The following is a 72,089-nucleotide window of genomic DNA, read 5'->3' as shown; positions in this document are numbered from 1 at the left end:
AGTTGGTGATGGATAGGGAGGCCTGGCGTGCTGTGATTCATGGGGTCGCGGAGAGTCGGACACGACTGAGCGACTGAAATGAACTAAACTGAACTGAATTAGAAATCTAGTATTCTGTCTGTAATTTCTTCTCAAAATATTGTTATAATTTTACTTTTAAAGCAACCTCCTGTTACATTTTTAAAATCCCTTTCTTTTAAGCTTTCATTTAAACATTTCTTTTTCTGTGGCCATCTTTATTTCACAAATGTAACTGTATGTATTTAAAGTATACAATGTGAAAATCTGATAAACCAGACAACAATAAATACTATATGATATCACTAACACATGGAAACTTTTTATTAAATGCTGATTTCATAGGAAGAGAGAACAGAATGGTGGTTACCAGGCCTGGGTATAGAGAGAAGTGGGTAATGTAAGTCAAATGGTTCAAAGTTTTAGTTTTAAAAAGAATAAGTTCAGCGGACCAAATGTACTATGATGACTAGTTAATAACATGGTATTGCATACTTGAAAGTTTTTGAAGATAGTTTACAAGCATTATCATTATACAAATGAAAAGATTACTAAAGGAAGTGATAGATGTGTTAATTATCTTAATCTTGGTAATCATTTCACAATATATATGTATTTCAAATCATCACACTGTATACTATACTTTTTTTTTTATAATTTCTTATAAAAGAAACACTTATCTGTTTTATTTTCTATGGCTTTTTTTGTTTATTTTCAGCATTATGTTTTTATGAATAATGTAGCAACAAATATTTTTGTGCATTACTTATTGTGTATAAGCAAGAGATTATGTAAATTATACACTCAGAAGAAGAATTATTGGATTGTAAATGTGTATGTTCAACTTAATTATCACTGTTAAATTTTCTGAAATAGTTGTACCAAGAAGTCATTCCAACTATATAAGATGCTGGAAAAGGCAAACTGTAGAGGAGACAAAAAGTTCAGTGGTTACCAGGGGTCCATGTTTGAGGTGGGAGAAGGATAAATAGAAGGGAGGGGATTTTTAGGGCAGTAAACTATTCTGAATGATAATATAACAGTGCATACATGTCATCATGTATTTTCCAAAAATTTTAAAATTGTACAACATAAAGAGTGAATTCTAAATATAACTACGGACTTTAATAAAATATATCGATGGTGGTTCACTCATAACAAATGTACCAAATGGATGTAAGATGTTTATAATTGGGGAGCCTAGGTAAGGGTGCGGGGGAAGTTCCTGGACATTTTCTGCTCAATTCTTCTTAAACCTATAACTACTCTAAGAAATACTCTATTAATTTTTTAAAGTTATACTAATTTAAAACTCCACTGAGTATGAGAGTTCCTATTATTTTACTTCTTCAACAATACTTGATACTAATAAATTTCTAAAGTGTTTACAATTCTGGTGAGTAGAAAATTGTATCTCATTGTAGTTTTACTTTCTATTTTCCTGGTAACTGATGACATAGAGCATCCTACCGTACGCTTGTGGGATGTTTGTGGCAGAGATGGCTAGCTGTCCACCAGAATTTATGATCTCTTTCCCAAGTGTGAAGCTGGCTCTAGGAGGCAGTTGCCACATTTCCTGCTAATTTAGGTGTGGCTCCGTGGCATGTCCTCCCCAGTGGAAAAGAATGTGTGCTATTCCCTGGGTGGAATTTTAAAGAAGGATGTGTGTCTTCTCTATTGTCTGGAAGCAGATGTATCTGCAGTCCTGAGAGATGGTTGGTCTTGGTCCCTCATTTACCACATAGTGAAATGCCATCTACCCACTAGAAAACCCACTCTGCAACATTTGAGCAGCCATCATTATTCCTACTGGCACAAGATTTATTCCTGTGAAATAAATGTTTATGTCTTTTCCCGCTTTTCTATTGAGTTATTTCTTTTTTTATTGCAGTACAGATAGACTTCATATAATCTTGAAATTAATCCTTTGTCATATTTGTATATATTGCAAATGCTGTCCATTATTGGAAGCTTGCTACTTTTGCTTCTTACTTTCTATCCATGTCTTAATTTTAAAGTGATAATATGCCAGGAAATTTGGAAATCTCAGCAGCGGCCACAGGATTGGAAAAGTTCAGTTTTCATTCCAATCCCCAAGAAAGCCAATGTCAAAGAATGCTCAAACTACCACACAATTGCACTCATCTCACAGGCTGGTAAAGTCATGCTCAGAATTCTCTAAGCCAGGCTTTAGCAATACGTGAACCGTGAACTTCCAGATGTTCAAGCTGATTTTAGAAAAGGCAGAGGAATCAGAGATCAAATTGCCAACATCTGCTGGATCATGGAAAAAGCAAGAGAGTTCCAGAAAAACACCTACTTCTGCTTTATTGACTATGCCAAAGCCTTTGACTGTGTGGATCACAATAAACTGTGGAACATTCTGAAAGAGATGGGAATACCAGACCACCTGACCTGCCTCTTGGGAAACCTATATTCAGGTCAGGAAGCAACAGTTAGACCTGGACATGGAACAACAGACTAGTTCCAAATAGGAAAAGGAGTACATCAAGGCTATATATTGTCACCCTGCCTATTTAACTTATATGCAGAGTACATCACGAGAAACACTGGGCTGGAAGAAGCACAAGCTGGAATCAAGATTGCTGGGAGAAATATCAATAACCTCAGATATGTAGATGACACCATTATGGCAGAAAGTGAAGAGGAACTAAAAAGCCTCTTGATGAAAGTGAAAGAGGAGAGTGAAAAAGTTGGCTTAAAGCTCAACATTCAGAAAACTATCATGGCACCTGGTCCCATCACTTCATGGGAAATAGATGGGGAAACAGTGGCTGACTTTATTTTGGGGGGCTCCAAAATCACTGTGGATGCTGACTGCATCCATGAAATTAAAAGACGCTTACTTCTTGGAAGGGAAGTTATGACCAACCTAGATAACATTAAAAAGCAGAGATATTACTTTGCCAACAAAAGTCTGTCTAGTCAAGGCTATGGTTTTTCCAGTGGTCATGTATGGATGTGAGAGTTGGACTGTGAAGAAAGCTGATCGCCAAAGAATTGATGCTTTTGAACTGTGGTGCTGGAGAAGACTCTTGAGAGTCCCTTGGACTGCAAGGAGATCCAACCAGTCCATTCTAAAGGAGATCAGTCCTGGGTGTTCATTAGAAGGACTGATGCTAAAGCGGAAACTCCAATACTTTGGCCACCTCGTGAGAAGAGTTGACTCGTTGGAAAAGACCCTGATGCTGGGAGGGATTGGGGGCAGGATGAGAAGGGGACGACAGAGAATGAGATGGCTGGATGGCATCACTGACTCGATGGACATGAGTTTGGGTTAACTCCGGGAGCTGGTGATGGACAGGGAGGACTGGCATGCTGCGGTTCATGGGGTCACAAAGAGTCAGACACGACTCAGTGACTGAACTGAAAGTTATTAATGTATCATTTTATGATTTGCGTTATTGACTTTAAAGTGCTTCCTTGAGAAAGTCACCTTGAAAATGGCAACCATTGTATTTTACAGACAACAAGAAAGGGATGTGACATCAGAAAAAGTGTAGGGTCTGAAGAAAGGTGGACTCAGATTTCTTGTCTGCATCATGAATGTGCGTAAATAGTAGGAATACCCCAGTGTGATATCCTCTAATACAATTCACTATAAGTGAGTTCAACATTAGTCAGTCTACCTTGTACAGGGCAGAGTTGTTTAGCAAAATAATCTACAACAGAACGGTTATGGTATGTGGGTCAACTGACTGTCACAAACATCACTCCGGTGGGGGATATTGAGAGTCAAGGGGGCTGTGGGTGTGCTGTGACAGGGGTATATAGGAACTCCAAGCTTTACACTCAATTTTGCTGTAAACCTAAAACTTTTAAGATCTATAATTTAAACAGTAAGATCTATAATTTAAAAAAAGATATGGTACTGCAGTGTCAGTGTCAATGTCTTTCAAGCTCAAACATCAATTAGTATCAACTGAACACACACAAACAGAGTATGATGAACTGCTGTTATGTGCAACGCTTTGTCCAGAGTCCAGGGGAGGTCTGCGCCTTTGAAAAATAGCAGCAGTTGAGCATCTAGAGTAAAACCCATGCCCCCGACCTTGCTAATACAGCACAAGAACCTGAGCTAGAGGTCATCAGAATAGAATAATAGAATATCAGTAGTACATCTCTTGCTAACAATTGAACAGGCTTCAATTTTTGTAGCACTTTGGACATCCATGCCTCAGTAGGCTTTTGTTCTAGCATTTGGTAGTATATTGTGTGATATTCAGTGTAGTTTATATGAAATATATCTGAAGTTTTAAAAAGCAAAAAAGGACTTCCCTGACTCATGTACATAAAGATAGTGTGACGTTTATGTAAAAATTAAAAACTTTGCCTCTAGTTCTTGTTATTTTTTGGCTATACCACGTGGTTCATGGGATCTTAGTTCCCTGACAGAGATCGAACCCTGGCCCTGGGCAGTAAGAGTATGGAGCCCTAACTACTGGGCAGCCAGGGAATTCCCTGCCTTTGGTTCTTAAAACACATGGAGTTGTTTTTCATGCAGTAGGAAATAAAGATTTAGTTTAATGTTTCTTCATAGCAATAAGGAACTTCTAAACTTTAATTTTTAAAGAGTTCATCCTTTCTTCACTACAATAGATGTCCCTGACTAAAATTGAAAGTATCAATCTGGTAATTTCATCTCTATACCAAAAAATAGACTCAGATAAATGATGGATAATTTTGATGTGGAAGCATTCCATAAGGATTTGCTCAGAAGAGTAGAACAAAGGTGCTTGCTTAGCCAACTATTGCAAGAGCTGGAGAAGGAAGGTCAGAGGAGTGGTCCTTGAAGGCTAAAATAGCTACAACTAAAGATTTCACCCTAAAATGTAAAATAGATGGTTTTAAAAGTTTGATGAGTAGGAGCTGGAAAATGTCAAGAAATACTGAAAAACTTCCCCAAATGTCTCAACCTGCTGCAGCCATTCAGGCAGCTCTTAGAAGTCCACTGGGAAATTTCTGTGAACTTCACTTATGCCTGTTTCTGTCTGTAGTGTAATTACCTCCAGAAAGTAACACCTTCTCCTTTTCTGCCTTCTAAATTTCTCATGAGTTCTCATTGGAAAACATTAAACTTTAACAACACAGAAAAGAAAAATCTGGAAATGTTTCCAGCCTGACCACTACAAGGAGGGGAAGACTTAGAAGTGGGTGATGATGATGCTAAATTCACAACAGACAATAGTACATAAGGAAAGGTGGGGTTGGGTACGAGGCTGCAAATCCTAGGAGAAAGGTGAGGGATGTGTGATTCAAAACCTCCCCAAATGAGCCCATTTTAGATCAGCTAACCTTGTATCTCAGCTGGTAAATAATCCCCCTGCAATGCGGGAGACCTGGGTTCGATCCCTGGGTTGGAAAGATCCCCTAGAGAAGGGAAAGGCTACCCACTCCAGTATTCTGGCCTGGAGAATTCCATGGACTATACATGTCTCAAAGAGTCGGACACCACTGAGCGACTTTCACTGTTCAAACTGCAGATGACCACAGAAGCATGAGTGAGACCAGCCACATCCAGAAAAACCACCATTCTGAACTGAATCAGCCAAGCCTCAACCAACCCTCAGAATCGCAAGTAACAAACATTTTCTCCAAAAGAAACATCTTTACAAAAACCTCTTACAACCTCCTCCTAGCACTTTTTAGATCTAACAATCTAGATCTTCAGCCTTCCTCTAGCTTGGGAGTCTCAGGAGTTATGAAATTGATTACTGGACATTTCCTATAAACATCTTCACTTTATGTCTTACAACTCACTTTGGTACCTGGTGTCTATCAGATCTTGGTTCCTCAGCTGAAACAGCCAGTTTGTTGTCCTAAAACACACTGCCTCCTCTACCAGTGATCATCAGGGTGAGATAGAATGTGTACGTCTGGATAATTCTGATTTGTTAAGTCTCAGTTAAAGAGACATCTTCTCTAGGAAGCTTTTCATGTAACCTCTGCCACTAGGCTGATCTAACTATTCCTCTCCAGAACACAGTGTTCCGCATACATGACTATAGTCCTTGGCAGTGCCAATGCAGGAGATGCTGACTTGATCCCTGGGTCAGGAAGATCCCCTGGAGAAGGAAATGGCAACCCACTCCAGTATTCTTGCCTGGAGGATTCCGTGGACAGAGAAGCCTGGCGGGCTACAGTTCATGGGGCTGCAGAGTCGGACATGACTGAGCAACTAAACAATAACAACAAACCACTCTGGAGTCAGACACCCAAGATTCAATCCTTGTTTTCACTGACTGTGATCCTAAAGTGTTCTCCACCTCTTTGAGCCTGAGTTTCTCAACGTGTCTCTGAGGGTTGCTGTCAGGATTAAAGCAGAAGATTTTATCACGTAGTAAATTCTTTGACTGGCACCTGAAACAATAGAGGTGACATTTATTTTGTTGTTGATCATCTGTAAGGGTCTTGGGAGAAAGTAAGTCTGGGTTATATTCCTGAAGGACAAGAGAAGTACATTTGTTATGTGGGAAGAGATAAATTGAATATGTTCTGGGGACCTTCCCTGTTAGTTCCACTGCAGGGGATGTGGGTTCGATCTCTGGTTTGGAAACTTTTTTTTTTATTAATTTATTTTTTATTGGAGGCAAATTATTTTACAATATTATATTGGTTGGTTTTGCCATTCATTGACATGAATTCGCCCCGGGTTTACATAAGTTCCCCCTCCTGAACCCCCCTCCCACCTCCCTCCTCCCTTTATCCTCCCTCTGGGTCATCCCCTCATACCAGCCCCGAATATCCTATAACATGCATTGACCCTGAACTAGTCATTCGTTTCACATATGACAACATACGTGTTTCAATGCCATTCTCCCAAATCATCCCACCCTCACCCTCTCCCATAGAGTCCCAAAGACTGTTCTATACATCTGTGTCTCTTTTGCTGTCTCGTATACAGGGTTATCATTTGCATCTTTCTAAATTCCATATATATGCGTTAGTATACTGTATTGGTGTTTTTATTTCTGGCTTACTTCACTCTGTACAATAGGCTCCAGTTTCATCCACCTCATTAGAACTGATTCAAATGTATTCTTTTTAATGGCTGAATAATACTCCATTGTGTATATGTACCAAAGCTTTCTTATCCATTCGTCTGCAGATGGACATCTAGGTTGCTTCCATGTCCTGGCTATTATAAACAGTGCTGCAATGAACATTGGAGTACATGTGTCTCTTTCAATTCTGGTTTCCTCGGTGTGTATGCCCAGGAGTGCGATTGCTGGATCATATGGCAGTTCTATTTCCAGTTTTTTGAGGAATCTCCACACTGTTCTCCATAGTGGCTGTACTAGTTTGCATTCCCACCAACAGTGTAAGAGGGTTGCTTTCTCTCCACATCCTCTCCAGCATTTATTGCATGTAGACTTTTGGATAGCAGCCATTCTGACTGGTGTGAAATGGTATCTCATTGTGGTTTTGATTTGAATCTCTCTGATTATGAGGGATGTTGAGCATTTTTCCATGTATTTGTTAGCCATCTTTATGTCTTCTTTGGAGAAATGTCTGTTTAGTTCTTTAGCCCATTTTTTGATCGGGTCATTTATTTTTCTGGAATTGAGCTGCAGGAGCTGCTTGTATATTTTGGAGATTAATTCTTTATCCGTTGCTTCATTTGCTATTATTTTCTCCCATTCTGAAGTCTGTCTTTTCACCTTACTTATAGTTTCCTTTGCTGTGCAGAAGCTTTTGATTTTAATTAGGTCCCATTTGTTTATTTTTGCTTTTATTTCCAATATTCTGGGAGGTGGGTCATGGAGGATCCTGCTGTGATTTATGTCGGAGAGTGTTTTGCCTACGTTCTCCTCTAGGAGTTTTATAGTTTCTGGTCTTACATTTAGCTCTCTAATCCATTTTGAGTTTATTTTGGTGTATGGTGTTAGGAAGTGTTCTAGTTTCATTCTTTTACAAGTGGCTGACCAGTTTTCCCAGCACCACTTGTTAAAGAGACTGTCTTTTCTCCATTTTATATTCTTGCCTCCTTTGTCAAAGATGAGGTGTCCATAGGTGCGTGGGTTTATCTCTGGGCTTTCTATTTTGTTCCATTGATCTATATTTCTGTCTTTATGCCAGTACCATACTGTCTTGATGATTGTGGCTTTGTAGTAGAGCCTGAAGTCCGACAGGTTAATTCCCCCAGTTCCATTTTTCTTCCTCAAGATTGCTTTGGCTATTCGAGGTTTTTTTGTATTTCCATATAAATTGTGAGATTATTTGTTCTAGTTCTGTGAAAAATATCGTTGGTAGCTTGATAGGGATTGCATTGAATGTATAAATTACTTTGGGTAGTATACTCATTTTTACAATATTTATTCTTCCAATCCATGAACATGGTATATTTCTCCATCTATTAGTGTTCTCTTTGATTGCTTTCAGTAGTGTTTTATAGTTTTCTATGTACAAGTCTTTTGTTTCCTTAGGTAGATATATTCCTAAGTATTTAATTCTTTTCGTTGCAACAGTGAATGGAATAGTTTCCTTAATTTCTCTTTCTATTTTCTCATTATTAGTGTATAGGAATGCAAGGGATTTCTGTGTGTTGATTTTATATCCTGCAACATTACTGTAATCATTGATTAGCTCTAGTAGTTTTCTGGTAGAGTCTCTAGGGTTTTCTGTGTAGAGGATCATGTCATCAGCGAACAGTGAAAGTTTTACTTCTTCTTTTCCAATTTGGATTCCTTTTATGTCTTTTTCTGCTCTGATTCCTGTGGCCAAAACTTCCAGAACTATGTTGAATAGTAGTGGTGAGAGTGGGCACCTTGTCTCGTTCCTGACTTTAGGGGAAATGCTTTCAGTTTTTCACCGTTGAGGATAATGTTTGCTGTGGGTTTGTCATATATAGCTTTTATTATGTTGAGGTATGTCCCTTCTATTCCCACTTTCTGGAGGGTTTTTATCATAAATGGATGTTGTATTTTGTCAAAGGCTTTCTCTGCATCTATTGAGATAATCATATGATTTTTATTTTTCAGTTTGTTAATGTGGTGTATTACGTTGATTGATTTGCGGATATTGAAGAATCCTTGCATTCCTGGGATAAAGCCCACTTGGTCATGATGTATGATCTTCTTAATATGTTGTTGGATTCTGATTGCTAGAATTTTGTTAAGGATTTTTGCATCCATGTTCATCAGTGATATTGGCCTGTAGTTTTCTTTTTTTGTGGGGTCTTTACCAGGTTTTGGGATTAGGGTGATGGTGGCCTCATAGAATGAGTTTGGAAGTTTCCCTTCCTCAGCTATTTTCTGGAAGAGTTTGAGTAGAACAGGTGTTAGCTCTCCTCTAAATTTTTGGTAGAATTCGGCTGTGAAGCCGTCTGGACCTGGGCTTTTGTTTGCTGGAAGATTCTTGATTACAGCCTCTAGTTCCGTGCTTTTGATGGGTCTGTTCAGATTTTCTATTTCTTCCTGGTTCAGTTTTGGAAAGTTGTACTTTTCTAGGAATTTGCATTTCTTCCAGGTTATTCGTTTTATTGCCATATAATTGCTGATAGTATTCTCTAATAATCCTTTGTATTTCTGTGTTGTCAGTTGTGATCTCTCCATTTTCATTTCTAATTTTATTGATTTGGTTCTTCTCCCTTTGTTTCTTGATAAGTCTGGCTAGTGGTTTGTCAATTTTATTTACCTTCTCAAAGAACCAGCTTTTGGCTTTGTTGATTTTTGCTATGGTTTCTTTTGTTTCTTTTGCATTTATCTCTGCCCTAATTTTTACGATTTCTTTACTTCTACTGACCCTGGGGTTCTTCATTTCTTCCTTTTCTAGTTTCTTTAGATGTAGAGTTAGGTTATTTAGTTGACTTTTTTCTTGTTTCTTGAGGTGTGCCTGTATTGCTATGAACTTCCCCCTTAGCACTGCTTTTACAGTGTCCCAGAGGTTTTGGGTTGTTGTGTTTTCATTTTCACACATTTCTATGCATATTTTGATTTCTCTTTTGATTTCCTCTATGATTTGTTCATTATTCAGCAGCGTGTTGTTCAGCCTCCATATGTTGGCATTTTTAACAGTTATTCTTCTGTAACTGAGATCTAATCTTACTGCATTGTGGTCAGAAAAGATGCATGGAATGATTTCAACTTTTTTGAATTTACCAAGGATAGATTTATGGCCCAGGATGTGATCTATCCTGGAAAAGGTTCCGTGTGCACTTGAGAAAAAGGTGAAATTCATTGTTTTGGGGTGAAATATCCTATAGATATCTATTAGGTCTAACTGGTCCATTGTATCATTTAAAGTTTGTGTTTCCTTGTTAATTTTCTGTTTAGTTGATCTATCCATAGATGTAAGTGGGGTATTAAAATCTCCCACTATTATTGCATTATTGTTAATTTCCCCATTAATAATTGTTAGTAATTGTCTTACATATTGCGGTGCTCCTATGTTGGGTGCATAAATATTTATAATTGTTATATCTTCATCTTGGATTGATCCTTTGATCATTATGTAGTTTCCTTCTTTGTCTCTTTTCACAGCCTTTGTTTTAAAGTCTATTTTATCTGATATGAGTATTGCTACTCCTGCTTTCTTTTGGTCTCTATTTGCATGGAATATCTTTTTCCAGCCCTTCACTTTCAGTCTGTATGTGTCCCTCGTTTTGACGTGGGTCTCTTGCAGACAACATATATGGGGATCTTGTTTTTGTATCCATTCAGCCAGCCTTTGTCTTTTGGTTGGGGCATTCAACCCATTTACGTTTAAGGTAATTATTGATAAGTACGATCCCGAAGCCATTTTCTTTATTGCCTTGGGTTCGAGTTTATACACCCTTTCTGTGTTTCCTGTCTACAAAAGATCCTTTAGCATTTGTTGGAGAGCTGGTTTGGTAATGCTGAATTCTCTCAGCTTTTGCTTGTCTGTAAAGCTTTTGATTTCGCCTTCATATTTGAATGAGATCCTTGCTGGTACAGTAGTCTGGGCTGTAGGTTATTTTCTTTCATCACTTTAAGTATGTCTTGCCATTCCCTCCTGGCCTGAAGAGTTTCTGTTGAAACATCGGCTGTTATCCTTATGGGAATCCCCTTGTGTGTTATTTGCTGTTTTTCCCTTGCTGCTTTTAATATTTGTTCTTTGTGTTTGATCTTTGTTAATTTGATTAATATGTGTCTTGGAGTATTTCGCCTTGGGTTTATCCTGTTGGGGACTCTCTGGGTTTCTTGGACTTGGGTGATTATCTCTTTCCCTATTTTAGGGAAGTTTTCAACTATTATCTCCTCAAGTATTCTTTCATGGTCTTTCTTTTTGTCTTCTTCTTCTGGGATTCCTATGATTCGAATGTTGGAGCGTTTAACATTGTCCCAGAGGTCTCTAATATTTTTCTCATTTCTTTTAATTCGTTTTTCTTTTTTCCTCTCTGTTTCATTTATTTCTACAATTCTATCTTCTAGCTCGCTTATCCTGTCCTCTGCCTCTGTTATTCTACTGTTTGTGCCCTCCAGAGTGTTTCTGATCTCATCTATTGCATTATTCATTGTATATGGACTCTTTTTTATTTCCTCTAAGTCCTTCTTAAACCTTTCTTCCATCTTCTCAATCCTTTTCTCCAGGTTATTTATCTGTGATTCCATTTTGCTTTCAAGATTTTGAATCATTTTCACCACCAAAATTCGAAATTCTTTATCAGGTAGATTCCCTATATCTTCCTCTTTTGTTTGTGTTGGTGGGCATTTATCTTGTTCCTTTACTTTCTGGGTATTTCTCTGCCTCTTCATCTTGCTTATAATGCTTTGCTTGGGGTGGCCTTTCCCTCTTCTGGACGTTTGTGGAGATCTCTTTATTATGTAGTTTCCTCACTGTGTGTGGGGTTGGACAGGTGACTTGTCAAAGTTCCCTGGTTACGGAAACTTGTGTCGGTGTTCTGGTGGGTGCAGCTGGATTTCTTCTCTCTGGAGTGCAATGAAGTGTCCAGTAATGAGTTATGAGATGTCAGTGGGTTTGGAGTAACGTTGGGCAGCCTGTATATTGAAGCTCAGGGCTAGTTTCCTGTGTTACTGGAGAATTTGCGTGGTATGTCTTGCTCTGGAACTTGTTGACCCTTGGGTGGTGCTTGGTTTTAGTGTAGGTATGGAGACGTTTGATGAGCTCCTATCGATTAATGTTCCCTGGAGTCAGGAGTTCTCTGGTGTTCTCAGGATTCGGCCTTAAGCCTCTTGCCTCTGGTTTTTGGTCTTATTCTTGGAGTAGCCTCTAGACGTCTCTGTCTGTCATTTCCAAGGTGGTTCCCTCTATTTTAGCTTCTGTTTGCTGGTCTCTTCAGTTTCTAATTTCCGCCCGGATACTAGGGGGTGGGTGGATACTTTTTAAGGCTCAGTTGTTCAGTCCTGTTCTGGGAAGGGAGGAACGCTGCAGTCGAATATCTCTTGCGTCTGTGGGGAGTGCTCGCAGCGTCTCGGTCACACTGGGTTTGCCCGCGCTCACAGCGCGTGTGTTGTCCCAGTCTACACTGCACAGGCTCTAGGTTACTCTGCCGGGAACTGTCCGAGGCCGGCGCTGGGTTGTATGCACTTCCCAGGTCTGAGCGGCTCAAGTTCAGTTTCTCAGGTACTCCACAAAGGCGCAGACTTGGTTGGGCCTGCGTTTTGTGCCTTCCCCGGTCCGAGCAGCTCAGGGCACCAGGTGTTTGGCGAGCGCGGTCTCTGCGACTTATCGCCTCCCCAGTCCCCGCCACTCAGTTTTCTGGGTGTACAACCGGCGCACCTTCTCAGGGGGATATCGACCAGCCTGAGCCCAAGAAGTCCTGATTAGCAACAAGCCTGTCTGCAGTTTGTATCCGATGCCTTTCTGGGGCCGCGGTTGCCCGCTCCGGCTCTGGCTGCACTCCCTGCCTGTCTCGGCGGGGGATGGCGGATGGCCCAGCCGCAGCTGGCTCACTCTGCTCAGTCCTTTATTCTGTGAGCGGGGCTGGCTGAGTCGTAGGTTAGAGCTTTCCGCCTTTTCATGGGGAAGCTATCCCACAGTCTGCTTTGCTCTCCCCAGTTCTCTCAAATTGTTCTCGCGGCATTCAAGCCCAGTCCTCTCTCTAAGCAGTTCAGCCGGCTCCTCCCTGCCCAGCCCCCACTTGCTAATAGCATATGCAGGCGTCTGCGCTGCTTCTCCGCTGGGAGTTACCCTTTGGCAGGTAATCTGTGGGTTTTTAAAAAGTCTTAAAAAAAAAAAAGAGGGTTATGTGGCCCTCTGATCTTCCAAGGCTCGCCACAGATTCGCCAGTGAGAGTGTTTCCTGGTGTTTGGAAAGTTCTCTCTTTTTAAAGCCTCCCTTCCCGGGACGGAGCTCCGTCCTTACTTCTTTTGTCTCGCTTTTTATCTTTTATGTTTTTTCCTACCTCCTTTCGAAGACAATGGGCTGCTTTTCTGGGTGCCTGACGTCCTCTGCCAGCATTCAGAGGTTGTTTTGTGGACTTTACTCCGTGTTCAAATGTTCTTTTGATGAATTTGTGGAGGAGAGAGTGGTCTCGCCGTCCTATTCCTCTGCCATCTTGTTCCTTGGTCTGGTTTGGAAACTTAAAAGATCCCACATACCTTGCAGTGTGGTCAAAAAAAATGAAATAAAATTATTTTTCTTCCCCTGCAAGTTCTAGCAGGACTCAGGGTCTCTGGATGCCTAGGTGTCTGGATGCGGGAGGAAGCATATTCTCACCAAAATGGAAAATTCTTTAGAAACAGGGATGTGAACATTCAGGCACATTTTATAAAACTTTAAAATCTGGGGAAGGGCCAGCCCTGACAGCTTCCATTTAATGGCACCAGCCAAAGGGACATAGCATCCTCAAAGTATTTCGCAATCCCCATTATCCAAGAAAAGAGCAAATTAACTTCTATAAAGCATACCCCACCTTATTATTCCCCCAACAAGTATAAGAATGCTGTCAATAAATATTTCTGAGTGACAGCTAAGAAAGGAAGACAAGGGAGCCATATTTTCAATAATTTGTATTTACATGTAATTGAAGAAATAGAATCAGAGGGACTGTTTTTAAAGGAAAGGTAAATATCAGTTGGAAGAATATGTTCTCTTGCTCAAGAGTTTTCTCAAGGCCCCCTGCATGTCTATTTCTCAAGCTATAAATAAAGGGGTTCAACATGGGAGTGACCACTGTGAACATCACTGAAGCAATTATGTTGCTGTCATTGGTGCTGTTGGATGATGGAAGAAAATATACACCAAGAATTGCCCCGTAGTAGAGAGTCACTACTGAGAGATGAGAGCCACATGTGGACAAGGCTTTGCAGATGCCCTTGGCAGAGGGTACCCGGAGGATGGTGGCCCCAATATGGCCATAAGAAACCAGGATGTATACAAATGGAAGCATAATGGCTGTTAACCCTGCAGTGAAGATTACCAACTGGTTGAGGGAAGTGTCTGAGCAGGACAATTTAAAGAGGGCAGCAAGATCACAGAAGAAGTAGGGGATAGTGGTGTCAGCACAGAATGACAGCCTGGCTAGGAGAAGGGTGTGCAAAAGAGCACAAGCACAGGCGATGAGCCAGGATCCAAGCACCAGCGTGACACAGACACTCTGGCTCATGATGGTGGTATAATGCAGAGGGTGGCAGATGGCCACATACCTGTCATAGGCCATCGAAGTGATCAGGAAGCTGTCCAGATCAGCAAGGAGTATGAAAAAATACATCTGTGAAAGGCACCCTGCATAGGGGATGGATTTGTGCTTAGTCTGCATGATCATAAGCATCTTAGGGACGGTGACAGAAGAGAAAGTGATGTCAGTGAGGGCCAAGTGGCTGAGGAAGAAGTACATGGGGGTGTGGAGGCGAGAGTCCAGCCTGATGAGCAGGATAATGAGCAGGTTGCCCAGCACCGTGATCAGGTACACGCCCAGGAACAAGGCGAAGAACACACCCTGCTGCTCTGGCCGGATGGGGAGCCCCAGGAGGAGGAACTCGGACACGCTGCTCTGGTTCGCCACGGTCATCAGCTGGAGGGGATCAGTAGGGAAAGTCGAAGGGAAAAGGTGAATGTCTTGGGATAATAAGGTGATCATTGTGGCAGAGCATGATAAAGATGTTCTTTTGATTTAGGGAAGGTCTTCATCGACATTTTCTTACATTTGTACCATATTTTTCTGGATAAATGTAGCAAAAGTGTAGGTTTCTTTCTTAATCCTGTGCCAGACTCTGCGAATGACAGTATTAACAGTTATTTTTTGTTAAACACTATCCTTATTCACTGTTCATATAGCTTCCGTGTAGTAACTGATGTAATATTCTTCAGAATGGGAGCTAGGTAGGCACTATTAATATTATTATTTCCACTTTCCAGATGGGGTACCTGAGGCAGACAGTCTCACAGACCCTGAGGTAAGAAGGGAAGCTGGGATTTGGAGCCAAGCATGTTGACTCCAGAATTTGTTCTTTGGAAGCAAAACAAATTATTTGACATCAGAAATCTCTTTGCCCTTCATAATTTTGTGTGTAACAATACGTTTAATTCTGCATCCTCTTCTTTTGTACATCCTCCATGATCACTTCCAATTTGCTCATTGGTTGTAGACCCAGATTCTATCAAAGGCAATTAATGAATACTCATTTTAAGTTTGTTGTTCAAATACAAGATGTCACATCCAATTAAAATCATCATAGCGGCCTCTTTAAGAAACTTACACCAAGGATCATTGGAATACATGTGTCTTTTTGAATTATGGTTTTCTCGGGGTATATGCCAGTAGTGGGATTGCTGGGTTACATGGTAGTTCTGTTTCTAGTTCCTGAAGGAACCTCCGTACTGTCTTCATCGTGCCTGGATCAATTTACACTCCCACCAACAGCGCAGGAGTGTTCCCGTTTCCCCACATCCTCTCCAGCACTTGCTGTTTGTAGACTTTTTGATGATGGCCATTCTGACCAATGTGAGATGCAGATATAGAGAACAGACTTGCAAACACAGCAGGAGAAGGAGACGGTGCGATGAAACTGAGAGAGCAGCACTGACATGTATAAACTAGCATGCGCAAAATAGAGAGCTAGTGGGAAGTTGCTTGACAGCACAGGGAGCCCAGCTTGGTGCTCCATGACAGGCAAGTGGAATGGGGTGTGGAGGAGGCCCAGGAGGGAGGGGATGTATGTGTACTTACAGGTGATTCATGTTGTTGTAGAGCAGAAACTAACACAACATTGTAAAACAATTATCCTCCAATTGCTGCTGCTGCTGCTGCTAAGTCGCTTCAGTCCTGTCCGACTCTGTGCGACCCCATAGATGGCAGCCCATCAGGCTTCCCCGTCCCTGGGATTCTCCAGGCAAGAGTACTGGAGTGGGTTGCCATTTCCTTCTCCAATTAAAAAATAACAAATACATTTTAAAATACTAGTTTGAAGGAGGAAATAGATCAGCAATAGGACTGCCAATGTTGGGGAATTGGGTGAGGAGTGTGTTGTGATGGGGGAAGAATAAACAGTGGTATGGGAACAACAAGCAGGTTCTTAAAACGTTGGGCAAGAAAAAAACCAGAAACTTACATCAGGTCATGTTCACGACCCAGGATTAATCCTAATCATTCAGGGGCCCCATGTTATTTATTTGCAAACAGTATAACGATCAAATAAGAACAATCTAAAAGCCAAATGTAATTTTTAAAAGGAATTCTAATCTTTTTCAGTTCAGTTCAGTCGCTCTCCACGACCCCATGAATCACGCACGCCAGGCCTCCCTGTCCATCACCAACTCCCGGAGTTCACTCAAACTCAAGTCCACAGAGTCGGTGATGCCATCCAGCCATCTCGTTCTCTGTCGTCCCCTTCTCCTCCCGCCCCCAACCTTTCCTAGCATCAGAGTCTTTTCCAGTGAGTCAACTCGTCCCATGAGGTGGCCAAAGTATTGAAGTTTCAGCTTTAGCATCAGTCCTTCCAATGAACACTCAGGATCAATCTCCCTTAGAATGGACTGGTTGGATCTCCTTGCGGTACAAGGGACTCTCAAGAGTCTTCTCCAGCACCACAGTTCAAAAGCATCAATTCTTCGGCGCTCAGCTTTCTTCACAGTCCAACTCTCACATCCATACATGACCACGGGAAAAACCATAGCCTTGACTAGACGGACCTTGGTGGGCAAAGTAACGTCTCTGCTTTTCAATATACTATCAAGGTTGGTCATAACTTTCCTTCCAAGGAGTAAGTGTCTTTTAATTTCATGGCTGCAATCAGCATCCGCAGTGATTTTGGAGCCCCAAAAAAAATAAAGTCTGACACTGTTTCCACTGTTTTTCCATCTATTTCCCATGAAGTGATGGGACCAGATGCCATGATCTTCGTTTTCTGAATGTTGAGCTTCAAGCCAACCTTTTCACTCTCCTCTTTCACTTTCATCAAGAGGCTTTTGAGTTCCTCTTCACTTTCTGCCATAAGGGTAGTATCATCTGCATATCTGAGGTTATTGTCTCTAAAATGGCCTTTGAGATATTTATCTCCTTACCCAAATCAATATTTATCCAAATGTCTATGAATATTTTTAAAAGAGAAGATAAGAATTCACTGCTGCTGCTCCTAAGTCACTTCAGTCGTGTCTGACTCTACAACCTATCAAACTTTATTATAAAGCTATACCAGTTACAACAAATGATATTCTTTCAGAAGCACAGACCAATAAGGCAGTGGAGAGGAACAGAGAATCTAGAAACAAAGACACATTTATAATGAGAACTTGGCCTCACCATCACTCTGTCAACTGGATTCCAAAGGAAACCATGTACCACCACTTCCCCACCCCCAGCTGAATGAAAGGAACAGTGTAATAACAAACCAACTTAATCCAGTAGCTGAAAATCCATGTCAAATGATGTGATTTCAGAGATTACAGCAAAGGAGCCAATAATGGGGGAATCAGATATCAGATTAGCATATCTAATAATTCTTTACCTTTAAGTCTCCCAGAAACAGATGAAAGATAGTTTGCTACTTAGTCCTAGAGGCAGAAGCTTTTCTGGTCAGATTTCTAGCACCTCGGACCCAACCCCGATCCCCAAATCTTCATGGGGTGTGAGAAATGAGCAATGCAATACTCTCTCTAATATTCTCTAGATTCAGATTTTCGGGGACAGTTTTTCTTGAGGGATGTGCAGAGGTATGCCTGTGTAGTGTGATTTGCAGATCAACATTGAACCTTCTGTATCTCCACCCAGAATTCCACCCTCCACAGGCTGCTGGTACCTAAAATTCTTTCAGTTAGATAAAAAAAACTTTAAGTTTCCAATTATAGATTAGGTTTAGAAATAAGTGATCCTGGGAGAGCCATGGGGATTCACTGAGATAGAATGACTGGGAACTGCTCATATTTGGGGGCCAGATTTGGGTGGCTGAACAAGGGCACTGACCTCTTCAGACAAAATGGGGAAGATAGGAAGAATAAAAGTAGGGGCTATAGACACTGAGTTCACTGTCTTTCCAGTTTGGCTGAATGACTATGATAGGGCTAGAAATAGTCACGTTGATTTGGCACTTGATTTGCACCAGGTGATTTTCAAATACTGTTTATTTCTTCCCTAAACTTTTCAACATAGTTATTCAGATCCTCATTAGAGAGGTGAGCATTGAGACTCAGGGATAAAACTTGCCCACAGCACTAGTATATCGTGACCCTGGGATTTGAGCCCATGTCTACCTGGCTTCAAAGATCATATTCTTCCCATTATATTACATGCCCTCATTAACTATATCCTCAGATAAGAGTACTTGCTGCCTAAGAACATTCAAAAATACCCAGAAGTAAATCAGGAAGTTTGAGAATGAGTGGAAGATTTGTGGTTTTAAGGTAAGTGCCTAGATGGTCATGTCAATAATACTGATAAAAAATTATAATAACAATCATCTTTTAGCCACATATTTATTGTTCGGATAACATGGGCCAGCTGCTGTGATGTACTTTATATCGTATCATATCTAAAAGGACCACAAAAAGGCATCATTCTCACTTAAACATTTGGAAAGTTGCACTTACAAGTGTAAATAATTTGCCATAAATCATTCAGCAAGAAAATGATGGACAGATCATTTGATTCCATAATTATCTGATTTCAAGTGCGTGTTCCCAGTCACCATGCTACACTGACTCCAGCAGAATCAACTGACAGAAAAAAAGACATCTGGATACGTATTCCTCAGTAAAGAGAAAAAGGTGAGATCTGTAATTTCCCTCGAAGCTTTTGGGTGGATGTACTGCATCAGTCCTTAAATAAATAATCAGAAGTGAATAGAGAGACTAGGAGACCAGCTACTGAATTTAAAAGACAGCTGCCTACAAAATGAATTTCTCAGAACTCCAGTACAAAAACAGATCAGACTCTGATCAGTAATTTTCATAGACTACCTAATTTCTATCAAAAAGTGAAAGGTTAAGACAATTATGGTGAACATCTATTGGAAGTAACATCGTGTGGTTGATAAAATGAATTCATTAAGGTTGTAATATGATTTTTGAAGGAACATAATAGAAAGCTTCCCAGGTGGCACAGAGGTAAAGAATTCGTCTGCCAGTGCAGGAGACACAGGACACCTGGGTTCGATCCCTGGGTCAGGAAGACCCCTTGGAGTAGGAAATGATAACCCACTCCAGTATTCTTGCCTGGAAAATTCCATGGACAGAGGAGTCTGGCAGGGTACAGTCCACGGGGTCACAGAGAGTCAGACATGACTGAGCGACTGAGCACACAGAGGTTTACTGCTATTTGCAGAAACAACACAGATCATATTATTATTATTAAACCTGGAAGGTTTGCTCTCAGCTTGCATGCATGCCAGATACCTATCAAAACTGTGAAAAAGAGGACAATTTATTAAAGGGGAAAGTATAAACGCCAAGGAATTATTACTATTATGTCTAACTAAGTTATTGAGATGACACAACAAAATTATAAAAGTGCCAAGCACAGTATAATCATCTTCCAGATTTTGTACCAGACCATTCACTCACACAAACATGCACACACACACACTACTGAGTGAAATCTATAAATACCACCCTTACCTAGCACAGGAGTGATGAATTCAGATACTGTGAGCTCAAAGGTATGACACGACTGAAGCAACTTATCATGCAGCATGCACGGGTATGAACTAATTTTTCATTTTCTCTCCAAAATACTTTGATGTGGGAAAAGGAAAAAGTCACACACCCAGTCTTGAAGTGGGAGGAGGTACACTTTTCTTTTCACCAGATCCAAGGCAATGACAAAGGTATCCATTTTTAGCAGCTAGGTTGGGACCCAGGAGACCAAGGGCACCAATTTCTGGCAAGGAGCAATTTGGGAGTGATAAATGCACTTTCCTTAACCATTCCCAGTGGATGTATCTTCGCCAGATATTGCAGACAGTCAATTTCTTTGGAAATACAAATGAAGACGCATTATTTCAGAATCATTTAAAGAATGTTTGCATCTAGGAACTCATTTAACCCTCTCAATCATTTTTGAGGTAGAAAGTAGCTTTCCCGTTTTATTGTAATGTGTATGTTCTGGTTGCTCAGTCATGTCTGACTCTTTGTGGCCCCATGGACTGTAGTCCACCAGGCTTCTCTGCCCATGAGATTTTCCAGGCAAGAATCCTGGAGTGGGTTGCCATTTCCTCCTCCAGGGGATCTTCCCGACCCAGGGATCGAAGCCATCTCTTGCATCTCCTGCACTGGCAGGCAGATTCTCTACCACTGAGCCACATCAGTTCAGTTCAGTTCAGTTGCTCAGTCGTGTCCGACTGAGCCACATGGGTAACCTTCTGTTGCAATGAGAGTGGCTCAAAAGCAAATGGTCAAATGAGGATTCAAACCCCAACACGTTAACTTCACTTCTGTTCCGTTGCACCATGACACCTCTCGTTTCACAGTGGGCTCTGAAAAGTGTGCATTTCTTCCTTACACACTCAGTCTGGAACTGGGAGGAAAGTTGCTATTAATACTTGTCCCTGGAGTATGAAGACGTTTAACAATCATTTGGTTTATTCTTCTCAGAAATAGAATTCTTTTCTTCTTACAGAAATAACTGAATCCAATCTAGCCTAGGTAAATTCAAAAAAATTGAAATCATTCCAAGCATCTTTTCTGACCACAATGCAGTAAGATTAGATCTCAGTTACAGGAGAATAACTGTTAAAAATGCCAACATATGGAGGCTGAACAACACGCTGCTGAATAATGAACAAATCATAGAAGAAATCAAAATATGCATAGAAATGAATGAAAATAAAAACACAACAACCCAAAACCTCTGGGACACTGTAAAAGCAGTGCTAAGAGGGAAGTTCATAGCAATACAGGCACACCTCAAGAAACAAGAAAATAGTCAACTAAATAACCTAACTCTACATCTAAAGCAACTAGAAAAGGAAGACATGAAGAACCCCAGGGTCAGTAGAAGGAAAGAAATCATAAAAATTAGGGCAGAGATAAATGCAAAAGAAACAAAAGAGACCATAGCAAAAATCAACAAAGCCAAAAGCTGGTTCTTTGAGAAGGGAAATAAAATTGACAAACCACTATCCAGACTCATCAAGAAACAAAGGGAGAAGAACCAAATCAATAAAATTAGAAATGAAAATGGAGAGATCACAACTGACAACACAGAAATACAAAGGATTATTAGAGAATATTATCAGCAATTATATGGCAATAAAACGAATAACCTGGAAGAAATGGACAAATTCCTAGAAAAGTACAACTTTCCAAAACTGAACCAGGAAGAAATAGAAAATCTGAACAGACCCATCAAAAGCACGGAACTAGAGGCTGTAATCAAGAATCTTCCAGCAAACAAAAGCCCAGGTCCAGACGGCTTCACAGCCGAATTCTACCAAAAATTTAGAGGAGAGCTAACACCTGTTCTACTCAAACTCTTCCAGAAAATAGCTGAGGAAGGGAAACTTCCAAACTCATTCTATGAGGCCACCATCACCCTAATCCCAAAACCTGGTAAAGACCCCACAAAAAAAGAAAACTACAGGCCAATATCACTGATGAACATAGATGCAAAAATCCTTAACAAAATTCTAGCAATCAGAATCCAACAACACATTAAGAAGGTCATACATCATGACCAAGTGGGTTTTATCCCAGGAATGCAAGGATTCTTCAATATCCGCAAATCAATCAACGTAATACACCACATTAACAAACTGAAAAATAAAAATCATATGATTATCTCAATAGATGCAGAGAAGGCCTTCGACAAAATTCAACATCGATTTATGATAAAAACCCTCCAGAAAGTGGGAATAGAAGGGACATACTTCAACATAATAAAAGCTATATACGACAAACCTACAGAAACATTATCCTCAATGGTGAAAAACTGAAAGCATTTCCCCTAAAATCAGGAACGAGACAAGGGTGCCCACTCTCACCACTACTATTCAACATAGTTCTGGAAGTTTTGGCCACAGCAATCAGAGCAGAAAAACACATAAAAGGAATCCAAATTGGAAAAGAAGAAGTAAAACTTTCACTGTTCGCTGATGACATGATCCTCTACACAGAAAACCCTAAAGACTCTACCAGAAAACTACTAAAGCTAATCAATGATTACAGTAACGTTGCAGAATATAAAATCAACACACAGAAATCTCTTTCATTCCTATACATTAATAATGAGAAAATAGAAAGAGAAATTAAGGAAACTATTCTATTCACTGTTGCAACGAAAAGAATTAAATACTTAGGAATATATCTACCTAAGGAAACAAAAGACTTATACATAGAAAACTATAAAACACTAGTGAAAGTAATCAAAGAGGACACTAATAGATGGAGAAATATACCGTGTTCGCGGATTGGAAGAATAAATATTGTAAAAATGAGTATACTACCCAAAGTAATTTATACATTCAATGCAATACCTATCAAGCTACCAACGATATTTTTCACAGAACTAGAACAAATAATCTCACAATTTGTATGGAAATACAAAAAACCTCGAATAGCCAAAGCAATCTTGAGGAAGAAGAATGGAACTGGGGGAATTAACCTGCCGGACTTCAGGCTCTACTACAAAGCCACAGTCATCAAGACAGTATGGTACTGGCATAAAGACAGAAATATGGATCAATGGAACAAAATAGAAAGCCCAGAGATAAATCCACAACCTATGGACACCTTATCTTTGACAAAGGAGGCAAGAATGTACAATGGAGAAAAGACAATCTCTTTAACAAGTGGTGCTGGGAAAACTGGTCAGCCACTTGTAAAAGAATGAAACTAGAACACTTCCTAACACCATACACCAAAATAAACTCAAAATGGAATAGAGAGCTAAATGTAAGACCAGAAACTATAAAACTCCTAGAGGAGAACGTAGGCAAAACACTCTCTGACATAAATCACAGCACGATCCTCCAAGACCCACCTCCCAGAATATTGGAAATAAAAGCAAAAATAAACGAATGGGACCTAATTAAAATCAAAAGCTTCTGCACAGCAAAGGAAACTATAAGTAAGGTGAAAAGACAGCCTTCAGAATAGGAGAAAATAATAGCAAATGAAGCAACTGATAAAGGATTAAACTCCAAAATATATAAGCAGCTCCTGCAGCTCAATTCCAGCAAAATATATGACCCAATAAAAAAATGGGCCAAAGAACTAAACAGACATTTCTCCAAAGAAGACATAAAGATGGCTCACAAACACATGAAAAAATGCTCAACATCCCTCGTAATCAGAGAAATGCAAATCAAAACCACAATGAGATACCATTTCACACCAGTCAGAATGGCTGCTATCCAAAAGTCTACATGCAATAAATGCTGGAGAGGGTGTGGAGAGAAGGGAACCCTCTTACACTGTTGGTGGGAATGCAAACTAGTACAGCCACTATGGAGAACAGTGTGGAGATTCCTCAGAAAACTGGAAATAGAACTGCCATATGATCCAGCAATCGCACTCCTGGGCATACACACCGAGGAAACCAGAATTGAAAGAGACACATGTACTCCAATGTTCATCGCAGCACTGTTTATAATAGCCAGGACATGGAAGCAACCTAGATGTCCATCTGCAGACGAATGGATAAGAAAGCTTTGGTACATATACACAATGGAGTATTACTCAGCCATTAAAAAGAATGTATTTGAATCAGTTCTAATGAGGTGGATGAAACTGGAGCCTATTATACAGAGTGAAGTAAGACAGAAAGAAATGCACCAATACAGTATACTAACACATATATATGGAATTTAGAAAGATGGAAATATAACCCTGTATATGAGACAGCAAAAGAGACACAGTTGTATCGAACAGTCTTTGGGACTTTGTGGGAGAGGGTGAGGGTGGGATGATTTGAGAGAATGACATTGAAACATGTATGTTGTCATATGTGAAACGAATCAGCAGTTCAGGGTCAATGCATGTTACAGGATGCTCAGGGCTGGTGTGCGGGGATGACCCAGAGGGAGGATAAAGGGAGGAGGGAGGTGAGAGGGGGGTTCAGGAGGGGGAACTCATGTACACCTGGGGCGAATTCATGTCAATGTATGGCAAAACCAACCATTATAATATTGTAAAAAAAAAAAAAAGAATTGTAGAATCATAAAAAAAAAAAGAAATAACTTAATCCATACGGGGCTTTTTGGGGGGTCAGTTGTGACAAATAACAGTAGTTGGCACATAATTAAGGCTTAAAATATATTCTTTAGCCATAAGTAATGAGTGTGAGAAGCTATCACTGTCAGAAATCTACTCCATTCAGACTGGCAAAAATAAAAAAAGAGAGATACAGAATCAAGTGGAGGAAATAGCATTTTACTCAATATTTTCCAACAGTATTTACTTACTCATTCATAAAAATATTGTGTAACTACTATGTGGCAAGGGTTTTGTGAGGGACTCTGAGTAAAGATTTGAAAACACATTTTTTTTCTCTAAAAGAGCTCCCGATCTAGTGAGCAGGAGAGACAAAACAGTGTGTGTCATGTTGTAACAAAGGCAAGTGATGAGAGTTTTGGGAGCACAGAGGAAGGGTGCCAAATCCAAATCTAAGGAGGCAAGTAAGGTAGGTTTTAGGAAGTTACAGATAAGTAAAGGTAACATGGAAAGTGTAAAGAGAGAGCAATTGAAAAAGAGAAAAACAGGAACAGGAAAAGGCATGGAAAAGAGAAAAAGGCAAGAAATTCAGGAAGCTATTCAGGAAAATTGAGAGACTGAAATGTACACTTCATCAGGGGAAGAAGTTCAGGATGTGGCAAGAGAAATTAGCAGGAATGAATCGTACCGAACCTTGGAAGTCATGTTGAATTATTTGCACTTTTCTACTCTTTGCCCTGTACTGAAAAAAGCTTTCCTTAGAAGTGGTGTAGTTTTAAAAGATAATAAGTAGTTGTTATAGTTTAGTTTCCATCAATGAGGGAGGGGTAAAAGTCACTATGGTATACTCCCATTGGAATATTATGTAACTGCTAAACTGATGTTTCAGTTCAGTTCAGTTCAGTCCCTCAGTCGTGTCCGACTCTTTGCGACCCCATGAATCACAGCACACCAGTCCTCCCTGTCCATCACCAACTCCCTGAAAACCTTATATATAATTTTTGAAATAACATCAAAGAAAATTTGTATATGGACATATTTACAACTATTTGCAAAGATGTAGATTATGATTTTCTTAAAACCTAGAATCATGTGCTCCAAAATGTTAAAGAAAGTATTTGGTTGTTGAGAGCAGAGACATATGTGTATTTTAAAAACACTTCTGGCCATAATATTTATATAACCCTGCCTTTCCTTTATAAGTATTGAAAGTATTAGTTTTGTGAACTGTTGTGAGTCATGGGAAAGGCTGAATCATGGGAAAGGGAGGGTCCAGGAAGAAAAATTCATGGGTTGACAAACTTTAAGAAGAGGATAGGGACTTCCCTGGTGGTCCAGTGGTTAAGAATCTATCTGCCAATACAGGGGACACAGGTTCAATCCCTGGTCCAGGAAGACTTAACATGCCACTGGGCAATTAAGTCTGAGAGCCACAACTACTGAGGCCCGAGAGCTCTAGAGTCCATGCTCTGCAACAAGAGAAGCTGCTGCAATGAGAAGCCCAAGCACTGCAACTAGAGTAGGCCTTGCCCACCACAACTAGAGAAAGCCCATATGCAGCAATGAGGACCCAGAAGAGCCAAAAATAAATACATTAAAAAAAAAATTTTTTTTAAAGAAGAGAAATGCAGGTTGAAAAAAAGACCGTCAAATATCGTCTCAAGCTGTAAACGCTACTTCGTCCTGTGTACCTCACTCCCAACAACCACTAGTGGCACAGCAAATGATCATTTTCTTCGAAAAGTCAATTTTAAAGAATCTGAAGCTGTTAAATGTTGAGTCAACTTTTCTGGGTTGTGTGTGTCAACATCCTTTCCCGTTTCCAAGTTTGTTTCCTCTGTGGGTTATTTTTCATCTATTTTCTTTCCTTCTTCCCCTCCTTCCTTCATTCTTCCCTTCTTTTTTTTCCTCCTTGAGAATTGTTTTTATTTGATGTAACCAAACCTAAGTTTGTCAAGAAAGCAATAAAACCTCTAAAGAAAAAACTGCCTCTTGCCAGTTTGCATTACATAATGACCACCAGAGATAGAAAACACAAAATCATTTCCTTTGGGTTACCTGGTGGGTATGGGTCAAAAAAAGCCTTTTGAGTGGAATAGAGTTCTACCTAAATTCTCAGACACCCTTTGTCATTTGGCTATCTGAACCTCATTGGAACCAGTAACGTTTTTTAAAAATAACTCTCTGGAGTTTATCTTACACCAAAATGTGAATAAAGCTGGGAAACAGAAACAGAACCTGAAACAGAAGAAACACTGAGGGTGCCTGAGATTCTTCCTCCACGGGCTCATTCTATAAGGTTCCCAACACAGACATTCTTCCCATGGGACAGGTTTCCCAGAGGAACCAAGGGGGAAATCGGGCAATTCACCCAAGCCTGATGGACATCTTTAGACTGTAAATTACAAGTCCTTTTCCCCATCCCCTAGGGTTCCTTCCCTGGCTAGTTATATTTCTCCATTCATAGATGTGGTGCTGGTAGACAAGAGTGAGAGTCTGAGTTTGTAGCTTTTCTTTTTGACACTCAAGAAATGTTGATGACCTTGGAAGCTGATATTCAGGTCCCCTAAAGACAATCTCAGGACATATTTACCCACCACATACTGGGTCATAAATGCACTTCAGGTCAGTATTGGGGATGGAATGGATTTTTTTTTCTCAGCAATATATAAGTTAAAATAGGGTATGCTGCTGCTGCTGCTAAGTCACTTCAGTCACGTCCGACTCTGTGCGATCCCATAGACGGCAGCCCACCAGGCTCCCCTGTCCCTGGGATTCTCCAGGCAAGAACACTGGAGTGGGTTGCCACTTCCTTCTCCAATGCATGAAAGTGAAAAGTGAAAGTGAAGTCGCTCAGTTGTGTCCCACTCTTCACAACCTCATGGACTGCAGCCCACCAGGCTCCTCTGCCCATGGGATTTTCCAGGCAAGAGTACTGGAGTGGGGTGCCATTGCCTTCTCTGAAAATAGGGTATGGAAGAGGAAAAATCAGAAAGCTGATTTTGGCATGGAAAAGGGAGAGGTAAAAAGAGAACATAAGAGAAAGCAGGGAGAAGGAGTAGAGGCTTGGAGTGACAAAGAATGGAGATGCAGGGGCAGAAGAAGTGAGGTCTGAGAGGGAAAGTAGGAGAAAATGAAAAATAAAGGGAAGGTGGGAACAGGGAGAGAGAAAAAGGCAAAAAGAGAGAAAAGTGAGCCAAGAGATAAAACAGAGGTTCAGAAGAGCAGTCTTTCAGGAGGAATTCTACTTGCTTTGGGTCCTGACAGAGTCCAATTGCTGAATGCAGAAGGGATGTTTCTGAGTCACCCTTGTGACCAATGGCAAATGCTTCCAATGAGATAGAAACCTCATGTCCTTATGTATTAGGTAGGAGTTTGCTCTGTGAAGCTATTGATTTTGTGGTATACAAGGTGAAAGTTAGGGAAGGACCCAGGGATTTTGTTGCACTTTGGTGCCCAAATAACCAAAGTATTTGAATATGCCTGAAATCCTCCCATTATTGGTATATCCGTTTCTTATTGCCACTCTAACAAATTGCACAAACTTAGTAACTTTAAAAAAACCCACATATTTATTGTTTTACAACTCTGAAGGTCAGAAGTCTGACTTGGCATTTCTTCTGAAGACTCTGAAGGAGAACTGTCTCCGTGCCTTTTCCAGCTTCCTGAAGACACTTGCATTCATTGCTTGTAGCCCCTCCCTCCAACTTCTATGCCAGGAGCATAATGTCTTAAAATCTCTCTCTGACATACTTCTGCTTTCCACTTCTACATTCAAAGACACCTGTGATTACAGTGGGCCTACCAAGATAATCCAGGGTAATCTCATATTAAAGTCAGATGAGGAGCGGGGTTTGGTCTCCTCAGGCGTGGCAGGGCTTCGGCTGGGACTCCCAGGGCTCCGGGCGGCGCAGACGCGAGAGACGCCCGGCTCCCGGCGGCGCAGACGCGAGAGACGCCCGGCTCCCGGTGCAACCAACCACGTGCAGAATCGTGGCTGAGAGGAGCTGCCCCGCGCCCAGGGTTAGGGCGGTGGCCGAGAGGAGCTGTACCACGTCCAGGAGGTGGTGGCTGCTTGGGCACCGGAGGGCCGAGAGGAGCTGATCCACATTCAAAGCAGGAGGGGCGGCCTTGAGGAGATACCCCTCGTCCAAGGTAAGGTACAGCAGCTGCGCCTTGCTGGAACAGCTGGGAAGAGATACTCCACTACCAAGTGGAATATAAGAATCCAGTGTTCTGGGGAGGAAGGAACAAGACGGTGAGACCACTTTCTTCCCCACAAATTCATCAAAAGAACATTTGAACGTGGAGTAAAGTCCACAAAACAACTTCTGAATACTGGCAGAGGACATCAGGCTCCCAGAAAAGCAGCCCATTGTCATCTAATGGAAAGAGAAGAAATCCAGCTCCACCCACCAGAACACTGACATATGCTTCCCTAACCAGGGAACCCGGACAAGTCACCTGTCCAACCCCACACACAGCGAAGAAACTACATAATAAAGAGAACTCCACAAACTGCAAGAAGAAGGAAAGGCCACCCCAAGCAAAGCAATATAATCAAGATGAAGAGGCAGAGAAATACCCAGCAAGTAAAGGAACAAGATAATTGCCCACCAACACAAACAAAAGAAGAAGATATAGGGAATCTACCTGATAAAGAATTTCGAATTTTGATGGTGAAAATGATTCAAAATCTTGAAAGTAAAATGGAGTTACAGATAAATAACCTGGAGAAGATGGAAGAAAGATTTAATAAGGACTTAGAAGAAATAAAGAAGAGTCAATATACAATGAATAATGCAATAGATGAGATCAGAAACACTCTGGAGGGAACAAACAGTAGAATAACAGAGGCAGAAGACAGGATAAGCGAACTAGAAGATAGAATTGTAGAAATAAATGAAACAGAGAGGAAAAAAGAAAAACAAATTAAAAGAAACGAGGACAATATTAGAGACCTCTGGGACAATGTTAAACGCTCCAACATTCGAATCATAGGAGTCCAGGAAGAAGAAGACAAAAAGAAAGACCATGAGAGAATACTTGAGGAGATAATAGTTGAAAACTTCCCTAAAATAGGGAAAGAAATAATCACCCAAGTCCAAGAAATCCAGAGAGTCCCCAACAGGATAAACCCAAGGCGAAATACTCCAAGACACATATTAATCAAATTAACAAAGATCAAACACAAAGAACAAATATTAAAAGCAGCAAGGGAAAATCAGCAAATAACACAAAAGGGGATTCCCATAAGGATAACAGCTGATCTTTCAACAGAAACTCTTCAGGCCAGAAGGGAGTGGCAAGACATACTTAAAGTGATGAAAGAAAATACCCTACAGCCCAGATTACTATACCCAGCAAGGATCTCATTCAAATATGAAGGAGAAATCAAAATCTTTACAGACAAGCAAAAGCTAAGGGAATTCAGCATCACCAAACCAGCTCTCCAACAAATGCTAAAGGATCTTCTATAGACAGGAATCACAGAAAGAGTGTATAAACTTGAACCCAAAGCAATAAAGAAAATGGCTACGGGATCGTACTTTTCAATAATTACCTTAAACGTAAATGGGTTGAATGCCCCAACCAAAAGAAAAAGGCTGGCTGAATGGATACAAAAATAAAACCCCCATATGTGTTGTCTGCAAGAGACCCACCTCAAAACGAGGGACACATACAGACTGAAAGTGAAGGGCTGGAAAAAGATAGTCCATGCAAATAGAGACCAAAAGAAAGCAGGAGTAGCAATACTCATATCAGATAAAATAGACTTTAAAACAAAGGCTGTGAAACGAGACAAAGAAGGAAACTACATAATGATCAAAGGATCAATCCAAGAAGAAGATATAACAATTATAAATATTTATGCACCTAACATAGGAGCACCGCAATATGTAAGACAATTACTAACAAGTATGAAAGGGGAAATTAATAATAACACAATAATAGTGGGAGATTTTAACACCCCACTTACATCTATGGATAGATCAACTAAACAGAAAATTAACAAGGAAACACAATCTTTAAATGATACAATAGAACAGTTAGACCTAATAGATATCTATAGGACATTTCACCCCAAAACAATGAATTTCACCTTTTTCTCAAGCGCAAACGGAACCTTTTCCAGGATAGATCACATCCTGGGACATAAATCTAGCCTAGGTAAATTCAAAAAAATTGAAATCATTCCAAGCATCTTTTCTGACCACAATGCAGTAAGATTAGATCTCAATTACAGGAGAATAACTATTAAAAGTGCCAACATATGGAGACTGAACCACACGTTGCTGAAGAATGAACAAATCATAGAAGAAATCAAAAGAGACACCAAAATATGCATAGAAATGAATGAAAATGAAAACACAACAACCCAAAACCTCTGGGACACTGTAAAAGCAGTGCTAAGGGGGAAGTTCATAGCAATACAGGCACACCTCAAGAAACAAGAAAATAGTCAACTAAATAACCTAACTCTACATCTAAAGCAACTAGAAAAGGAAGAAATGAAGAACCCCAGGGTCAGTAGAAGGAAAGAAATCATAAAAATTAGGGCAGAGATAAATGCAAAAGAAACAAAAGAGACCATAGCAAAAATCAACAAAGCCAAAAGCTGGTTTTTTGAGAAGGTAAATAAAATTGACAAACCACTAGCCAGACTCATCAAGAAACAAAGGGAGAAGAACCAAATTCATAAAATTAGAAATGAAAATGGAGAGATCACAACTGACAACACAGAAATACAAAGGATTATTAGAGAATACTATCAGCAATTATATGGCAATAAAATGAATAACCTGGAAGAAATGGACAAATTCCTAGAAAAGTACAACTTTCCAAAACTGAACCAGGAAGAAATAGAAAATCTGAACAAGCCCATCACAAGCACGGAAATTGAAACTGTAATCAAAAATCTCCCAGCAAACAAAAGCCCAGGTCCAGACGGCTTCACAGCTGAATTCTACCAAAAATTTAGAGAAGAGCTAACACCTATTCTACTCAAACTCTTCCAGAAAATAGCTGAGGAAGGGAAACTTCCAAACTCATTCTATGAGGCCACCATCACCCTAATCCCAAAACCTGGTAAAGACCCCACAAAAAAAGAAAACTACAGGCCAATATCACTGATGAACATAGATGCAAAAATCCTTAACAAAATTCTAGCAATCAGAATCCAACAACACATTAAGAAGGTCATACATCATGACCAAGTGGGTTTTATCCCAGGAATGCAAGGATTCTTCAATATCCGCAAATCAATCAACGTAATACACCACATTAACAAACTGAAAAATAAAAATCATATGATTATCTCAATAGATGCAGAGAAAGCCTTCGACAAAATTCAACATCCATTTTTGATAAAAACCCTCCAGAAAGTGGGAATTGAAGGGACATACCTCAACATAATAAAAGCTATATATGACAAACCCACAGCAAACATTATCCTCAATGGTGAAAAACTGAAAGCATTTCCCCTAAAGTCAGGAACAAGACAAGGGTGCCCACTCTCACCACTACTATTCAACATAGTTCTGGAAGTTTTGGCCACAGCAATCAGAGCAGAAAAAGACATAAAAGGAATCCAAATTGGAAAAGAAGAAGTAAAGCTTTCACTGTTCGCTGATGACATGATCCTCTACACAGAAAACCCTAAAGACTCTACCAGAAAACTACTAGAGCTAATCAATGATTACAGTAAAGTTGCAGGATATAAAATCAACACACAGAAATCCCTTTCATTCCTATACACTAATAATGAGAAAATAGAAAGAGAAATTAAGGAAACTATTCCATTCACTGTTGCAACGAAAACAATTAAATACTTAGGAATATATCTACCTAAGGAAACAAAAGACTTGTACATAGAAAACTATAAAACACTAGTGAAAGTAATCAAAGAGGACACGAATAGATGGAGAAATATACCGTGTTCGTGGATTGGAAGAATAAATATTGTAAAAATGAGTATACTACCCAAAGTAATTTATACATTCAATGCAATCACTATCAAGCTACCAACAATATTTTTCACAGAACTAGAACGAATAATCTCACAATTTGTATGGAAATACAAAAAACCTCGAATAGCCAAAACAATTTTGAGGAGGAAGAATGGAACTGGGGGAATTAACCTGCCGGATTTCAGGCTCTATTACAAAGCCACAGTCATCAAGACAGTATGGTACTGGCATAAAGACAGAAATATAGATCAATGGAACAAAATAGAAAGCCCAGAGATAAACCCACGCTCCTATGGACACCTTATTTTCGACAAAGGAGGCAAGAATATAAAATGGAGAAAAGACAGTCTCTTTAACAAGTGGTGCTGGGAAAACTGGTCAGCCACTTGCAAAAGAATGAAACTAGAACACTTCCTAACACCATACACCAAAATAAACTCAAAATGGATTAAAGATCTAAATGTAAGACCAGAAACTATAAAACTCCTAGAGGAGAACGTAGGCAAAACACTCTCCGACATAAATCACAGCAGGATCCTCCAAGACCCACCTCCCAGTATATTGGAAATAAAAGCAAAAATAAACAAATGGGACCTAATTAAAATCAAAAGCTTCTGCACAGCAAAGGAAACTATAAGCAAGGTGAAAAGACAGCCTTCAGAATGGGAGAAAATAATAGCAAATGAAGCAACTGATAAAGGATTAATCTCCAAAATATACAAGCAGCTCCTGCAGCTCAATTCCAGAAAACTAAGTGACCCAATCAAAAAATGGGCCAAAGAACTAAACAGACATTTCTCCAAAGAAGACATAAAGATGGCTAACAAACACAGGAAAAAATGCTCAACATCCCTCATCATCAGAGAAATGCAAATCAAAACCACAATGAGATACCATTTCACACCAGTCAGAATGGCTGCTATCCAAAAGTCTACATGCAATAAATGCTGGAGAGGGTGTGGAGAGAAGGGAACCCTCTTACACTGTTGGTGGGAATGCAAACTAGTACAGCCACTATGGAGAACAGTGTGGAGATTCCTCAGAAAACTGGAAATAGAACTGCCATATGATCCAGCGATCGCACTCCTGGGCATACACACTGAGGAAACCAGAATTGAAAGAGACACATGTACTCCAATGTTCATTGCAGCACTGTTTATAATAGCCAGGACATGGAAGCAACCTAGATGTCCATCTGCAGATGAATGGATAAGAAAGCTTTGGTACATATACACAATGGAGTATTTCTCAGCCATCAAAAAGAATGCATTTGAATCAGTTTTAATGAGGTGGATGAAATTGGAGCCAATTATACAGAGTGAAGTAAGCCAGAAAGAAGAAGATCAATACTGTATATTAACGCATATATATGGAATTTAGAAAAATGGTAACCTGAACCCTGTATAAGAGACTGCAAAAGAGACATAGGCATTTAGAACAGTCTTTGGGACTCTGTGGGAGAGGGTGAAGGTGGAATGATTGGGGAGAATGGAATTGTAGCATGTATATTATCATAAGTGACCAGTCCAGGTTCGACGCATAAATTTTCCTCTCTTCAAAAAAAAAAAGAGTACTGGAGTGGCTTGCCATTGTATAATCTTATTCAAAAACACTATCCTCCATTACAGTTTTGTATGTGTGTGTATGTTTGTAGATGCATAGATAAAAGTCTGTAAAATACGCTCCACATTTGCTAACTGCTGTTATCAGCAAGGAGGGAGGCATGGTGTGTATATTTGGGGAAGGGATTGGGATATTTGAGGGGAGCTTTTGTTATCATACTGTACACATGTTGTATTTATTGGCATTTAAAAAATAAAACATTTTTCTGTAAAAAATAAAAATAAAAAACAAAAAATAAAGTCAGATGATTGGCAGCCTCAATTCCACCTGTAGCTTAATTCCTTTCTTGCCATACCCACAGGTTCTGGGTATTAGAACATGGACATTTTGCAGGTTACTATTTCTGCTTACCATAACCAACTAGAAGGTGTATTAAAAGGCAGGATCCAATAAGGAGATGAAAGTATGGGATACAGCTAAAATTTAACTTATTTTGGCATCTTTTGATAAAAGTTCTTATTTTTTTATGAGATGTTATTATGTTGCATAGAGAGGAAAGGGAATGTATTAAAAATGATATACTTTGTATATATAGGGCTTCCTTTATAGCTCAGTTGGTGAAGAATCCGCCTGCAATGCAGGAGACCCTGTTCAATTCCTGGGCTGGGAAGATCTGCTGGAGAAGGGATAGGCTACCCACTCCAGTATTCTTGGGCTTCCCTGTGGCTCAGCTGGTAAAGAATCTGCCTGCAATTTGGGGGACCTGGGTTTGATCCCTGGGTGGGGAAGATCCCCTGGAGAAGAGAAAGTCTACTCACTCCAGTTTTCTGGCCTGGAGAATTCCATGGACTGTACTTTGAATACTTTGTATATATAAGATGTTACATCATCCCTTAGCCTTCTATGTAGAAAATAAACCATAAATACATTTGCATGAACTATTCGCTGGGAGTAAGCTAGGTCTTTGCTTTCTTAACATATCATAGGATCCCAGAGAATGTACAACCACCAAAGGGGAGGGAGTCTAAATCACATCAAATGGAAATCTGTCTTTCCAGGAAAGTTGGAACAGAGATGTCAGCAAGGTTGAGGATGGTGGGGATAAGGAAGAAGAGATTGGAAATGTAGGAGACACACACAGATTTCTTAGGGTCTTTAAACCATATTAGGGTTGTTTCACTTCATCTTAAGATCCATGAGAATCCTTTGATAATTTTTAAACAGGGGAAGTCATTTAGGTTTTCAAAAAAGGAATATAGGTTTTTAAAAGAATCTCTCTTTGACTGCAGGAGGGAGAATGGATTAACGTAATCCAGAGTTTCTTAAGGATCCTCTCTAAATTGAAAAAAATACCAAATATATGTATATGATGAGTGCTCTTCAGCAAATACAATCCTTTTTTTTTTAATCCTTTCGTATGAAAAGTATAACTCCCATACAAAATTTAACAGTGGTTGTTGAAGTCAACTCTTCTAAAGGTTGCTGTGCAATGGTTGATGGTCCTCTGCACAGAGCACTCATGGGGCAGGAAAATGGCTGTGTCATCATGTACTCACCCTTGGCGACACAGATACACGATTGCTACTTTGCTAGTGAATTAAGAAAACGTGGCTCTCTTTACCAGTCCCTCACTGATAATGTTTTCTAATTCCTTTATGTGTCAACATATAGGGAGTATATAAGAGATACGTTGTTTCCGACTTCCCAAAATCAGATATATATTTTTTACATGACTGATAAAATTATTTCAGAGACCTTCATATTCTCAACCATTCTTCATCCTCAGCAGACAGGAGAGGAGCATGAGGAAAGAGAACCAGAGCAGCCTGTCCGAATTCGTCCTCCTGGGGCTCCCCATTCGGCCAGAGCAGCAGGGCGCGTTCTTCACCCTGTTCCTGGGCATGTACCTGACCACGGTGCTGGGCAACCTGCTCATCGTCCTGCTCATCAGGCTGGACCCTCGCCTCCACACCCCCATGTACTTCTTCCTCAGCCACTTGGCCCTCACTGACATCTCCTTCTCATCTGTCACCGTCCCTAACATGCTAATGAACATGCAAACCCAGGATCAATCCATCCCCTATGGAGGGTGCATAGCTCAGATGTATTTTTTCATAATTTTTACTGATCTGGACAGCTTCCTTATTACCTCCATGGCGTATGACCGCTATGTTGCTATATGTCGCCCCCTTCACTACACCACCATCATGAGGCAGGATCTGTGTGCCTTCCTAGTGGCCGGATCCTGGATCCTGTCTGGTGCCAGCTCCCTTTCTCACACTCTCCTCCTGACCCAATTATCGTTCTGTGCTGACAACACCATCCCCCATTTCTTCTGTGACCTCGGTGCTCTGCTCAAACTGTCCTGCTCAGACATCTTCCTCAATGAGTTGGTCATGTTCACAGTAGGCGTGGTGGTCATTACTCTGCCATTCGCATGTATCCTGCTATCTTATGGGTTCATCGGGGCCACCGTCCTAAGGGTCCCTTCAACCAAGGGGATCTGCAAAGCATTGTCCACGTGTGGCTCCCATCTCTCTGTAGTGACTCTGTACTATGGGTCAATATTTGGGCAGTACCTCTTCCCAGCACTGAGTGATTTCATTAACAAGGACATCCTTGTGGCTCTCATGTACACGGTGGTCACGCCCATGTTGAACCCCTTTATCTACAGCCTTAGGAACAAGGACATAAAAGGGGCCCTGGGGAAACTCTGCAGTAGAGCAATATTTTTCTTACAGTGACACCCAACTTTTATTTAAATCAGAACCTCATTTTGATCCATTGCTTGTATTTGATTTTCCATTTGAATATAACTCAAAGCTTTAATGTCTCCAAACCCTATGAAAAATGATGGCATGTTGTATTTACTTGACAAATGTTCGTTGGCCAGAATTTCATTCCCTTATTAGCAGTACTCTCCTGGTGTGGAGAAAAAGGAACCCTCTGCACTGTCAGAGAAGGCAATGGCGAGCCACTCCAGTACTCTTGCCTGGAAAATCCCATGGATGGAGGAGCCTGGTCGGCTGCAGTCCGTGGGGTCGCTAAGGGTCAGACACGACTGAGCACTTTCACTTTTCACTTTCACACATTGGAGAAGGAAATGGCAACCCACTCCAGTGTTCTTGCCTGGAGAATCCCAGGGACGGGAGAGCCTGGTGGGCTTCCAATCTATGGGGTCACACAGAGTCGGACACGACTGAAGTGACTTAGCAGCAGTAGCAGCAGCACTGTTGGTAGAAATGTAAGTTGATTCAGTAGCTATGGAAAACAGGATGGAGGTTTTCCAGAATTTCCATATGATTCAGCAATCCCACTCCTGGGCATATACCCAAACAAAACTATAATTCAAAAAGATATATGCACCCTTCTTATGTTCATAACAACACTATTTACAATAGCCAAGACATAGAAACAACCTAAATGTCCACCAACGTTTAGATGAAGGGATAAAGAAGATATGGTATATATATACAACGGAATACTACTCAGCCATAAAAAGAATGAAATAACACCATTAACAGCAACATGAATGGACCTAGAGATTATCAATCATACTTACATGAAGTAACTCAGAAAGAGAAAGACAAATACATATGCTATCTCTTATACATGGAATCTAAAATATAACGCAAATGAACTTATTTATGAAACAGAAACAGACTCATGGACATAGAGAACAGACTTGTGGTTACCAAGGGGAAGAGAAATGGGGGAAGGATGGACAGGAGGGTTAGCAGATGTAAACTATTTTATATAGAATGGATAAACAGCCATATCCTACTGTACAGCACAGAGAACTATGTTCAGTACCCTATGATAAACAATATAGTAAAGAATATTTTTTAAATGTGTATCTATGTGTAGCTGAATTACTTTGCTGTACAGCAGGGATTAACATGATATTGTAAATCAGCTATACTTCGATAAAAAATTTATTAAAAAAACAGTGCTCTCCTTGAGAAACAACTTTTGATCAGAAAATGCTAAATTAGTTTTATTACTTATTTCTACAACTTAGGGGCATTAATAATACAAAAATATACAGGTTGTTTAGTTATATTTTATTTGAGGAGAATTTTGGAAACCGATTTATTTTAGGCCCATAATCTCAGGCTTTCACACCCCGAGAATCTAAAAATTACCTATATTATTACACTACACTCTTATGCGGACAATGCAGGATTTTCTTTTTGTCTTTATGGGTCTATTAAATCATAGAATCCAAACTATCACTTAAATAAAAGGAAATGCATAACTTTCTGCCCATGGTATAAAATGTTACAAAAACAACTCTGACAATAGGGGAACCTGGAGGAGATCAAGACTGGCCAGGAATTTCCCCTTTGAAAGCACCGTGTGGTTGACATTGATTAGCCCCCAAACACAGTCAGCAATGAAAGCACACTTAGCGCTGACCTCCTTTGTATATATAATGAAGTGAACTAGATTATTCCAGTGCATAATCCCTGAAAATATCATTGATTTTTGTTAATATCACTGCAGATTCAGCACTCTCTATCCTTCCTGGACTTCTTGCTTTCCCAAATTAAGAATGACAGCAAGGCTTTTCAAACTTTAACATGCCTAAGAATTCCTGGGAAGCTTTATTGTATTGTAATATCTGTAAAACAGTGATTCCTGAATCTGTCTCCATGAATTCCAATTCGGTAGTTCTGGGATGAGATCCAAGAATTTGCATTTCTAACAAGCTCCCACATGATGTGGACACTGCAGATTTGTGAACAATGATGTGAAGATCAGTGAAAAATTAAACTATGGAAGTGGTGGGATGCAGGTTTTAACACCTCCCAAGAATTCTGAGAGAATGAGTAGAGTGAAACAAGAGAACACTTGGATTATTTGGGGAATAGCGGAATCAGTGGTTCATGGTGATATTTTCAGATTGATTCTAGCTACAGTAAATTCCTTTTTTCAATTTCTCATAGAAGAGAATCTTTCCTGAGTTGTCAGATTCTCTTCTCTCTTTCACACACACTACAGACATATCAGACACTGCTGACTGTATATTCAATGAAAAAAACCCAAAGCTTTGAAAAAAATTGCATCCTGTGTTCATTGGTGGCTTCTTGTTTACATTAAGCTATGTGGAATTTCAGTGTGACTTGCAACTTTGCTAATGTCACTCAAAAACATTTTAATATTTTATTTTTTAATTTATTTTTCATTGGGAGGAAAATTGCTTTACAAGATTGTGTTGGTTTCTGCTGTACAACAATGCTAATCAGTCATAATTATACATGTATCCCTTCCTTCCCCTCCCCCATTTTAATATTTCAAACTAACAGTTATTTCACATATGCTGCCAAAAACCGTACATCTGTTATAAAGAATTAGTTGATTTCAGAGCCTCTGTACCTCCACAAAGGGACCTTTGAGTTCTTTTTTAATAATTCATTATTTTTGGCTATGCTGGCTCTTCGTTGCTTTGCATGGGCTTTCTCTAGTTGCAGCAATCAGGGGCTATGCTGCAGTTGTGGTGTGCAGGTTTCTCATTGCGGTAACTTCTCTTTTTGCAAAGTACAGGCTCTACGCACATGGGCTTCAGCAGTTGTGGCTCAGGTGTCTAGTGGCTCAGGAGCTTAGTTGCTCCAGCGCAGGTGGAATCTTCCCGGACTAGGGATCAAACCAGTGTCCCTGTATTGGCAGGCAGATTCTTATCCACTGGACCACCAGGGAAGTCCCACTTGAGTTGTTGACAGGACACTAAACATGTTTTGTTGTATGATGCTGCTGCTGCTGCTAAGTGCTGTTGCTGCTGCTAAGTCACTTCAGTCGTGTCCGACTCTGTGCGACCCTATAGACGGCAGTCAACCAGGCTCTGCCGTCCCTGGGATTCTCCAGGCAAGAACACTGGAGTGTACTCATGTCTAAAAGCCCTCATTTACCTTGCCATGTTTCTTGACACAGCACAAAGAATAGAACTTGTCTTGAATCCGATATTACGGGCATTGAGGCTACTTTACCCTTCTTCTCCTTTTCTTTTTGTGTGTATGTGTCTGCCCTATGTAAAATGCAATATGTTTATCCAATTCTGTACATAAATATAAGACTAATTAGTATGAAACCAGCATCTGGACTGACATTTAAGGCTAAGGTGATGTCCCCAACTCTAGTCTGTTTGAGGTATGAAGATGGAAGTCAGAAATTTTGGAAGAAGCTTGATATTTGATGCATATGTAGAATATTTTGATAGCAACTTTCTTTTATTATTCATTTATTTCATTCTGTAAGCTCTGACTTAGGCGATCCCTTAGGTGAATGAAGACAATCTGGCTTTGTTGTCTCTCTCTCCATGGGGTTCAACCTAGACTTCCATTCTTCATGTATTTTTATGGATATTTTCAAAGTTCATGCTTTTCTTTTCAAAGGAGCAAGCCACAGGCACGGGAACTAAGACAATGGAGTCATTTAAAATAGATGCTTTGGAGATATGAAAGCAACCTTGATCAGACAACTGACACAGGACATTTCAAGTGTAGTATAATTGTTAATAAAGTTTCACAATGAATCATTGTGTTAATTCAATAAGAGATCAACTAAAAAAAACTTTAAGTGGATTGATGTATTGATTCTGTGTACATTCTATGTATTGATATGTATAGAAGCAGAAATGTAGATATTACAATACAATAAAGCTAAATTATTATAGAAAAGGAAAGCTATAAAATACCATGTAAAATAAATCCTATCTATGTAAATATAAAATTTTATGAATAAAAGCCATTTTAGAAGGATAAAAGATGAATAACAGAAGTGTGAAGTACTTTGACTGTATCCTTTGTTTTCATGTCTATGTTACTCTATTTGGATTTCCATCATAAAGCAGATTTAATTTTAAAAGCAGCAAATCAAAAAGGAATTTCCACGTAGGAGAAAAATCCCTCTTCACTTCCCAAGCTGTGACTTAACTAGGAGAAGCAGTAAGCTGGAATAAATACTCAGAAAATACATGATAGCTTGAATTGCATTTGTTTCTAGTTATTCTCTTGTTCTAGTAATTCTTTATATAAATTGTGAATTCTCATTATTACTAATGATAGCTCTTGTGTATTAAATTGAGAAATTAACATCACTAGTAGAACTTAAGTCTCTAGTCTTAATTCCTGAGAAACTATTAGTTCTTTTTTAAACAGTTTTATGGAGGTATATTTGACATATAAACATTGTAGGTATTAAAAATGTACAACTTGATATTTTGGTACGTATATGTTGTGAAATTATCACCATAGTCAAGTTAACTAATGTATTTATCACCTCCATATAATGGCCATTTTATTTTTGTGTATTTGGTAAGAAGACAATTCAAGAGCCACCTTCATAGTACATGACAAGCACAAAACACAGTGTCATTCACTATAGTCATCTTGCTGAATATTTGATCTCAAAAAACTCATTCATCTTGCATACCTGGAACTTTGCACATTATGCTAGGTGAAATAAGTCAGACACAGAAAGACAAATACTGTATGATTTCACTTACTTGCGGCATCTTACATGGTCACATCATAGAAGCAGAGAATAGAATGGTGGTTGCCAGGGGCCCAGTGAAAGAATGGAAATGCCTTCTTTGTTAAACACCTAATTTTTTAATGTCTTGATAACTTTCCCTTAAATCAGTCTGAGAATAATGGAGTCATTCAAATGAGGGAGAGCAGGGGTTAATTCAGATACCAGGATTGGCCATCACTGTCATGGTAAAAAGATGGTTTTCCCACTGCCGAAGAGTTTACTCAGAGCCTCATTCATATCTTTATTCCTCAAGCTGTATATGAAAGGGTTCAGCATGGGAATAATCACCATGTAGAGAATGGCAACCCTGCTCTCCCTCTCCGCAGAGTGAGTTGATGGAGGAAGTAAATACACACCCATAAGAGACCCATAGAAGAGCAGGACCACTGTGAGGTGAGAACCACATGTCGAGAAGGCCTTCCACCGCCCTCCAGGAGATGAGATGCCAAACACAGCCCAGGAAATGTGGACATAGGAGAGGACAATCAGCAGGAGGGGAGCAGCAAGGAACAGCAGGCCCATGGTGATGATCATCAGCTCGTTAATGCGGGTGTCTGAGCAGGCAAGCTTCAGGAGAGCATTGGGATCACAGTAGAAGTGGGGAACGGCCTTGTGGGCACAGAAGGTCACACGGGTCAGCAATAGTGTGTGTGTCAGTGCAGGACAGTTGGTCAGCACCCAGCATATGCTCAACATTAATGCACAGAGTCGGGGACTCATAGTTGTGTTGTAATGAAGTGGCTGACAGATGGCCACATAGCGGTCATATGCCATCACTGCCAGAAGTAAGTTGTCAAGGCCACCAAACACAAGGAGAAAATACAGCTGTGCAAAGCACCCAGAATAGGAGATGGTCTGACTCTGAGTATGCATGTTGACCAGCATTTTGGGAATGGAGGCAGAAGTGAAGCAGGCATCTGTTATTGATAGGTTGGCCAGAAAGAAGTACATGGGAGTATGGAGGTGAGGGTCAGAGGTGATGGCCAGGATGATGAGCAGGTTTCCCATCATAGTGACCAGGTACATGCCCAGGAAGATGACGAACAGGAGAGTTTGCTCCTCTGGGAGCTCAGAGATCCCTAGAAGGAGGAAGTCTGAAAGGGTGGTTTGGTTCACTCTGCTTGGTTTTCCCATCCTTTGTAGTTTTGCTATCTGTGCAGATAAAACGCTTCCACGTGTCAATATTTAAGTATTAGATCAATTCACAGATAATATCTGTGTAGCCCAAACTGTTTCAGGAAAAAAAAAAGAAGTGGACCTTGCCCATGAGAATCTCTAGATGTCATTATGATGTGAGAAAATATCCATGGGACTTTAGAGAACAGGCAAACCAATACCCATGCAAATCGAACTGTGCCTTCACAGCTCTATATAATAGGGTCCTCAGGAAAGTGATTAGTTTGACCAGAGAAGTCCATGTTGGCAACTGGAGGAGGTAAGACTTGAGCATATCCTTAAAGGCAAGATTGGAAAAGTCACTTTTGCTCACCAAGTAAAAAGGAAATGCATGATCTTCCTTGCTGCCCCTCCCCCAACACCCACCCCTTGACATACACCATAGACAAGATAGTCTATTTCTGCTTGCCTCCTCAATCCCTAGAGCTTGACCTCACCCATTAAGCTCCACTCCCTGTACTCTTACCTTACCAGGAGCTCGGATATATGGGCTGAGGCCAGGGAGTGTCTGTGATGTTCCATTCTCTGCATCCGCACTAGACAACAGGGCTGGCAACCCTTGACACTCTTCATTCTGTCTCCTTTTCCCCTGAACTCTTTCCCTGTTGCACATCTAGACATTTGAAAACTGATATTTCTCTCCCCCTGGTCTCTTGGACATGAGCATATCAGTACCTCTTTGTAGATGCTTGCTATGTTCCAGAGAACTTGATGGCACTGTTCTGTTCTTTCAAGTCTGGCAGGTATTATTCTCCTGCACAATTCTGCAAATGGTGCAATGGAGTCTTAGAAATATTTGATGTACTCAAGATCAGAAAGCTAATGAATATGATTCAACAGCAGGTGTGTCTGACTCCAATGTCTGTGCCTTCCCTCTACACTTGTACTTTAACTCTCTGATGTTTCTTTTCATCAAAGGAAAGATAGAAGGAATCAGTGTCTGGTTCTCTGGGCTTGAAAATGGCCACTCTGATCTTCAGTTCTCCTAGGATTTAGAGCAAGCTTGTATAAGATGTCATTTCATGTCCGCCCTGGCCTTATTAGATTTTGCCACTGTATTAGTACTCCATTTGTTCTTGGTTTATAGAGAGGCTTCTAATCTTAGGCAGACATTCAGATCAGCTACCCTAGAAACTTTTGCCTGGTCCTTGGGCTGGGAAGGGAGGTGTTTGTACAAGTGTGTGTGTGTGTCCCCTAACCTTTCAGATTCTCTCACCTATCAGAGTGTGGATTGGTTTCAAGCATATTCAGATTCTCCAGTTCTCTCTTGTGGGTGGGAGGTTCATGATAAGAAACTCCCTGAGACCTTTCTGACCTTGTAAAGCTAGGGTCTATTGAGTCCAGGGGTCATCAGCAATACCTGGAGTGTATAACGCAATTTTCTGACCTGGGAAGATAGGAGTCTTTCTTAGGGTTTTAAAGATCCCTAGAACATCATCCCTAAAGTGCTCATTAGAGCCAACCTCAGTGTCCCTTTGCAGCCTATTCTCTAGCCATCTCTGCCAGGGTCCTGGGGGAATAGAGGGCATCTCTTTCCCAGGGGTTAAGCTCTCAGATGGGGAATTTGGGGGTGAGATTCTGAGGCCTTTAGCTGGGATGCTGTGCACTCCAGCCTGACCAGAAGTCCTCCTGGGAACTCTTGCCTCTGCCCTGGACCATTTAATGCCTATGCCAGGTTCTAAGTTAAACTGGATTGAGGGAGACATTAAGAGCTTAAAATATAATGGTCATGTTGGTGATTTCTCTAAATGGACTGTAGCCTGCCAGGCTCCTCTGACCATGGAATTATCCAGGCAATAACGCTAGTGGGTTGCCATGCTCTCCTCCAGGGGATCTTCCCAACCCAGGGATGGAACCCACATCTCTTATGTCTCCTGCGTTAGGAGGCAGGTTCTTTACCACTAGTGACACCTAGGTATTACCTCTCTAAACAGAGTAATGCTAAGAAGCAACTGCCCGAAGTCCTCAACTCTCAGTTACATAAGGCAGCCTATGTAGAACATACCAGCCATAATATCTGATACATTACTGCAAAAATGTAACATCTTCAGTATTGTCATTGATACTAATAGTACTGGGAGTTCCCTGGTGATTCAGTGGTTAAAACTTCACCTTCCAGTGCAGGAGGCATGGGTTTCTCCCTGGTTGGGGAGTTAAGATCCCACAAGTCTCAGGGTCAAAACACCAAAGCATGAAACAGAAACAATATTGTAAAAAATTCTATAAAGACTTTAAAAATGGTTCACATAAAATATCTTTTAAAAAAATGCTATAGTACTTACTGCACACTTTCATTAAATGATCTCAAGTAATACAAGTTTTTAGGATAAAGAAACTATTGTTATCCTTATTTTACAGATGAGAAAACTGAGGCCCAGTGAAGATAATGACTTGACCAACTAAATGGAGAGGATGGAATCCCAATCTAGGTCTCCACGATTCTAGAGTCCACATTTTTTTTTGAGACAGATAGTGCAGGGTGCAGTGTTGGCAGACTGGAAAGGAGACAGGAGTAGAAAATCGGAGCTTGGATGGGGACCTGGAGATGGAGAGTGTACCCAGGGGAAGGAAAGAAGGAAGAAAAGATGGAGTGGCTTGAGTCCATGCTCTTAACCACCATACTTTGTCCCAGTATCATTGTTGACTTTAATCATTAGTACCATTTAATCATTGGTCCAGAATAATCTCATTTTCTATGTGAAAATCTCATTTTCTCTGTGTGTGCCTTTGGTTACTAGCAAGATCAACTATTTTCTTTTTCATTTGGTTTTTAACCATGAGTAATTATTCTTCAAATTATCCTGTTAATATATTTTTCTTTTTCCTACTGGGCTTTTGTGCTTTTAAAATGGATATTAAAGGCAATAAAACAAGATTAAAACATTTTATTTGGGGTGATTTTTATGTCCTTGACATTGAATATTTATAAAAGGTTTTTTAAAATTAATTTATTTATTTTAATTGGAGGCTAATTACTTTACAATATTGTGGTGGTTTTTACCATATAGTGACATGAATCAGCCATGGGTGTACATGTGTCCCCCATCCCGAACTCCCCTCCCAGCTCCCTCTCCATCCCATACCTCTGGTTTGTCCCAGTGCACCAGCTTTGAGTGCCCTGTTTCACGCATCAAACTTGGACTGTTCATCTATTTTTATAGAAGATTTTAAAATAATTTTTAGTCAAAACTAATAGTTATTTAGCTTTGTATTTTTTCCCATTACTTTTATACTAAAATGTCCTTTCCATCCTGTAGATCAAGGAAATTCCATTTAGTTCTTTCTTCTAGTTTTAAACACTACACTAGTTTTTCATTTACTTGAAATTTATGTTGTTGTGGGGTGAGAAAAAAGTATATAGCTTTACTTTTAATTTTTCACACATAGCTAGTTTGCTTGAGGGCATGAGAAGCGGGTGACAGAGGATGAGATGGTTGGATGGCATCATCGATTCAATGGACACGAGTTTGAGCAAACTCAGGAAGATAGTGAAGGACAGGGAAGCCTGGTGTGCTGCAGTTCATGGGGTCACAAAGAGTCAGCAGACATGATTGAGTGACTAACAGCAGCAACAGTTTTATCAGTACCACTTTTTAGTAACTCACACATTCTCCATTTGCTTGTTAGGTCTCAGCACCTATACCTGGCCTTTCCATATATTTCTGGGCTACTCACAGCACAGCAGCGGGCTTAAGAAATGGGGCATTTTGAGAGCAAACCATCTAAGAAGTCATGATGGAGGCTGCATGGTCTTCATAAAACCTGGCTTTGGAAATCTGAGAATCTTGCTTTCACTGTTTTCTATAGAGCAATCAATCACTAAGGCCAGCCCAGTGACTAAGGGAAAGAAGTTAAGCTCCATCCCTCCATAGGAAGAATAGGAAAGAATTTGGGACCCTCTTTCATTTAACACAGGCTGCACTCTTGACTCAGATTATTTATATTCTTTCCAGATTCAGAATAGACTTGTTCCTTCCAAAAAGCCTCAGAATCCACATGGACTACAGACTTGTCTAACTCGATGATACTATGAGCCATGCAGTGTAGGGCCACCCATGATGGATGGTCACCCAAGACGGATGGTCATGGTGGAGAGTTCTGACAAAACATGGTCCACAGGAGAGGGGAATGGCAAGACACCTCAGTATTCTTGCCTTGAGAATCCCATGAACAGTAAGAAAAGGCAAAAAGATAGGACACTGAAAGATGAACTCCCCAGGTCGGTAGGTGCCCAATATGCTAGTGGAGAACAGTAGATAAATAACTCCAGAAAGAATGAAGAGATGGAGCCAAAGCAAAAACAACACCCAGTTTTGCATATGACTGGTGATGGAAGTAAAGTCCTATGCTGTAAAGAACAATATTGCATAGGAACCTAGAATGTTAGATCCATGAATCAAGGTAAATTGAAAGTGGTCAAGCAGGAGATGGCAAGAGTGAACATTGACATTTTAGTAAAGTGAACTAAATTGACTGGAAAGGGTGAATTTAACTCAGATGACCATTATATCTACTCCTGTGGGCAAGAATCCCTTAGAAGAAATGGAGTAGCCCTCATAGTCAACAAAAGAGTCCAAAATACAGTTCTTGGGTATAACCTCAAAAACAATAGAATGATCTCTGCTCATTTCCAAGGCAAACCATTCAATATCACAGTAATCCACACCTATGACCCAACCAGTAATGCTGAAGAAGCTGAGTTTGAGCAGTTCTATGAACACCTACAAGATCTTCTAGAACTAACACACAGAAAAGATGTCCTTTTCATCATAGTGGACTGGAATGCAAAAGTAGGAAGTCAAGAGATACCTGGAGTGACAGGCAAATTTGGCCTTGGAGTACAAAAGGAAGCAGGGCAAAGGTTAACAGAGATTTGCCAAGAGAACACACTGGTCATAGCAAACACCCTCTTCCAACAACACAAGAATAGACTCTACACATGGACATCACCAGATGGTCAATACTGAAATCAGATTGATTATATTCTTTGCAGCCAAAGATGGAGATGCTCTATACAGTCAGCAAAAACAAAACCGGGAGCTGACTGTGGCTCAGATCATGAACTCTTTATTGCCAAATTCAGACTTAAATTGAATAAAGTGGGAAAAACCACTAGACCATTCAGGTACCACCTAAATCAAATCCCTTATGACTGACTATACAGTAAAAGTGAGAAATAGATTCAAGGGATTAGGTCCGATAGAGTGCCTGAAGAACTGTGGACAGAGGTTCATGACATTGTACAGGAGGCAGTGATCAAGACCATTCCCAAGAAAAAGAAATGCAAAAAGGCAAAATAGTTGTCTGAGGAGGCCTTCCAAATAGCTGAGAAAAGAAGAGAAGTGAAAGGCAAAGGAGAAAAGGAAAGATATACCTATTTGAATGCAGAGTTCCAAAGAACAGCAAGGAGAGACAAGAAAGCCTTCCTCAGGGGTCAGTGCAAAGGAGTAGAGGGAAACAATAGAATGGGAAAGTCTAGAGATCTCTTCAAGAAAATTAGAGATACCAAGGGAATATTTCATGCAAAAAATGGGCACAATAAAGGATAGAAATGGTATGGACCCAACAAAAGCAGAAGACATTAAGAAGAGGTAGCAAGAATACACAGAAAAACTATACAAAAAAGATCTTCATGACCATGATAACCATGATGGTGTGATCACTCACCTAGAGCCAGATGTCCTGGAATGCAAAGTCAAGTAGGCCTTAGGAAGCATTCCTATGACCAAAGCTAGTGGAGGTGATGGAATTCCAGTTGAGTGATTTCAAATCCTAAAAATATGATGCTGTGAAAGTGCTGCACTCAATATGCCAGAAAATTTGGAAAATTCAGCAGTGGCTATGGGACTGGAAAAGGTCAGTTTTCATTCCAATCCCAAAGAAATTCAATGCCAAAGAACACTCAAAGCACTGCACAATTGCACTCATCTCACACGCTAACGAAGTAATACTCAAAATTCTCCAAGCCAGACTTCAACATGAACTTCCAAATGTTCAAACTGGTTTCAGAAAAGGCAGAGGAACCAGAGATCAGATTGCCAACATCTGTTGGATCATGGAAAAAGCAAGAGAGTTCCAGAAAACATCTACTTCTGCTTTATTGACTATGCCAAAGCATAGTGTGGATCACAACAAACTGTGGAAAATTCTTCAAGAGATGGGAATACCAGACCATCTCACCTACCTTCTGAGAAATCTGTATACTGATCAAGAAGCCACAGTTAGAACTGGACATGGAACAACAGACTGGCTCCAAAATCGGGAAAGGAATACGTCAAGGCTATATACTGTCACCCTGCTTATTTAACTTATATGCAGAGCACATCATGCAAAATGCTGGATGGATGAAGTACAAGCTGGAATCAAGATTGCTGGGAGAAATATCAATAACCTTTGATACACAGATGACATCACCCTTATGGCAGAAAGTGAAGAAGAACTAAAGAGCCTCTTGATGAAAGTGGAAGAGGAGAGGGAAAAAGTTGGCTTAAAACTCAACATTCAGAAAATGAAGATCATAGCATCCAGACACATCACTTCATGGCAAATAGATGGGGAAACAATGGAAACAGTGAGAGACTGTTTTCTTTGGTTTCATAATCACTGCAGATGGGGACTGCAGCCGTGAAATTAAAAGATGCTTGCTCCTTGGAAGAAAAGTTCTGACCAACCTAGACAACATATTGAAAATCAGAGACATTACTTTGCCAACAAAGATCCATCTAGTCAAACCTAAGATTTTTTCAGTAATCATGTATGAATCTGAGAGCTGGACTATAAAGAAAGCTGACACCAAAAAATTGATGCTTTTGAGCTGTGGTGTTGGAGAAGACTTTTGAGAGTTCCTTGGACTGCAAGGAGATCAAACCAGTCAATCCTAAAGGAAATCAGTTCTGAATATTCATTGGAAGGACTGATGCTAAAGCTCCAATACTTTGGCCACCTGATGTGAAGAACTGACTCATTGGAAAAGAGCCCGATCCTGGGAAAGATTGATGGCAGGAGAAGTGGACGACAGAGTATGAGATGGTTGGATGGCATCACTGACTCAATGGACATGAGTTTGAGCAAGCTTCGGGAGTTGATGATGGACATGAACACCTGGAGTGCTGCAATCCATGGGGTTGCAGAGTCAGACATGACTGAGTGACTGAACTGAACTGAAAAAGCCTCAGAATCTCATTCTATTGCAACATGAGGTCAAGGTCCAAGATCTTGTCATCTAAATGAGGTCCAAGTGGAAAAATGTCTCCTTAGATGCACCCCTCTATGCATTGTTCCTTTCAGTCTGAAGACCTCGGATTTTATGTCCTCTACACATATACCCAATACAAGAGTGATGCAGACATGGGATAGCTACAATGGAAATCATCTGGAAGTGGGAGAGTAGGCAGGGAAGCAAGCAGTAAACTCAAAACTGTGTTTAATTCATTCTCATTGCTGCTGATATTCATTAATGGAAATTCATCTAATCTATTGTTGATAGCTATTTAGGTGATTTTCAGTTTGGTATTTTATAAATAGTGCTGGTATAAACTCTTTTTATAAGTTTAGAAACAGATGAAGTTTTATTATTTTCATAGGTGGTATGATTATTATTTTCTTCTTCTTCTTTTCTTTTATTAATTTATTTATTTTAATAGTATAAACATTTTTATCCAGACCTCTTGAGGAATGTGTATACACATTTTGGTTGGATACATGTTTAATAGTAGAATTTGGGAATCCTAGGTTCTGAATGTGTTCAGCTTTAGTTTTTCAGAGTGATTGTTCATTCTATGGTGTTGACAGTGGTTATGAGATTCTGGTTGCTCCAATCTCACTAACTTTCTGTACAGTCTTTTTCATTTCAGCTATTCTGATAGATGTGTAGTAGTAACACATTTAGGTTAAATTTAAGCAGTTCTGATGACTAATGAAGTTGAAAACATTTTCATGTGTTTTAAAAAATATTTGATATTACATTTTTATATTTTTTAATGTCTTTTGGAGTTTCTTTCTATTCTTTGATTTGAAAAGGATCTTATATATACTGGTATACAATATTTTGTGAAATGCATGCATGACACCTGTCTACTTCTTGCCTGTGCGTTGACTTTTCACTCTCTTACTGGTGCCTTTTGAAAAATAGAAGTTCTTAATTTTAATATGGTCCCACTTATTTATTTACTTTCAGTTATTCTGCTTGTGTTCTATTTAAGATATTAGGACGTACTTCTTGATTAGGAAGATATTTGTGTTCTCATCTAAAATTTTGTTGTTTTGTCCTTTATTTGTGTATGAATATAGTTGGAATTGATTTTTTATACAGCATGAGGTCGGGATCACATTAATTTTTTTATTTGAATATCCTATTAACTGATAATTTTGTGAAAAGCATATAAATTTGAAGTGCTGACTACAATGAATTTTGTACTGGAACTGTCTGGAATCCCTGTGTTTATAGAAGGAGCTATCGACTTGAGTTTCACTGTAGGATTATCTGGCTGGGAAAACTTTCGGGGGAAGTCCAACGCCAGTATCCTTAGTTCTTTCCTGTTCAGGTACTTGAATGTCAAAGAAATTCTTACACTATTCTGTATTCATAATATAGGTCTGTAGGTTTTAGGATTCATCATTTGGTGTCATATATAGTCATGTATATATTTTCCTGGGCTCCAAAATCACTGCAGATGGTGATTGCAGTCATGAAATTAAAAGACACTTACTCCTTGGAAAGAAAGTTATTAAAAAGCAGAGACATTACTTTGTCAACACAGGTCCATCTAATCAAGGCTATGGTTTTTTCAGTGGTCATGCATGGATGTGAGAGTTGGACTATAAAGAAAGCTTTGGACTCTGTGGGAGAGGGCGAGGGTAGGATGATTTGGGAGAATGGCATTGAAACATGTATATTATCATCTGTGAAATGAATCGATGCATGATACAGGATGCTCGGGGCTGGTGCACTGGGATGAACCAGAGGGATGGGATGGGGAGGGAGGTGGGAGAGGGGTTCAAGATGGGGAACACAAGAACACCCGGGGCAGATTCATGTCAATATATGGCAAAACCAATACAATAATGTAAAGTAATTAACCTCCAATTAAAATAAATAGATAAAAAAGAAAGAAAGAAAGAAAGTTGAACACCGAAGAATTGATGCTTTTGAACTGTGGTGTTGGAGAAGACTCTTGAGAGTCCCTTGGACTGCAAGGAGATCCAACCAGTCCATCCTAAAGATCAGTTCTGAGTGTTCATTGGAAGGACTGATGTTGAAGCTGAAACTCCAGTACTTTAGTCACCTGATGTGAAGAGCTGACTTATTTGAAAAGACCTGGATGCTGGGAAAGATTGAGGGCAGGAGGAGAAGGGGATGACAGAGGATGAGATGGTTGGATGGCAGTTCAGTCGTTCAGTTGTGTCTCTTTGCGACCCCATGAATCACAGCACGCCAGGCCTCCCTGTCCATCAACAACTCCCGGAGTTCACTCAAACTCATGTCCATCGAGTCAGTGATGCCATCCAGCCATCTCATTCTCTGTCTTGTAAGGACTTCCCACATGGTGTTAGTGGTAAAGAACCTGCCTGCCAATGCAGGATCGGTGGGTTCCCTCCCTGAATCAAGAAGATCCCTTGGGGAAGGAAATGGCAACCCACTCCAGTATCCTTGCCTGGGGAATCCTATGGAGGGAGGAGCCTGGCAGACTATGTCCATAGGGTCGCAAAGAGTCGGACATGACTGATGACTTGATGCACGCACGCGTGCGCGCACACACACACACACACACACGCACATGCAGTCATGCAAAGGCTTCCCTGGTGGTGCTAGTGGTAGAGAACCCATCTGTCAATGCCTGGTGGTTCAGACGGTAAAGAATCCGCCTGCAATGCGGGAGACCTGGGTTCGATCTCTGTGTTGGGAAGATCCCCTGGAGGTGGGCATGGCAACCCAACCCTATGAACAGAAGAGCCTAGCGGGCTGCAGTCCATGGGGTAGCAAAGAGTAGGACACGACTGAGCAACTAAGCACAGCACAGCCAATTCAGGAAACACAAAAGAGGTGGGTTTATTCCTGGGCGGGGAAGATTCCCTGCAGGAGGGCGTGGCAACTCACTCCAGATTCTTACCTGGAGAATCCCCATGTACAGAGGAGCCTGGAGGGCTACAGTCCATAGGGTCGCACAGAGTTGGATATGACTGAACTTAGCAAGCTTCCCTGGTGGCTCAGAGGTTAAAGCGTCTGCCTCCAATGCGGGAGACCCGGGTTTGATCCCCTGGAGAAGGAAACGGTAACCCACTCCAGTATTCTTGCCTGGAGAATCCCATGGACGGAGAAGCCTGGTAGGCTACAGTCCACGGGGTCGCATAGAGTCGGACATGACTGAGTGACGGAAGCAAGCATGCACATAGTCATGTAATTCTCATTTTTGTATATAATTCACTAATCTGAATTTTATGTCACAACTCCTACTCACAACTTCTCCAGAAAATAAGACTACCAACTTCTGCTAGGATAGAAGAAGACAGTGTTCCAGTAGTGAGGAGTGAAAACTAGAATCTAGAGATTCAATTTCTGAAATAGCTATCACCTCTGAGTTTATTTCATATACCCAGAGCTCCCAATTTCTGTTTTTATTGTGGATTCTTCAGTATTGACAAAATTTATTATTTTATTTCATCTCCCGCCAGCTTAGTATCTAGCTTCTTCATGCCTGTTAACCCACTCAGCACTGTCAAAGATAAATTACACACGTGGAGTTAAAGAATCAAGGAAGACTTTATTCAAAAATACCGCAATTGGAGAGACAGACTGAAGTCAATTCTGCTGAAACAAAAGGCAGGGGGATTTATAGGAGTTTGGATTAGCTAGTGGAAAAGTACTGGAGGATGTTATAAAGAAGGTAGGTCCGAGATCTAGGCCATCTATTAATATGCTTGCTAATTGGCATCTATTGAAGTTAGGTTCCTACCCTTTCACAGAGACTGGGTGACAGGGGTGTTATCTTTATTGATAATTACATTTCAAAGGGATAGCTCCCAGAACCTTGAGAAAGACATTCCTAAGGTATAAGAACTAGTATAACAGACAAGAGTCTGGGAGATTTACAGCCTAAAAGGGCAAAGAAAGAATTTTAAAACACAATTTTTCTAAAGTAGATGTTCTAAAAAATGGGAGGTCAGCAGTCTATAGTCAGGAAAAAACTGTCTAACATTTAGTCAAGTTGAGGAAAGAAAGAGCGTTTTGTTCATCCCTCTGCTTTCCAAGTTTTCAAATTTTACTATTGTTGGCTTTCCACTCTTCCCTGCCCTCATGGGTTTTATGTCTTTTTTAAAAAGTCACTTTACTTTTAGTAGGTTTGGGGGGACCGTAAAATTGAATGCATGGCTCTAATCTTTAACATCTTTAACCAGAAGTTCAAGAATTCTTTAAGCATATCGTATGCCACTAAACTGCACATGTGAATACAGGCAGTTTCTGGATTTCTTTGAAGGAGGAGCTTAGGGGCAGGAATCTTGTTGCAAGGGGGCAGCTAGGAGACTTCTTTACATAGAAAGGGGCATTTTTGTCATGGATTGCAATTACAAATCAATACAAATAACACCAATCCTTAATGCTACCATTTAACAAGAGAAAGAAGTAAAGCTTCCAAGTTGTTTTAATGAAGCCAACACTACTAATTTGATCTATTATATGAGATACAGAGGAGAACTGGGCAATTATGACTGTTCTAACAGGGCTCTGGGGAACTCTTTCCCATGACTCCCTGTCTACATATGGCCAATGTAGAGCCCTGTTCAGCCTCTTCCTGCTATTAGTCTGATGAGCCCTCTCCATTTCTGAGTCCCTTGTTCAGGTTTCTAAATATAAAATATTTCAAATTCCTGAAGACCTGAGTAGGGTCAGTGTACCATGTCCCCCAGATAGTCTTAAATATTTTCATTCTGGGCTTCTCTGTTCCAGTTGACAAAGGTAACTGTGATTGCTCTGACTTCCCCTTCACACCTAGCTGTGGCTTGGCCTTGCAATCTTTTGCTGATTTCTTGGGCTCCTTACTGGGAATTCTGGCATTTATTTCTCTCCCTTCCTCACCCTAAACTTGTTTTTAGCATCAGTTTCGCAATCTGACTTATGTTTCTGGATATTTGCCAATTATATTTATTATTCTTGATCCTAAAGCCCGATTCCACATAATCCCATCACAAAGACTGTCAGGAAGAATCTGAGCTCTTTCCTCCTTCCTTCCAAATTAAGGATAACCATAGTGCCTTCTTCCTGGTAACTGGTATAGTAGTAAGAAGAGAAATGAGACAAACAGTTGCAAACTAGTAAGCCCTTCTTTTGGAAAAATTCTCTCCATCAAGCCATCTCTTACCTGTTGGTAGACTCAGTAGGTGAAGAAGCAGCAGAGGTAAGTAAAGGGAACTTATCACCCTGGGGTGACAAAGCCAGAGGTTGGCCCAAGGATCTGGAGCCGCTCATTTTTGTCTCTAAGAAATATAGAGTTTTTTGAGGTTATAGCCAGGATGAAGGATGAGAAACTCTTCTAGGGAAAGAAGAACCAAAAACTAGGACAACAGAATCAAAGGATAAGGCCCTTGAAAGAAAAAAAAAAAAAAGACAAAAGGTACAAAGCAGGGTTTACAATGGAGGGTTTTAGACTCTTTGTTGAGGATTTTGAAAATTTTCTGATGTTAAATGATCAGTGCTATTGATGAAGAAAAGAGAGCACTAAGGGAATAACCTGATCCAGGCATCACACGCTGACCAATATAGTGAAACAAATGCAACTCCATCCGGAGACAACTTACAGTCCCCTTGAGAAGCTTTGTGGGGATGAGTAGACTTCCTCTATAAAGGCAAGGTCTGCAGTCAGGAAAGCATAAAACTGTCTAGTCACTCAATCTGTATCACTCTCCTCTCAATGAGATACACAATCATTTGGGTCTTAAGAGTCTGTCACTTTCCAGAACATGGTTATTAGAGTGTGTGCAGTCAGGGGAGTCCAAAATTTGTGAGGCATCGTATTCTCCATGGAAAGATGGAGTAGGAGAAAAATAACTTAGTTTGTGGTTTTATGATCTCTTGGGAAAAGTTATATAGTTCTGAGATACATTCCTAAATTAGTATGCTGCTGCTGCTGCTGCTAAGTCACTTCAGTCATGTCCGACTCTGTGCGACCCATAGACGGCAGCCCACCAGGCTCCCCTGTCCCTGGGATTCTCCAGGCAAGAACACTGGAGTGGGTTGCCATTTCCTTCTCCAGTGCATGCATGCACGCATGCTACGTTGCATCAGTCGTGTCCGACTCTGCGCAACCCTACGGACAGCAGCCCACCAGGCTCCTTCATCCACAGGATTCTCTAGGCAAGATTACTGGAGTGGGTTGCCACTTCCTTCTCCTCCTAAATTAGTATAGGGTTCAGGAATAAATAAATATGCAATAGTGTTCAGATATTCTTCATATTCATGAAGTATTAACTTCAAAACATGAATAATGTTTCAGTAAATCTTCTTGTCTATCTATGGGTAAGTTTTTCTTTAAGTGTGGAGTTTGAACAGAAGTTAGGAATAAGAACATATTTAGATCTGCTAGATACTGATAACAAAAAAATAATAAAAAAGATAACTGACTTAACAGAAAGGGCACTAGTCAGAGAGGCTGGATATCCTGGTTGTCATACCATATCTTCCTCTAGCTTTATTTTTGAACTTTAGCTTATTCATCTGTGAACCAAATGGAAGAGTTAAGCAAAATTATTTATTCTTAGTCTCTGAAAAAGTGAAAGTGTTTATCACTCAGTTGTGTCCAACTTTTTGTGACCCATGGATTGTAGCCCCCCGGGCTCCTCTGTTCATGGAATTCTTCAGACAAGAATGCTGGAGTGGATTGTCCTTACTTTCTCCAGAGGACCTTCTGGACCCTGGTATCGAACCCTGGTCTCCTGCATTGCAGGGAGATTCTTACCATCTGAGCCATGAGGGAAGCCCTTCTTATTCTCTGTTGAGCATTAAAATACTTGAGGATAATTTAGTTTTTGTTTTTAAATAATACCCAGTATTTAAACTGGGTAACCAGACTATATCCTTAAATTTTACTCAGTAAATCTGGGTAAGTCTGAGGAGTCTATTTTTGAAAAGCGTCTCATTTGGTTGTGATTGTGACCAACGTTTGGGGATCTTGTGTGCGTGTGTGTGTGCTCACTCACTCACTCATGTCCAAATCTTTGTGACTCCACAGACTGCAACTCGGCAGGCTCCTCTGTCTATGGGACTTTCCTGACAAGAATACTGGATTGGGGACCATTTCCTCCTCCAGGGGATATTCCTGACCCAGGGATTGACTCTGCATCTCCTTCGACTCCTGTATTGGCAGGTGGATTCTTTACCACTGAGTCACCCAGGAATGCCATATCATCCTGTAGGCTCTATCTAGTTCTTAAATTTCATTGTTCTTCTATGAAAAATAAGTATATAAGATAAAAAAACCCACAAGTGAGGTTAAAGATTCTAAAATAGAAATACTTAGAGATAAAATATAAAGGTGATAAAATACAAAAAGATAAAATAAAATAGAAAATATAAATAGAAGACCACGTTCTATCTATATTGATTTATTATTCAGTCTCTGGCATCTAATGCTATGGGTTTTAATTCTGGCTCCAATATTTACAAATTGTTGGTGCAAATGATTCAAGTATCCTTAGCCTCAGTTTTCTTCAACGCACAGTCTTAAGCATAACAATCTCTCCTTCCTTGCTTGGTTTAAGGGCTAAAGCAGATAGTCTGTATGAAGCGCTGAGTTGAGCACCTGACGTGTAACAAGTGGATGCAAATGTTAGCTGCAGGACGACCCTGTGCCAATGGCAAAAACTGAAAGGCAGGGAAAAAATGCACTCCATGGTTTCTACTTCAGAAGAAAAGATAAGAAAATAATGCCCTTCACTCTAAAATGAGATATTGTTAGGCTTTAAAAACAATTTTTCATGGAATTCAGGAGCTATCAACAGAGTAGAAGATTTAGCTCACCTCCATCACTCGTGGATCCACACTACTAAAAATGATGACACTGATACAGGGCTACAGAGGTAGACCAAAACTTTGTAAGGCTGAAGCTGAATATGCCCAGAGACTTCCTAAAAGAATCATGTCTGTATAAGATTGACCAGAGGGAAGAGAGAGGAAAGAAAAAAAATATGATATTCATAAGGAGGAAAGAAAGAAGTATGGTCAGATTGGAGGTGAGGTCCAGATTGGGGATGGAAATGAAATAAAAGGGAGATTTAGGACTGGAAAAATTTGAGAGATAGCATAGGCAGAGTTCTAGAAGAAATCTAGCGTTCTAACTCTCCTTGCTACCTTCCAGGTGCAGCAGAGTCATGGAAAACCAAACCAGCATTTCTGAATTTTTCCTGCGAGGAATATCTGGCTCAGCAGAGCAACAGCAGTTATTCTTTGGAATTTTCCTGTGTATGTATCTTGTCACCTTGACGGGGAATGTGCTCATCATCCTGGCCATCGGCTCTGAGCCACACCTCCACACCCCCATGTACTTCTTTTTAGCCAACCTGTCTTTTGTTGACGTGGGTTTAACATCCTCCACAGTAACCAAGATGCTGGTAAATGTACAGACACAACTTCATACCATCTCCTGTGTTGGCTGCCTCACACAGATGTACTTCTTTCTGATGTTCGCTGATCTGGACAGCTTCTTCCTGCCTGTGATGGCATATGATCGCTATGTGGCCATTTGCCGCCCTCTCCACTACTGCACGGTTATGAGTCCACGAGTCTGTGCCCTGCTGTTTGCACTGCGTTGGATCCTCACCCACATTGTTGCCTTGACTCACACCCTCCTCATGGCTCGGCTATCCTTCTGTGTTGTTGGGGAAATAGCTCACTTTTTCTGTGACATAATTCCTGTCCTGAAGCTGTCCTGTTCTGACACCCGCATCAATGAGCTGATGGTTTTGGCCTTAGGAGGCACCGTGCTCATGGTCCCCTTCATGTTCATTGTCATCTCCTACATTCACATTGTATCTGCCATCCTGAGGGTCCGAACGCCTGGTGGGAGTGGCAAGGCCTTTTCCACCCACAGTTCCCATCTCTGTGTCGTCTGTGTCTTCTATGGGACCCTCTTCAGTGCCTATCTGTTTCCTCCATCCGTTGCCTCTGAAGACAAGGACATTGCAGCAGCTGCAGTGTACACTCTAGTGACCCCCATGCTGAACCCCTTCATCTACAGCCTACGAAACAAGGACATGAAGGTGGCCCTTAAGAGGCTCCTCAGTCATAGAATTATTGCTTCTTAGCTTTAGTGATAGTAACTTTCAGCGAAAAGACATAGACTTGAAGTCAAACTTGGCTTCAGTTTTGATCTGCCACACAAGAGTCGTAAAAGTTACCTAACCTCGCTGAACCTTAGACTTCTCATCGATAAAATGGAAATATAATTTCTATTTAATAATGTGACTTGGATGATTAACTAAGATAAACTACAAAATGTGTGTAGTATACTGGCTCGTAATAGGATGTTTTTAATAAATGATGGCTATCATTGTTAGCATCATTTTCAATCTTCATCCCTCTTTCACTGGAAAGGTATAAAAATCTTTTCTTTGAGATCCATTCATTAAACAAATATACACCAGACACCTACTATGTGGGGGGAGGTTTAATAAGTTCTGGGAATAGAACCCTGAACTAGACATTGACTTTGCTTTCATGACACTTTCATTCCAGGTTGTTAATTTGTCAATCATAAAAATTGGGGTTCATCTCTATGTTTATAGCACTAAGTGGAAGTTTGGACAAAAGAAATAAAGAATAATAGAAGTCCATTCTAGGAGATGCAAAATAGGTAAAGACTTCCCTGACAGAAGACTGATATTTCAATGGTTAGGTTTCCATGCTGGATACTTTATATTTCATGGTTTGCCGAAATTTCAACCAGGAAAGATGATTGAGTTCCATGGGTTGCCTCTTCACCCTACTTACGGGCCAAAATGTTCAATGCCAAGCATCTTTTGTGTGACCTAAAGGAGTGAACACTGCAAACTTTTCCTTATTTACTTTCAGGTTTGTCTTCAGATCTAAAAGGGGTACCACAGGTTAAATAATTGCAGAGATAGGAAGAAAAAAAAAAACAACCTTTTTATGGGCACCTAAGTTTTCTTCTGCCTTTAAGAATCTTAAACACGTTAAATATATTATTGTTAAAAATAAAGACCATAAAATTTTGACTCCTTACATCCCCCTGGTGTGACGGGGGGGTCCACTGGCCACCTAAAACCCCTCCTCAAAGCAGTTGGTTTCTCATACTCAGTCTCCCTTAAAATGTCTCATATACCTATATGTTTAAATTAATTTTCATTACTGAGCATCCTTGATGGAATCAAATTCTCCCAGCCTTCAGCAGTGGAAGGCACAAATGCGAATCATTTCAAGCAGCATGCCTCAACTTAGTACTTGACAATTCCGTCTGTTTGCTGATTGGAGGCGGGGCTTCTGTTCTCTTGAGATCTCCTTTCTGGATAGTCTTTCTAGGGGTCCTTGACTCAGTGAGAAAGGCTTTCTTTTTTTCCCTTTTTTGTAATGAAGCATGACTGCTCTACAACGTTGTGTTACTTTTTGCTATATAACGAAGTGTGTCAGCTATATGTATACATATATTCCTTCCCCCTTGGACTTTCCTCCCACCCTTCTAGTCCATCACAGAGCACCAAGCTGAGCTCCCTGCACTACACAGCCTGTTCTCACTAGCTACCTATTTTACACATGGTAGTGTATATATGTCTGTCCTAATCTCCAAATTCATTCACGGCAGCACAATTTACAATAACCAGGACACAGAAACAACCTTAATGTTCAATGACAAGTTTATGGGTAAAGAAGATGTAGTACATATATACAATGGAATACTACTCAGCCATAAAATGGAGCAAAATTGGTTCATTTGTAGAGATGTGGACTGGACACAGAGTCTGTCATGTCATATGGAATGAAGAAAGAGAAAAACAAATTCATATATTAATGCATATATGTGGAATCTAGAAAAATGGTATAGATGAACCTATTTTCAGGTCAGGAATAGAGATGCAGACACAGAGGATGGATATGAGAAGGACCTTCTCAAATAATCAGATCTGGAGCTATTGAAGCCCCAGAGTCCTTCTGTCCCATCTTCTTATCAATGACTCTCCTTTCATTCTCTTGACATCTATTATTTTGCAGACTATGGGGAACTGATAGTCTAGTCTCACTGAACAAGTAACCTCTAGCGTTATTTCTGTCCTTCGAATTGGCAAGAAAATATCTTCTGCCCCTCATGATTGACTCTTTCAGGAACGGCATCTCTGGCAGGGTTCTAAAGCTCACGTTGACAGATCACATGGACATGACAGGGGCTGGGATGTGAGATTATTGAACACAGCATCCAACCAACCTTGATATCCATGACTTCTCTGATACCCTGAACCTGCTGCTCACACTGGCCCCCATCAGCTCAATTTCTCTACTCATTCTGACCCTCAGGTAATTTTAACCCAGTAACAATGCAGTGCACATAAGAACCCTGTTGGGTGGCTGGATTTACATTTATCCTACAGGTCCCAAACAGACTAGAAGATGAGACTGGGTTCCCCACAACCAGAATAGTTATCTCTGTATTCGAATTCCCATACTTCTTTATCTCCTGGTACATCCTATCAACCAGACCCCAATCTCTAAGTTCAACCTTCAATTATTTTAGGTCCCCAATTCAAATAAGGTTAATGTGATATTGACACTAAAACAATTCACACTGGATTACAAGTCATTTCTAACTGTGCATTTTGGTAGTGTGATCTGAGTAAGAAGTGCTTTTGATTGGGATCTGTTCAGGGGTGTGTGATGAAGAGTTTCTGGTCACCCCTTCACTATTCAGGGCACGTGCCTTCCTCTTGCTTGGAGCCCTTTTATAAAAAAAACAAGTAGTCAGAAACTTATTATTGACATTTCACCCCCAAACAATGAATTTCACCTTCTTCTCCAGTGCACACGGAACCTTCTCCAGGATAGATCACATCCTGGGCCATAAATCTAGCCTTGATAAATTCAAAAAAATTTAAATCATTCCAAGCATCTTTTCTGACCACAATACAGTAATATTAGATCTCAATTACAGGAGAAAAACTATTAAAAATTCCAACATATGGAGGCTGAACAACATGCTGCTGAATAATGAACAAATCATAGAAGAAATCAAAATATGCATAGAAATGAATGAAAATTAAAACAAAACAAAACAAAACCTGTGGGACACTGTAAAAGCAGTGCTAAGGGGAAGGTTCATAGCAATACAGGCATACATCAAGAAACAAGAAAAAAGTCAAATAAATAACCTAACTCTATGCCTAAAGCAACTAGAAAAGGAAGAAATGAAGGACCCCAGGGTTAGTAGAAGGAAAGAAATCTTAAAACTTAGGACAGAAATAAATGCAAAAGAAACAAAAGAGACCATAGCAAAAATCAACAAAACCAAAAGCTGGTTCTTTGAGAGGGTAAATAAAATTGACAAACCAGTAGCCAGACTCATCAAGAAACAAAAGGAAAAAAACCAAATCAATAAAATTAGAAATGAAAAGGGAGAGATCACAACAGACAACACAGAAATACAAAGGATCATAAGAGACTACTATCAGCAATTATATGCCAATAAAATGGACAACTTGGAAGAAATGGACAAATTCTTAGAAAAGTACAACTTTCCAAAACTGAACCAGGAAGAAATAGAAAATCTTAACAGACCCATCACAAGCACGGAAATTGAAACTGTAATCAGAAATCTTCCAGCAAACAAAAACCCAGGTCCAGACGGCTTCACAGATGAATTGTACCAAACATGGAATTTACTCAGTGTGCAAATGTTCTTTTGATGAATTTGTGAGGGAGAAAGTGGTCTCCCCATCCTATTCATCTGCCATCTTAGGACTGCCCCCCGAAACTGATTCTTTATATTTTGTTCAGTTCCGTTCATTTGCTCAGTCATTTCCAGATCTTTGCTGCTGCTGCTGCTGCTAAGTCGCTTCAGTCATGTCCAACTCTGTGCAATCCCATAGACGGCAGCCGACCAGGCTCCGCGGTCCCTGGGATTCTCCAGGCAGGTACACTGGAGTGGGTTGCCATTTCCTTGCGACCCCATGAATCATAGCACGCCAGGCTTCCCTGTCCATCACCAACTCCCAGAGTTCACCCAAACTCATATGCATCGAGTTGGTGATGCCATCTAGCCATCTCATCCTCTGTCGTCCCCTTCTCCTCCTGCCCCCACTCCCCCCTAGCATCAGAGCCTTTTCCAATGAGGCAACTCTTCACATTAGGTGGCCAAAATATTGGAGTTTCAGCTTCAGCATCAGTCCTTCCAATGAACACCCAGGATTTTCTTTAGGATGAACTGGTTGGATCTCCTTGCAGTCCAAGGGACTCTCAAGAGTCTTCTCCAACACCACAGTTCAAAGCATCAATTCTTCAGCACTCAGCTTTCTTCACAGTCCAACCCTCACATCCATACATGACCATGGGAAAAACCATAGCCTTGACTAGACGGACATTAGTTGGCAAAGTAATGTCTGTGCTTTTTAATATGCTATCTAGGTTGGTCATAACTTTCCTTCCAAGGAATAAGCGTCTTTTAATTTCATGGCTGCAATCACCATCTGCAGTGATTTTGCAGCCCTGAAAATTAAATTCTGACACTCTTTCTACTGTTTCCCCATCTATTTCCCATGAAGTGATGGGACCAGATGCCATGATCTTAGTTTTCTGAATGTTGAGCTTCAAGCCAACTTTTTCACTCTCCTCTTTCACTGTCATCAAGAGGCTTTTTAGTTCCTCTTTCACTTTCTGCCATAAGGGTGGTGTCATCTGCATGTCTGAGGTTATTGATATTTCTCCTGGCAATCTTGATTCCCGCTTGTGCTTCTTCCAGCCCAGCGTTTCTCATGATGTACTCTATATATAAGTTAAATAAGCAGGGTGACAATATACAACCTTGACGTACTCCTTTTCCTATTTGGAGCCAGTCTGTTGTTCCATGTCCAGTTCTAACTGTTTCTTCCTGACCTGCATATAGATTTCTCAAGAGGCAGGTCAGGTGGTCTGATATTTTCATCTCTTTCAGAATTTTCCACAGTTTATTGTGATCCACACAATCAAAGGCTTTGGCATAGTCATTAAAGCAGAAATAGATGTTTTTCTGGAACTCTCTTGCTTTTTCCATGATCCAGTGGATGATGGCAATTTGATCTCTGGTTCTTCTGCCTTTTCTAAAATCAGCTTGAACATCTGGAAGTTCATGGTTCACGTGTTGCTGAAGCCTGGCTTGGAGAATTCTGAGCGTGACTTTACTAGCATGTGAGATGAGTGCAATTGTGCGGTAGTTTGAGCATTCTTTAGCATTGCCTTTCTTTGGAATTGGAATGAAGACTGACCTTTTCCAGTCCTGTGGCAACTGCTGAGTTTTCTAAATTTGCTGGCATATTGAGTGCAGCATTTCACAGCATCATCTTTCAGGATTTGAAATAGCTCAACTGAACTTAAATTGAAGAAAGTAGGGAAAACCACTAGACCATTCAGGTATGACCTAAATCAAATCCCTTATGAGTATACAGTGGAAGTGAGAAATAGATTTAAGGGACTAGATCTGATAGATAGAGTGCCTGATGAACTATGGATGGAGATTCATGACATTGTATATGAGACAGGGATCAAGACATGGAAACAAAATGCAAAAAAGAAAAATGGCTGTCTGAGGAGGCCTTCCAAATAGCTGTGAAAAGAAGAGAAGTGAAAAGCAAAGGAGAAAAGGAAAGATATAACGATCTGCATGCACAGTTCCAAAGAATAGCAAGGAGAGATAAGAAAGCCTTCTTCAGTGATCAATGCAGAGAAATAGAGGAAAACAACAGAATAGGAAAGACTAGATATCTCTTCAAGAAAATTAGAGATACCAAGGGAATGTTTCATGCAAAGATGGGCTCAATAAAGGACAGAAAATGTATGGACCTAACAGAAGCAGAAGATATTAAGAAGAGGTGGCAAGAATACACAAAATAAGTGTACAAAAAAGATCTCCATGAGCCATATAATCATGACGGTGTGATCACTCACCTAGAGCCAGACATCCTGGAATGTGAAGTCAAGTGGGCCTTAGAAAGCATCCTCCATGACCCACCTCCCAGAATATTGGAAATAAAAGCAAAAATAAACAAATAGGACCTAATTAAAATTAAAAGCTTCTGCACTGCAAAGGAAACTATAAGCAAGGTGGAAAGACAGCCTTCAGAATGGGAGATAATAATAGCAAATGAAGCAACTGACAAAGAATCTCAAAAATATACACGCAACTCCTGCAGCTCAATTCCAGAAAAATAAATGACCCAATAAAAAAATGGGCCAAAGAACTAAGCAGACATTTCTCCAAAGAAGACATACAAATGGCTAACAAACACATGAAAAGATGCTCAACATCACTCATAATCAGAGAAATGTAAATCAAAACCACAATGAGGGACCATTTCACGCCAGTCAGAATGGCTGCTATCCAAAAATCTACAAGCAATAAATGCTGGAGAGGGTATGGAGAAAAGGGAACCCTCCTACACTATTGGTGGGAATGCAAACTAATATAGCCACTATGGAGAACAGTGTGGAGATTCCTTAAAAAACTGGAAATAGAACTGCCATATGACACAGCAATCCCACTCCTGGACATACACACCGAGGAAACCAGAATTGAAAGAGAAACATGCACTCCAATGTTCATCAGAGCAATGTTTATAATAGCCAGGACATGGAGGCAACCTAAATGTCCATCTGCAGACGAATGGATAAGAAAGCTGTTGTACATATACACAATGGAGTATTACTCAGCCATTAAAAGGAATACATTTGAATCAGTTCTAATGAGGTGGATGAAACTGGAGCCTATTATACGGAGTGAAGTAAGACAGAAAGAATAACACCAATGCAGTATACTAAAGAATATATATGGAATTTAGAAAGATGGTAACGATAACCCTATATGTGAGACAGCAAAAGAGACACAGATGTATAGAACAGTCTTTTGGACTCTGTGGGAGAGGGAGAGGGTGATTTTGGAGAATGGCATTGAAACATGTATATTATCATATGTGAAATAAATCGCCAGTCCAGGTTCGATGCATGATACAGGATGCTGGGGGCTGGTGCACTGGGATGACCCAGAGGGATGATTTGGGGAGGGAGGTGGGAGGGGGTTTCAAGATGGGGAACACATGTACATCCGTGGTGGATTCATGTCAATGTATGGCAAAACCAATACAATATTGTAAAGTAATTAGCCTCCAATTAAAATAAATTAAAAAATAATAATAATAAAGTGTAAAAAAATTAAAGAAATTAAAACTCTGTAAGAAAAAAAAAAGAAATCATCACTATGAACAAAGCTATTGGACACGGAAGCAAAAGGGTAGACAAGAAAATCTTAAAATGAAAAGGAAACTGCCATACTTAGTTTACCTAATTTCAAAATTTTACACTCGATAGCAAGCAAAATGAAAATAATTTCATGAGGATAGGAATATAGATCAATAGAACAGTGAATATTTTGAAATAGATCAATACACATAAGGTCAATTAATAGTTTACAATGCACCAAGGCAATCTAATGTGGCAAGCACAGTGTTTCAATAGATAGTACCAGCATGCTTCAGTATCAATATGTCTTAAGTGAACATGGACTCTTGTGCTGCACCGCATGCAAAACGTAACTGAAAATGGGTCAAATGTGTACAAACTATAACTATAAAACTATTTTGAAGAAAACATTGGACAAAACTTTGGTAAACGTAGGGTAGTCAATATATTCTTAAATAGGACACAAAAGTCATGAACACTAAAAGGAGAAGACCAGAACCTTGATTTCAAAAAAATAAAATGCATTTGCTGTTCCAAAGAAACTTTTAAAAAAAATTTATTGGAATATATTTGCATATTTTATTGGACTACTGTTGTGTTATTTTCTGATCTCAGAAAAATGAATCTGCTATATGTATATATATCTATACCCCTCTCTTTAAAATTTCCTTCCCATTTAGGCTACCACAGAGCTTTGAGCAGAGTTCCCTGTGCTGTACAGTAGATTCTCATTAGTATTTATTTTACACACAGTAGTAAATGTCCATTGACAGAGGAATAGATACAGAAGATGTGGCACATACACACAATACAATATTATACGGTCACAAAATGTAACATAATTGTGCCATGTGCCGGGATGTGGTCTACAAAGTGTCTGGATCTGACATACAGAGTAAAGAGAAAGTTAAAAATTGTATGTTAATGTCTATACATGGAATCTAGAAAACTGGTAGTGATGAACTGATTAGTCAAGAATAGAGAGGCAGACATAGAGAATGAATTTCTATACACAGCTGAAGGAGGAGTTGTTATTCAGTCACATGTCTGACTTTCTGCACTGCCATGGCCTGCAGCATACCAGGCTCTCCTGACCTTCACATAGTTTGCCCACGGGGAAGGAGAGGGTGGAAAAAACTGAAAGAGTACCATTAACATATGTACACAACAATGTGTAATTAGATTCCTAATGAGAAACTGCTCCATAGCACGGGAAACTCAGTGTGGTACTCTGTGATGACCTAGAGGGCTGCAAAGTACCACACTGAGTTTCCCGTGCTATGGAGCAGTTTCTCATTAGGAATCTAATGAGGGAGGATCAAGAGGGAGAGTATATATGTACTTATACCTGTTTCATGCTGTGCTATAGCAAAAACAAACAAAATATGGCAGAACAATTATCCTCCAATAAAAAATGAATAACTAATTAAACACATTTTTAAGAAAGAAATAAATTCCCAGGATATAAGGGGAGAGACTAAGTACCACCAGCTATATATTCTCAGCCTTATAGACAAGATCAAAAATCAAGAACATTAAACTCAAAATTCACAATTAATGCTAATATACTGTTAGGAAATAGACAAAAATTGTAAAGGAATGCAATTCAACTATCAAACACTTATTGAGTATTTATTCCATGCTGGGATCAAATCTAGGAATATAGGATCTGAGGTTCTGTGAACACACATGGCTGTTACAAAGACTAGCAAACATCATTGAGTCAAGACTTTTGCCCTGTGCAAGAGTCTCTTCAGGGCTCCCTTCATGTCCCTGTTCCTTAGGCTATAAATGAAGGGGTTCAGCAGTGGAGTGACCACTGTGTACATCACAGAGGCAATGGTGCTCTTGTCCCTGGAGGTGCTGGGTGAGGGGAAAAAATACAGCCCAATAATCGCTCCATAATACAGAGACACCACAGAGAGGTGGGAGCCACATGTGGACAGTGCTTTGCAGATCCCCTTGGTGGAGGGGACCTTCAGGATGGTGGCCCCGATGCGGCCATAAGAAATCAGGATGCATACTAGTGGGAGGACGATGACAACCACTCCTGCTGTGAAAATGGCCAGCTCATTGAGGGATGTATCTGAGCAGGAGAGCTTCAGCAGGGCATCAAGGTCACAGAAGAAACAGGGGATGCTGTGGTCAGCACAGAAGGACAGCGGGTCAGGAGGAGGGCGTGGCACGGGCACTGGCCCAGGAGAGAAGCCAGAACACAGTTACTAGTAAGGTGCACAGCCCCTGTCCCATGACGGTGCTGTAGTGGAGAGGGTGGCAGATGGCCACATACCGACCATAGACCATCGAGGTGAGCAGGAAATTGTCCAAATTGGTAAAAAATATGAAAAAATACATCTGTGTTACACACCCTGAATAGGGGATGGATTGCTCCTGAGTCTGCATATTTATCAGCATCTTAGGGACAGTGACAGATGAAAAGGAGATGTCAGTGAGGGCCAAGTGGCTGAGGAAGAAGTACATGGGGATGTGGAGGCGAGGGTCCAGCCTGATGAGCAGGATGATGAGCAGGTTGCCCAGCACCGTGGTCAGGTACATGCCCAGGAACAAGGTGAAGAACACACCCTGCTGCTTTGGCCAGATAGGGATCCCCAAGAGGAGGAACTCGGATATGCTGCTCTGGTTCTCCCTCCTCATGCTCCTCTTCTTTCTGCTGGGTGAAAGGACAGTGAAAGAAACAGAAACCAACAATCAGGCAGATCTAAATGAATCCCTAGCATAGCAGAGGAATGTTAAGTTAAAATGTACCTTTCTATTTTGCTTCTGTACCTTCTGATCCTATATCCCTTTATGACTTTTAGGTTGTGACATATTGAACTTTTGAATACTGACGTCAAAATCCTTTAGTAAGTATAGTGAGGAAGTTTCTTTTTGTGTGTGTGCTCTTTTTATTTTTATTTTTTAAAATTTATTTTCTTATATTTTCTTTTTTTTTAAATTTATTTTATTGGAGGCAAATTACCTTATATTAATATATTGGTTGGTTTTGCCATACATTGACATGAATCCGTTCTGGGTGTACATGTGTTCTCTTTCTTGAACCCCCCTCCCACCTCCCTCCTCCCCATATCCTCCTTCCATGTCATCCCCGTGCCCCAGCCCCAAGCATCCTGTATCATGTGTCGAACCTGGACTGGTCACTTATGATAATATACATGCTACAATGCCGTTCTCCCCAATCATCCCACCTTCACCCTCTCCCACAGAGTCCCAAAGACTGTTCTATATGCCTAGGTCTCTTTTGCAGTCTCGTATACAGGGTTCAGGTTACCATCTTTCTAAATTCCATATATATGCATTAGTATACTGTAATGATATTTTTCTTTCTGGCTTACTTCACTCTGTATAATTGGCTCCAATTTCATCCACCTCATTAAAACTGATTCAAATGCATTCTTTTTGATGGCTGAGAAATACTCCATTGTGTATATGTACCAAAGCTTTCTTATCCATTCATCTGCAGATGGACATCTAGGTTGCTTCCATGTCCTGGCTATTATAAACAGTGCTGCAATGAACACCGGAGTACATGTGTCTCTTTCAATTCTGGTTTCCTCGGTGTGTATGCCCAGGAGTGCGATTGCTGGATCATATGGCAGTTCTATTTCCAGTTTTTTGAGGAATCTCCAGACTGTTCTCCATAGTGGCTGTACTAGTTTGCATTCCCACCAACAGTGTAAGAGGGTTCCCTTGTCTCCACACCCTCTCCAGCATTTATTGCATGTAGAATTCTGGATAGCAGCCATTCTGACTGGTGTGAAGTGGTATCTCATTGTGGTTTTGATTTGCATTTCTCTGATGATGAGGGATGTTGAGCATTTTTTCCTGTGTTTGTTAGCCATCTTTATGTCTTCTTTGGAGAAATGTCTGTTTAATTCTTTGGCCCATTTTTTGATTGGGTCACTTAGTTTTCTGGAATTGAGCTGCAGGAGCTGCTTGTATATTTTGGAGATTAATCCTTTATCAGTTGCTTCATTTGCTATTATTTTCTCCCATTCTGAAGGCTGTCTTTTCACCTTGCTTAGAGTTTCCTTTGCTGTGCAGAAGCTTTTGATTTTAATTAGGTCCCATTCGTTTATTTTTGCTTTTATTTCTAATATTCTGGGAGGTGGGTCATGGAGGATCATGCTGTGATTTATGTCGGAGAGTGTTTTGCCTACGTTCTCCTCTAGGAGTTTTATAGTTTCTGGTCTTACATTTAGCTCTCTAATCCATTTTGAGTTTATTTTGGTGTATGGTGTTAGGAAGTGTTCTAATTTCATTCTTTTACAAGTGGCTGACCAGTTTTCCCAGCACCACTTATTAAAGAGACTGTCTTTTGTCCATTTTATATTCTCGCCTCCTTTGTCGAGATAAGGTGAAGATAAGGTGTCCATAGGTGCGTGGGTTTATCTCTGGGCTTTCTATTTTGTTCCATTGATCTATATTTCTGTCTTTATGCCAGTACCATACTGTCTTGATGACTGTGGCTTTGTAGTAGAGCCTGAAGTCTGGCAGGTTAATTCCTCCAGTTCCACTTTTCTTCTTCAAGATTGCTTTGGCTATTCGAGGTTTTTTGTATTTCCATACAAATTGTGAGATTATTTGTTCTAGTTCTGTGAAAATTATCGTTGGTAGCTTGATAGGGATTGCATTGAATGTATAAATTACTTTGGGTAGTATACTCATTTTCACAATATTTATTCTTCCAATCCGCGAACACGGTATATTTCTCCATCTATTAGTGTCCTCTTTGATGACTTTCACTAGTGTTTTATAGTTTTCAATGTACAAGTCTTTTGTTTCCTTAGGTAGATATATTCCTAAGGAATTCTTTTCGTTGCAACAGTGAATGGAATAGTTTCCTTAATTTCTCTTTCTATTTTCTCATTATTAGTGTATAGGAATGCAAGGGATTTCTGTGTGTTGATTTTATATCCTGCAACTTTACTGTATTCATTGATTAGCTCTAATAGTTTTCTGGTAGAATCTTTAGGGTTTTCTGTGTAGAGGATCATGTCATCAGCGAACAGTGAAAGTTTTACTTCTTCTTTTCCAATTTGTTTTCCTTTTATGTCTTTTTCTGCTCTGATTGCTGTAGCCAAAACTTCCAGAACTATGTTGAATAGTAGTGGTGAGAGTGGGCACCCTTGTCTTGTTCCTGACTTTAGGGGAAATGCTTTCAGTTTTTCACCATTGAGGATAATGTTTGCTGTGGGTTTGTCATATATAGCTTTTATTATGTTGAGATATGTCCCTTCTATTCCCACTTTCTGGAGAGTTTTTATCATAAATGGATGTTGTATTTTGTCAAAGGCTTTCTCTGCATCTATTGAGATAATCGTATGATTTTTATTTTTCAGCTTGTTAATGTGGAGTATTACGTTGATTGATTTGCGGATATTGAAGAATCCTTGCATTCCTGGGATAAAGCCCACTTGGTCATGATGTATGACCTTCTTAATGTGTTGTTGGATTCTGATTGCTAGAATTTTGTTAAGGATTTTTGCATCTATGTTCATCAGTGATATTGGCCTGTAGTTTTCTTTTTGTGTGGGATCTTTACCAGGTTTTGGGATTAGGGTGATACTGGCCTCATAGAATGAGTTTGGAAGTTTCCCTTCCTCAGCAATTTTATGGAAGAGTTTGAGTAGAATAGGTGTTAGCTCTTCACTAAATTTTTGGTAGAATTCAGCTGTGAAGCCGTCTGGACCTGGGCTTTTGTTTGCTGGAAGCTTTCCGATTACTTCCTCTATTTCCGTGCTTGTGATGGGTCTGTTCAGATTTTCTATTTCTTCCTGGTTCAGTTTTGGCAAGGTGTACTTTTCTAGGAATTTGTCCATTTCTTCCAGGTTATTCATTTTATTGCCATATAATTGCTGATAGTA

General features: G+C 40.2%; 5 protein-coding genes across 5 annotated transcripts; 2 read left to right on the top strand and 3 right to left on the bottom strand.

The window, feature by feature from the left end:
• Window positions 1-14,034: 14,034 nt before the first annotated feature.
• LOC129539522 (olfactory receptor 1J1-like) lies at window positions 14,035-14,974 on the bottom strand. The gene is given in 2 exon segments (XM_055400207.2): window positions 14,035-14,092; window positions 14,094-14,974. Coding segments are annotated over 2 exon segments (939 nt in total).
• A 20,907-nt stretch (window positions 14,975-35,881) lies between these two features.
• On the top strand, window positions 35,882-36,823 carry LOC129539524 (olfactory receptor 1J2-like). Its single transcript, XM_055400209.2, has one exon. It carries the CDS (start codon window positions 35,882-35,884, stop codon window positions 36,821-36,823), a length of 942 nt encoding a protein of 313 aa, XP_055256184.2.
• A 4,969-nt stretch (window positions 36,824-41,792) lies between these two features.
• On the bottom strand, window positions 41,793-42,746 carry LOC129539990 (olfactory receptor 1N2). The gene has a single exon (XM_055401175.2). It carries the CDS (start codon window positions 42,744-42,746, stop codon window positions 41,793-41,795), a length of 954 nt encoding a protein of 317 aa, XP_055257150.1.
• A 15,402-nt stretch (window positions 42,747-58,148) lies between these two features.
• Window positions 58,149-59,081, top strand: LOC129539580 (olfactory receptor 1N1-like). Its single transcript, XM_055400305.2, has one exon. It carries the CDS (start codon window positions 58,149-58,151, stop codon window positions 59,079-59,081), a length of 933 nt encoding a protein of 310 aa, XP_055256280.1.
• Window positions 59,082-67,919: 8,838 nt separating this feature from the next.
• LOC129539260 (olfactory receptor 1J4-like) lies at window positions 67,920-68,859 on the bottom strand. The gene is given in 2 exon segments (XM_055399685.1): window positions 67,920-68,373; window positions 68,375-68,859. Coding segments are annotated over 2 exon segments (939 nt in total).
• Window positions 68,860-72,089: the final 3,230 nt, after the last annotated feature.

This window comes from Moschus berezovskii, chromosome 11, assembly GCF_049115385.1.
Source record: "Moschus berezovskii isolate FMDL1 chromosome 11, NW_MosBer_1.0, whole genome shotgun sequence".
In the NCBI taxonomy this organism is placed as follows: domain Eukaryota; kingdom Metazoa; phylum Chordata; class Mammalia; order Artiodactyla; family Moschidae; genus Moschus; species Moschus berezovskii.
This window is presented reverse-complemented; position numbering and strand designations above follow the sequence as displayed.

Bases quoted from the DNA above. Each gene is read 5' to 3' on its own strand.
- LOC129539524 (XM_055400209.2), top strand. From the start codon at position 35,882: ATGAGGAAAGAGAACCAGAGCAGCCTGTCCGAATTCGTCCTCCTGGGG.
- LOC129539990 (XM_055401175.2), bottom strand. From the start codon at position 42,746: ATGGGAAAACCAAGCAGAGTGAACCAAACCACCCTTTCAGACTTCCTC.
- LOC129539580 (XM_055400305.2), top strand. From the start codon at position 58,149: ATGGAAAACCAAACCAGCATTTCTGAATTTTTCCTGCGAGGAATATCT.